A 72,089-nucleotide genomic window follows, 5' to 3' on the forward strand; every position below is an offset into this window, starting at 1 on the left:
TTGTAGGTACTTAGACAACGATATATATAAAATATATATATACATAGAAAACACCCTTGACTCAGGAACAAATATTTATGCTCATCACACAATAATCTCTCATCATAAAATCATTCATAGGCAGGGGCACTACCCACTAAGCCAGACAGGTCGTCAAACATTCTTAGGCTTTAAAACTATTTCCTGACCAGAGTAGAATTCTTTTTTAGTAGGTATTAGTCAAGGTGTGTAAACTGCGTAGATTCAGTAGTAATTAATCTATAGGGAGCGTACATGAACTGTAGGAGGCAGCACAGGAGCCGTCAGATTTTTGGCGCGAGGCGTAAATGTGATGTTTATTGTTCCGATGTAGCCCACAAGATGGCAGCACTTACTATGCACAAGAAAACACGTGACGTGTTTGGTGATGGCAGACCCTCCAACGCGCACGGTCTGTATTGAATCTCTACTCCGAAAGTCCCCAAATCTATTGATCATCAATAATTACAGAACTGCGTTGATATTCCTTTTTGTTTTAGTGATGATAGCTCATGTGTTTGATTTGACCCATTAAAACCCGGACAAGTGTGAGTCGGACTCGCCCACCGAGGGTTTCGTACAAATGTAATTATAGTTTTTCACAAATGTATAGTTTTCAGATTGTTTCCTTGTATTTGAAGTGAAATACGATATTACTTGCCGAATTTCATAGTTCTTGGTCAACGGGAAGTACCCTATAAATTTTGATTCCCTTGAGAGTTTCGAAATGTACGTTTTCTTGCGGCAAAAACTGCCGATCTTTTTTTACATTCACTTAGAAGTTTGATTTTTTCACAGCTTCAAGGGACTGGAGTAGACCTAGTATATGGTTTTAATTACAACTCCACACGTTCCCGAGACAATGGATATTGACAGACAGACGGATAGACTAAAAGTCAGATGGATGGACGGATGGACGGATAATAAAGTGTTCTTATAAGGGTTCAGTTTTTTTCCTTTTAAGGTACGAAACCCTAAAAAAGAGGCAATTTTAAGCTGTCACGCAAAGTTAGCCTTCTATATATATTCATAAAATTCGTAATACCTACCTATTATACAAGCATCCCATAACTATGAATACACAACTTCAAAACTCATTACGCCAGAACTTTGTAAACGCCCCGCCATTTTACCCTTATTTTCTTATTCTGCCGTAGCTCCAACTTTCAACTCATTTGCATAGGAAAGCAGATAGTGCTGATGTGCTGATATGGTCCGCGGCACGTACCTTTGTGGTTCTATAGTCTAGAAAGTTGCGGAAAGTTGTGGAGCCTGGTTCCGCTCGGAGCGGAACTTTTCTCCGCTTGGGTAATGTTGGCAAAAGCACGCTAGGTTTAACAATTACCTAAGCAGCAGTTCGGACTTTGTTTGTGTTTTTGAGGCGTAGTTGCGTTTACTTTGGCGGTATATAAGGCTGATTTGTTATATAAAACGCTTTATAATAGATTACATTGTTTTGTTTTGGGTGAAATATTGTAGGTCATGCTGAACGATTTAGGTACTTTGTTGGGAGTTGCTTCAAAGCAGCAATCATACAATACAATACAAATATACTTTATTGCACACCTCAATACAGAAACAGTACAAATAATACAACACATAAAGAAGAGGTAAACAACAGGCGGTCTTATCGCTAAAAAGCGATCTCTTCCAGACAACCTTTAGGTAGCGGAATTTAAAAAAAAAAAAATTTATGTCAGTAGGTGTTCCAGATGCAATAAAAGAAGTCTAGCACAGAATAAACACAAAACTAAACAATATAATTATCATATACAAATATAAAAAAGATATATAAATATATACATATACATACATATATTAAAATACATATTATATATATACCTATACTTTACCTGCCAAGCGGTCTCGATCTGGGACAAATTTTTTATTTATAAGTTTTTAATTGTTTTTCCACCTATTTGTGTTTATTTTTAATATAATAAAATATTATATATATATAATAAATGCCAGCCATAAGTATGGAAAAGGAAGCAGATAAAAGTATTACGGAGCAGGTAAAAAGTGAAGTTTAATGAGTCTCTTGAAAGAATTAGGACATTGAGCGCGCCTTAAGTCTATAGGCAGAGAATTCCATAGTCGGATAGCTTGAAACGTGAAAGAATTATTATAAAATTTAGAAGAGGATGATGGTACAGAAAGAAGCAAGTTCTAACAGCACCTAACAGAACGGAGGTAGCTGAAACGGTTCTTGAGATAGCGGGGAGTCGCGGGGTTAAAAAGAATGGAATACAGAAGGGACAAAACGTGAGAGTTACGACGCAAGCGAATATCATTAGCGAAAGATATTATATATTAGACTCTGAGCTTGTGTCCATATAAGATTGTACGTTAGAATATTTGTGATACATACTAAAATTACGTCCAGACCACGCACCTATATTTATAGGTATAAATAAATACTTATTATACTTCGCGCCTCGTCCTCGAGATTAGTAACTGAAGATATATATATATACATTATGTTACTAATCTCTTCGGACGAGGCGCTTCGTATAATTATGATAGAACTTCACTTAAGTCTCTTCGTTTAATCTTAATTATGGGATAATCATACACAAATCGAGTCTAGAGTCCCACAGTAAGCTCAATAAGGCTTGTGTTGTGGGCACTAGACAACGATACATATAACAGATAGGTATATATAGATAAATACTTTAATTACATACCTATAGGTTAGTCACCTATAGGGTTTGAAAAACTGCCCTCCTTAATGAGTAGGTTGTCATGAAAAATGTCGTTACCGCCGCTATACCGACCACCTTGAGTTCGAATCATATTCGAGCAATGAATTCTTCCGTACGATGAGTTCGATACCAGTCTTGTAGTTACATACAGTACATCCAATGTTACGATATTATTACTTAGGTTATAATACCTAGTTCAAAAACGCTTAGTCACAATCCTCCAGAAGTTGTTGCTGACATGGCCCCACTTCAGCTCCCACAAATGCACTAGACCCTACTCATAGTCTTGTGTTCCTGGCGGGAGGGGGTTAGGGTCGGCAATGCGCATGTAACTCCTATGGACATAGGCTACGGATACTGCTTACCATCAGGCGGGCCGTATGCTTGTTTGCCACCGACGTAGTATAAAAAAAAATGCTATCACAACAGCTGGTCGATTAAATATACAGCCACGAGAAACATCCCTCGCGTACTGTCAAGTTACTGTCAAGTACCTTAAATCATCTGTCAAGACGTTTAAGGTCTCATGATAAGTACATCTAGTTCAAGATGCAACAAAGGTGCCAGATCACAGGTGCGCTCCAGACGCGTGACAAGAAGATTTAGCTCAGCGCTTGCTGGATTATGTAGTCCAGTGTGTATTGTGTCGTATGCCATATTAATGTATTTTGCGTCCTAGTCTAGCCGTTAACCTCGCAAGGCCCACAATACAAAATTTTCCTATTTTTAATTTGAACCTTGTTGTATAGTAAATTGGGATGAATTTCGTTTGTTTGAGATAGCAATGAAACAAAAGAAATACTTTATTTGGTTAATGAAAGGATTAGATTGAACTGGAGTGTACAATGTACATTGTAATGCACATTGGGCCTTACGAGGTTAAGACGAAAGTGGAGGACCCGCGCGAAATCTCCTTTTCATACATACAAAGCTCTCATTTTCCTCTCTGGATAGAAAGAGTAGCTTTGTGATCCTAGCGAAATAACGGTACTTTTTCTATGAAATTCCATTTCAGGAAAAAACGTTTTCCATACCAAATAAATCTTAACCAATCACTTATTTTGATGTCGAACGCTTCAGCATAATATATTCTAGGTTTATAGGTTTCTCTTTTTTTTTTTCGCAAATTTCGAAAAAAAGAACATCGTATACACCTAGTTTTTAATTGTGTCAATAACATACTAAAGATCATGGAGAATGAAAAACATTTAGAAGAGGAAGAACGTTTTCTCTTTTTGTATGGACGATATCGTGGTATACTTCATATATATCAACGTTTAATTTTTTTTCCGATTTTTAATAAGGTATAGAGTTATAGGTTAGAGTTTGTTACTAAAATTTTGTTTGTTTCTCGGTTAAGGGATTTATAATCTTAGAGAAATAAATATAATTATTTGAACGGAACTGAGTTTGGATCATTTTTAGGGTTCCGTAGCCAAATGGCATAAAACGGAACCCTTATAGTTTCGCCATGTCCGTCTGTCTGTCTGTCTGTCCGAGGCTTTGCTCCGTGTTAGTTAGTGCTAGAAAGCTGAAATTTGGCATGGGTATATAAATCAATAAAGCCGACAAAGTCGTACAATAAAATCTAAAAATTTAATTTTTTTTTAGGGTACCTCCCCTACACGTAAAGTGGGGGTGAATTTTTTTTTTCGCTTCAACCCTAGAGTGTGGGGTATCGTTGGAAAGGTCTTTCAAAACTAATAGGGGTTTTCAAGAAACATTTTTTGATAAAGTGAATATATTCGGAGATAATCGCTCCGAAAGAAAAAAAAAATGTGTCCCCCCCCCCTCTAACTTTTGAACCATAGGTCCAAAAAATATGAAAAAAATCGTGGAAGTACAGCTTAAGAAAGACATAAAATGAAAACTATAGCAGACATGATCAGTTTAGCTGTTTTTGAGTTATCGCAAAAAGTTTTCCCTTCATAGTAAAAAGACTTACTTTAATTAGGTACTGATTATGCAAATTTACCTATTTGTTTAACTCGGGTGAAAGGTACCGTTTCATCCCTTGGTTAACAATTTACTATACTTTAAGCTCCAATTTAGCTTATTGTGACGGAAGAGTAACTACGGAACCCTACACTGAGCGTGGCCCGACATGCTCTTGGCCGGTTATTTTTTTATTAAATCTGTTTTTCGCTCCTGATTTTTACAATAGTTAAACATTGAAAAAAGTCAAACGTAGGGGCCATGTGGAAAGGTGGACCTCTAGGTATTAAACTAATAAATAGGTTTTACAGTACATATGGTGCTACTTTATAGCACTAGTGCGAAAATTAGCATATTACGTTACTGTGTCGAACATTTAAAGGCCCATATGTACTGTAAAACGTTGTACGATACATGTGCGAATAGGTAATTCGCAACTCCTGTCGATTTAAAACACTCCTTTCGGTCGTGTTTTAATTTATCGCCACTCGTTTCGAATTTCCTATTTTTCGCACTTGGATCGTAATGTACTATTACAGTACATATGGTGCTACTTTATTAGTAGGTAGGTATATTTCATTTTTCACTCACATATTTATGTAAGATACTCAATGTAACATAGTTATACTCAAATCATATTACAATGTTCTAATTAGTTACCAATTGGAAGTGCGAGACTTTCTGACATATTTTGGAGCAGAAGCGCTGGTGGCCTAGCGGTAAGACCGTGCGACTTGCAATACGTAGGTCGCGGGTTCAAACCCCGGCTCGTACCAAAGAGTTTTTCGGAACTTATGTACGAAATATCATTTTGATATTTACCAGTCGCTTATCGGTGAAGGAAAACATCGTGAGGAAACCGGACTAATCCCAACAAGGCCTAGTTTACCCTCTGGGTTGGAAGGTCAGATGGCAATCGCTTTCGTAAAAACTAGTGCCTACGCCAAATCTTGGGATTAGTTGTCAAGCGGACCCCAGGCTCCCATGAGCCGTGGCAAAATGCCGGGACAACGCTAGGAAGAAGATTCGAATTTTGGAGCAAAGTAGGCAAATTTTACGGTACGTCTTTGACTGCACCAGATCTAATCTAACCCTAGATTCCAAATACGAAAACGATAAAATCATAGAAATTTGAGAATCCACGACTATTTCACACTATTTGTGCCGAACATAGCTGCGGCCACATATGCAAGTGCACTATTTACTTTGTTAAATTCGTCGCTTGCCGTGCGGTCTCCAATTGTTTGTTTTGCAAATTATGAATTTTGAAACGTTTGATGTGTGCATTTTCTGACGTGTAACGTAAGTATTCATAGTAAATGTTGAGGTATGATTGCATAAGGTACCGTTCGGATTCACGCTGCACCAGAGTTACTGCTGCAGCGACTACTGCTGCTGTCGCCTCAGACATTGCAGCCGCAAATATAAAATACCCGGGCATTAACATCGATTTTGACGCAGTGGGCAGTAGTGTCGCACTGGAATAATGCTACATTATTGCTGGAAACTTCAAATTTAATATAAATGTCTAAATAAAATTACCTTTTTGACATGTCCTGCAGCAATGCAATCGGCAGCTATGTCCCGCCGCAATACTGCACCAGTAACGTAGGTGTAATCTGAATACGAATGGTCCTTTAATATGATTAGGTATGAATTCTTATGGCAGTACTCGCGTAATTATAATTATCTACATTGAGTCGGTATTTCATTATTTATAGTCTAGTAATTTGACTTCTGCGGCATCTGCCTCTCCTTTGGTGAATTGTGTAATGGTGGCCATACAAAAACGTAAAAAAGTATTTATTTACGTCACTTAATAAATAAACTAACTAACTGCTTTGGCTCAGCGATCCAAAAAGAATCTTGGCTTGGAGACTTAATAAATAAAAAAATAAAAAATACATAAATAAATATTTTACGACATTCTTACACAAATTGACTAAGTCCCACGGTAAGCCCAAGAAGGCTTTTGTTGTGGGTACTCAGACAACGATATATATATAATATACAAATACTTAAATACATAGAAAACAACCATCAGGAACAAGTATGAGTGTTCATCACACAAATAAATGCCTTTACTGGGATTCGAACCCAGATTCATCGGCTTCATAGATTTCACTAACCACTAGACCAGATCTGTCGTCAATACTTACATTTGAAGATGAAAAAGGTCCCCAATGTCAGAGAAAAAAATAATAGGTACTAATAATAGTTGGAGGTGTAAAAACTCTTATATTATATATCAAACAATATGAAATGAAAAATGTGTTCAGCCAGACGAATATATATGTTTATTTATATAATTAGTACTTCAAAATGGTAGCTCTCCGATACACTTCGCGTGAGTGACAAAAAAATACATGAGTTAAACCATAAAATTAGCTTATAGTAGGACTTCCGGTTCAAGGGCCCTCTTTATAGGCCATTTAAAGCTCTTAATAACTTGACACTGGCGAAATTGCCCCTCTGGGCTAAAGTCATTTAACATTAAAACAACAACAACAATTGGCTATACTATGACTCACAACAGTTTTATTTTTATTCGATCACAACCCTTTCGTTGCTATGTCATTTAATTAAAATTCAAACCGACCAAGCTCCCATAAATTCGTTAATTCTCTTCGGGTAACGATCGCCTTCTTCCCATCTTAATTCGGGGCAGTGACCCCTGGACCCTTTAGATTAATGTCCAGGGGCAAGACTCGCTAATACACTGAAATTAAGAAGACCCCTCGGCATCTGTGACCCCCTGTCCCCCTAACTTGACAACCCCCTAAGTTCGCAACCCTCTAAGTTGGCAAATGGTCGTCTTTATTGCGTTCTAAGGGTTACAGTCCTATTGTGTAGGGTATTGATTTAATTTTGACAATAGATGGCCACCATTGCAAATTTGTTATGTATTACTGTGGAATGAAGCTACTCTTTTCAATAAACAGTTAAATGTTTGCCAGTTTTTAAACTGTTTGTGTAGGTATATTTTGTTCCTAAGGTCGATATGGAAAAGATCGTCTTTAAGGGAAGACCGTCTCAAGCTCTTTCGTAACTTTTAGCTTTTGCGTTTGTAGGTACACATATCTACTCCACTTACAGGTCGGTAGAGTTATGCCTTTATCTAGAACGTTCTCTATTAACTATGAGAAATATTCTCCAGCGAAAACGTTCCCCACACAAAATAGAGAACTATATCGGGAGAGCAGGAGAGGAGCTTACCGTTCTGTTCGTTCTGTGTCTGAGTTAGAGTAAGTACACAAATACGAGATTTTTTGCCCTAATACGGTCTTATATATACGTATATATATATTCTTATTTAGGTAATTACAAAAGCCATATCTAAACTTATTTAATAAGTATCGTTAAACCAGCAAGGTTTGTCTATATGCCGGTCAATGTGAAATAATGGATTCGAGTTTCTTAGGGGCGCATTTTATTTTACCGTCTAAAAGTGTATTTCAATTCAATTCAATTCAATTCAAATATACTTTATTCATGTAGGCCTAGCAACAAGCACTTATGAATAGTAAGACAGTATTACATATAATTATCTTAATCTAATTATCAGAGCAATTTATTGATGTTGTAAATATTATTCCATATATAATACTAATGAATATAATTCATAGATCAAATTTAATACTAAAAATTTCACAAAATATAGTCATACAAAAAAAAAATGTATAAAAAATACTAGTCTAGATTGTTTCTAGAATAAATTCTAAATGTCAAACAAATATAATGAAAACAACAAAGGAAATACATGCATTGGAATATCCATTTCATCATCATTATTCAAATATAATAAATAATTAATCATTTCGAATCACAATTAATCCCACGTTGTTTTATCATTCACGTAGTCTTGAATAAGAAGACACGTCAAAACCGCTTACTTTCTTTCAAATGATAAATAAACGGACTACAGAGCTTTTCAATCCAAGAACCTTTAATAGCGTCGTAAGTTGTTACACCTACCCATAGCGCCAAGAGCACATACTCGTATTATAAGTACGTCGTCGTACGATATCAAAGTAAGGTTTATATTTATTTACTACCGTAAAATTTCCCTAATTTGCTCCAAAAATGTAATGTAATGTTAGTTATTATTTATTAATATTTAATTTTAATTTTTATTTATTCAAGTCCAATAGTATTTAATTTATATAATTGTATGTTAATGTTATTTAATTTTAGTTCTAATTAATTAACTTTATAAATTATGGATTTTCAATTGTCTGAAATAAATGAATTTTAATTTTTAATTTTTAATTTTTTTTTTTAAATCGAAATGTTATTTAAATATTATTATTATATATGCCCATTAAAGGTACATCAGTACTATCATGCTGCAACACTTTACTGTGGTTGCCATATAGTTTTCATATATAAAAACAGTTGGAGCGCAATTACCCAGTAGGGAGCAAAAAAGGCACATTTTACGGTAGCTTATTAGTGTGTGCATAAGATTATTAATGACCAATCACGATTAAAAGGTAAACATATGGCACAAATATCAACAGACTACAGTTGAACAAAAATCCACATGCAAAACGCAATCGGGTACAATTTTTCAGCTCAAGCAATCCAAATATACCTACTCCGTCTATGTAGACACTAGGTTAACCCTAAAACGCTACAGTTTAGTCAGTCAACAGCAACACAAGCAATCCTTGCGAATAAATCGATACGCCGAAAGCCGAAAGGCGGGAAAGTGTTATGAATGGCGCCATGGTGCCGTGGCGCGAGAATGGCGCGCGGGGCGCGTGGGTTAGGGCTACCTCCGCTTATTTTAATTTTATTTTCTTTCTTCTTCTTCTTCCTCGCGTTATCTCAGGCTCATGGGAGCCTGGGGTCCGCTTGACAACTAATCCCAAGATTTGGCGTAGGCACTAGTTTTTACGAAAGCGACTGCCATCTGACCTTCCAACCCAGAGGGTAAACTAGGCCTTGTTGGGATTAGTCCGGTTTCCTCACGATGTTTTCCTTCACCGAAAAGCGACTGGTAAATATCAAAATGATATTTCGTACATAAGTTCCAAAAAACTCATTGGTACGAGCCGGGGTTTGAACGTGCGACCTCCGTATTGCAAGTCGCACGCTCTTAACGCTAGGCCACCAGCGCTTTAATTTTATTTTCTTTATTGGGGATAAACAGGCAGATAGTACAAAGAAAAAAGATATTGGTTTATACATAAATAGGTGCAACTTACATCCTGAGACAATTCCCACTAAGATGTAAAGCCTGACCAGTGATATATGATCACGCGCCATATTGCGGAATTTCATTGGAACTATTTTTTTCACACTAAACTGAACTGTCACCTACATGTCACATAAGAATAACAGCGCCCTCTTGACAATGATCATCGGGCTTTATATATTTTGAATGTTTAAGTGGCATTGTCATTGTACAGAGGTATAAAATGCAACAATAATAAAGCTTTTAGTAACGTAAACGAAGTTCGTGGAATGAAGTTCATATTTCCAGTCCCTTATATGGAAATATTAACTTCATTCTACGTCGTCACAAGTAAGTTCAGACCTTACTTACTTCACAGGCTCACTGACCTAGCTAAAAATGATCTTTGCCTCTGACACAAGAGAACGCGGCTCTGCCCTATTCCGCATCACTTCACGCCCGTTGGGTATACTTCAAGGGCACACAGGTCTTTTAGGGCCTCATAGTGGCTTCACTCCAGTGGCATGATCGCAGGTTCAGATCTAGGTAAAGAGCAACACTCTTAACTGTCCACCGGTGGACCTTATGCCTATTGTAATAAGGCCCACCGATGGACAGTTAACAGATTGGGCGATGGTACTACACCTTGACCTATTTAAGTACCTATTGTCAGGAATGTCACCAAAATTCACTGGATCGGTCTTGGAGTGACAACCCCTATTTAAAGTAAACTTATCACAATGTGTTTTGTCCGGACTTACTAATTTACAAACATCAAAGCCTGAAAGATCATTTTATTTTGAACTTATCTTACATTTATTTTGGCTCAAAAGAATATGTGCCTATTTTCATCTATCTAGATTATTTGACGACCGGTTTCGCCTAGTGGGTAGTGACCCTGCCTACGAAGCTGATGGTCCCGGGTTCAAATCCTGGTAAGGGCATTTATTCGTGTGATGAGCATGGATATTTGTTCCTGAGTCATGGGTGTTTTCTATGTATTTAAGTATTTATATATTTTTTTTTAATACTACGTCGGTGGCAAACAAGCATACGGTCTGCCTGATGGTAAGCAGTCTCCGTAGCCTATGTACACCAGCAACTCCAGAGGAGTTACATGCGCGTTGCCGACCCTAACTCCACCCCCCTCGTTGAGCTCTGGTAACCTTACTCACCGGCAGGAACACAACACTATGAGTAGGGTCAAGTGTTATTTGGCTGCGGTTTTCTGTAACGCCGTTTTTATATATTATATATATCGTTGTCTAAGTACCCTCAACACATGTGGGACTTAGTCAATTTGTGTAATAACGTCCTATAATATTTATTTATTTATTTCCTAAATTAATATTTTAGTTAAATTGGTCCGAGTAAATAAGTGCGGCCGGCACTCGGGCGCGCCAGCCCTACCCGACGCGAATATCTCGCGCGCCTCTTCTAATTGAAAACTTGCTATAGTTTAGGTATTTGGACAGTTTTAATGGCCCTTGTGTAACTTGCTATAAGTTTAGGTATCCCGACAGCTTAATGTCCTTGTGTGCTGTGGGGGATTTACTGCCACGATTATATGTCACACAATATTGTGGTTTAACGATAAAATGAATATGCTTCTACAGCTTCTATAGTATTTTATTGATTTGTATATGCTGTGGCCAGATATTAGAATTGATAATGTCATGATTTGGCTATCGTTTCATGAAATGATCGATCAAATTATGAAAAAGTCAAACCTTACCTAAAAAAATCCAAATCGATTCAGAAATGACGAAGTTCTGAGGGTTACCTACCTCAGAACCTCTTTTTTGAGGTTGGTTAGAAAATATTTACTTATTATTTTCTTCTATGTTTATCATAAATTGACCAAAATAATATATTAGTCTAACATTGTTATGTAATCTAATATTAATACCTGTCTTCAGAAGATGCAAAATTAATCAATATTTTTATTTATACCTGCAGTGGCATCATGGTTCCATTTTGATCGCTTGTCACTATGCCCGACACTTTCACACTTACATACTTGTTAGAACGTGACAGTCATGGTGACAAATGATAAAAAGCCGACCATCTTAGCCCTACTGCGTAAGTTTTCTTACAACATTCAGAAGGTAGCTTTTGAGCAGTATTTCCATATTAAACATCAATAACGAAGTAATACAATATTAAAACAATTTTGAGTATACTTTCAGTAAAAAAAACTTAATTAAAACGATTACGTAAAACCCCGAACGAAACACATCTGAAAGGACACAGCATAGGTCCGAATAGCGTAATTATGTAGGTATACCCTCTTGAGTCCCCCGACTATTCAAGAAATTGCCATTCACGCTCGGCCGTGTACCCCCCTCCCCCCTTTGACGACCCTCCTCTCCCCGTCCTTACATATTTGGCAGAAAGAAGGCTATTACTGTACAGAGTAGGAAAATTTGGCTTAGATTCAGAAATTAGCAAGTTTTAGAAAGGTTGTGCATAGGTTATATTTACTAGCGTAGGTAATTACTTAGTATTTGGTTTAGATAATTAGTATTTGGTTTAGATATTTTAGTTAATTTATCAAACTTTACCAAAATCGCCAAAGTAGCAGACAGAATTTTAAAGAAGACCTATGATAACTTGCTAACCTACTTTGAGATACTCCGGGAATTATTACTTATATAATTATGTATAAACTAGCGCACACATGTCAGAATATCTCTACACACCCTACAGGAATCGCACCTTTCTTTGAAATTGTATTTTCCAGCTTAGAGAACATCGACATGTTACACTTATGTATGATAGCGAAAGTTGGGTATGGCAGAAGAGGCATCAGAGCCAAGTGAATGCAGTGGAAATGAGAGCGTTGAGAAGTGTGTGTGGTGTGAGATTACAAGATGGAATTAAGAACAGTGTGATAAAGGAAAAGTATAGACTGAACTAAAATGTAGTGACAAAAATTAGTAAGGTATGTTGAGACGGTTTGGACATGAAGAAAGAATGAGTGAAAGAAGGCTAACAAAGAGTGTGTATAAGGGATAAATAGAAGAGGGAGCTAGAAGGGGTAGACCTCGGTGGACTTTCTCTGATCAAATCGAGGAAAACCTGATGAAAGGCCAGGTCAAGAGCACCCTAAATGGGCGAGCGTGTATGAGGAATGTTATGAAAGTGAAGTCAGCGAAGGAGATAAGTAGGATACAGTAAAATATACGCCATCATCTTCTTCAACCTAGCGTTTTTCCGGCCTAGCGCCAGGTTCCGCTTTCCTATTTAATCTTCTCCACTTTGCCCGGTCTTCGGCATCCTCAGGTGTAAGATTGTTCTCTCCCATGTCCGCTGTCACGACGTCCAGACAACGCTTCTTCAGCAATAAAAATACGCCATATAAAATAAAATTATGATCAGAAAATGCCAAGATCGTAGTACTCTACGAGTTGCTACCCGCACCCTCCCCAGATCGCCAAGATCATCCGTACACACTTCCCCTGTTTAATTGTGAGCCCCGGATTCATTATTGTCGCATCCTTTACGGCTTATCTTACGTGCGAGGGGGACGGCATGTGCTTTCTATTGATTTTTGCTGATTAAAGATGTTAGTTTTAGGGTGACGGCTATATAATAACTGGTACGTTATATGCTACATATAATACCTTTACATATTTATATGCAGGTTTACGAAAAGTAAATATATTTTCATTCTCATGCTCTGAAAGTGGGTCGTTGTTGTTCTAAAAAGTGTGCAGAAAATGGTACGTTTCTGACCTAGAGCATTTTACGTTCGCATTACGTTTTTTCTTTTATATTACAATAAGCAATTAAAATTTCATATTAAATGGATTTGTATTGTAGTAAAATTTCCATTCGGATATTTAACTCCCCATTCCACAAATCACGATACTTTTACCTAAATGGTTAGTTGAAAGTTGAAACTACCCTCAATAAATACTATAAAAGTTTATACTTAGTCATATTTTTTTAAATAAACATGTATTTTACTTTCCTCGTATTTGAAATAAAATGCAGAGTGTTTAAATCGAACGAAAGTGTCTTTCATTTCAGTCTCAAACTATTGACGCTCACTGCGTTCGAGCGCCAAACTACCTCGACAGAAATGAGTGCCTTTAATTCCTTGGTTAACAATCTAGTATAGTGCTTGAACTTTGCTTTGAAGTACCTATGTAATATTATGGGCATATGTACTAGACAAGATTTTATTTGGCCTTAGCCATGTTACGGATTTTCAGTGGTACTAATATTAATTTTACTAGCAAGGAGACTCTTTTCACCCTTTAGGCGGGCCAGGACAGATTCGTATTGAGACAGTTTCGTTTTTGAGCCCGAATCTGAGTAAGCCCGACTCTGTAGAGGCCAGATTCGCCATAGGTATCTTTCTGAACAAAACAATATCGACATATGACTTATGATATAGAAGTCACTTTCTTTTTAAAACAATTTCTGAGTAGGTCAGATTCGTATATGGTCCCGTGACATGACAGTAATACGTCTGATTGGTAATAAGTTGGGATCGGATTTATGCAGTTTCTTATCTCATCCGATTAGCAACGATTCGATTAAAATATTAAGCAGATTCTTTTAATGATGAATTCTGGAAATAACGCTTTCTTATTAGGACAGATTTTATGTATATTTAATTTCGAAAAGGCCAGGTACAATCAGCAGATATCTGAGATACTGGCCACTTTAAGATTAAATATGATAAAGTAATTAATAGATAGTTCTTAATGACAATGTCACAATGGTTATGTGATTTTCTGACCTACTCAGAATCCGGCATTATGAGAATCTGAAGAGCTAGGAATTTGAGATCTTAATAACCTGACATCTTAGGAACTTGGATAACTAATAAAATGCTCTATACATTATCGAACTTACTCAGAATCAGAATTAAATAGAAACTGGCAACATTAGAGTCATACTTACTCAGATTTTGGCCTAAAACTCAACTGGTTTAATACGAACCCGTCTTGCCCCGCCTAAAGGCTTTTCACCCTACTTGTGCCAATACCTACACAATTTCCCGCTATTAAAAATTTTGATTGGTCACTAATGATTTTGATTGGCTATAATAGAATTCTAAGTATATGTCAAACATCTTGCGCAACATTGCAATGTCTGACATTCTCAAGTTACACGCAGTACAGAGGGCCTACCGGGAAAACCGAAATTCACAAATTGCGGGGATCTTTCTCTTTTACTCCAACGAAGGCGTAATTAGAGTGACCAAGATGCCCACAATTTGCGAACTTCGACTTTCGCGGTTATAGCCCAGTTGAGTCGCTCGCGGCAAAATACACGGTCAATTGGAGCTCTAGTCAGACTTTTTTTAGTTTTTTTTTTTTTTAGTTTATTGTTTTTACCTAAGCGGGATAGAAAATTTACTCGTACCAAATTTACAATAAAAGTACAAAAATAACTCCAAGCACATACAAAAAAGTGTAATTTAAATATTGCAACGAAATTAACAAACTATTCCTCCGCAGCATTTAGAAAATAATGAGCATCTAATCTTCCCTTCAAAGGAAGAATTTCCATATGAAACTAAAATGATACTGTAACCCCATCTTACAAAGAGCGCGTGCCCAGAAACTCAACTATTCGCCGCCATTTTGGAAATTAACGAATTCCCTCTTAAATTCTAAACAGAAGTGCACTGGCGGACAAAATGTTTAAAGTAATCGTCGGATTCTCGTAAGTGAAGGAGTTGATTTGATTTAATTTACGTAAGTAGTTTTTACTCATATAATTATACTGATGATTGAGAATGAGAAAAACGAAACCGTAAATGTAATTCAGTTTATATGTTTATACCGGATGTAAGTAAGTAAATATTCTTTATTGCACCACAAAGATGACAAATTTAAAAAACAGATTTACAATGTAAACAAAGGTAGCAACAGGCGGTCTTATCACTGTAAGCGATCTCTTCCAGACAACCGCCTGTGGCCGCGGATGTGGCCTGTAACAAAGCAAAAAATTAAACTGTAGGCTGTCCTCCTCAAACTGACCAACATTTAAACAGCAACTTTTAAAAACAACTTTTATTTTGATTTTTAGAACACTTTAAAGTTTGTTCTAAGTCGCAATGTACATATTGCGAATTTTGTTATGTTTAAAGCGTGACAATCAACGTCAATTACACTGATGACAGCGTACATTGAAGGTAACATTTAATTTGTTTGAAAAATAGGAAATCTAAAAACAGTACAGTACAGCCTACAGTTAAATTTATTGCTCGTGTTACCTGTCACACCGGGTATATTATTGTAAGATATTATCTGCAACGCAAGCTTCTTCAGGTGGCTACAAATGCAAATCAACAACAGGCGTCGTTTAACAGGGTTTAAGAACAAACCAATGATGATATCCATTTCATTCAGTTTAGTTTTAGTTCATTCTAGACTAAGTAGTTCTACGAAATATATACCTAATACAATTTATAGGTAAGTAGAACTGTTTCCACATATGTCAAGATAAAATTAAGGCACTTTTTGAAATTTTAAATTTGACTTTCTATTATTTGAAGCCGAATAATAAAGTGGACGTGAATGTCGTGGGATTATATTCGAGAAATTTTGTTAGTTTTGGTTTACGTTTTAGATTTGTCAGTAGACATCTCAGATTAAAACATGACCTTCTATTTAGTTTTTGCTACTTATATAATAAAATAACAACGTATGAAAATAAATACCTGAAATTAAATTACTAAATGAATACCTGCTACAATTTCTGGCTGTAGAGTTTGTAATTAAGTATATTTGTCTTACGTTCTTCGTTATTACAGACGCTTCAATAATTCTGCTCGGCACTGTACCCAAACCACGAGACAATGTGGCGAAATACTTAGTCCCAAATTGTCAAACCGACTTATTATCCCACGTCATTCAACAATCAACCCTAACCCCACGTGACACAGCTCCATTTGCGTCGCAAAGCCGCTCCTTTGTTAGAAGATTAGCACAAAGTAACGTGTATTAGGGACTCACTAATGAATACCGCAAGTCAGAGGAATAGATGAATTAATGAAGGAAAGGGTCGGTGCCCTAGCTTTGTGGAATGCCACGACATGGCTAATCCTAGTTTAACGGCTTAGTTGGTTTTGTTATCAGAGTAGTCTGCTATCTAAACTCACAATTTTTGAAGAACCTAAAGGTAAATGAGCTGAGTCATTGGCTAAGCTTTTCGAGCGAGCTGGTATTTCAAGAGGTTTAAGTTAAAAGCGACTTTGGCCTGACTGCCTCAAAAGGAAAAAAATCTAATCGCTGTAGGATCAGAGGATCACTCGTGCGTCTGTCTGTCGTCTGACGGTCTGTCCGTGTGTCACAGCCTATTTGCTCCGAAATCTGGACCAATTAAGTTGAAATTTGGTACACTACTGCCTAGACCAGGCGGGGCCGGGCCGGAGCTTCCAGCGCTTCGTTTTCTATGAAAAGCACCATGTGATTACCGATCAGCTGTCATAAAAAATGACGTGTCGGACGTCTCGCCACTCGGACCGATCTAGCGTGAGTCATCCAGTAAGAAACAATAAAACAATTTTACAAATTGTGAGAAGTACAGAACCCTTGGGGTGCGAGTCCGACTCGCACTTGGCCGGTTTTTAACACGCTTTTATTAGGTCGACCTGTATGTAACTATGTAATGGAATCTAAGGTAACTAATTTAACCATCTTCCAAGGATCGTAGCGTCACGTCATGGAAATTGGCAGCTGTATGTAGTTCTGATGACAATACAATAATATGGTACTGTCGAACTGATCTGATGATGGAGCCGGAAGATATGAACTAGAACTTCATGATGGAACATCGTTTCATAGGTGTGTTTGGATTTGTTAGAAAAGTCTTGTAATGAACTTTGACCACGATTAGGTTTCAAGGTCTGATGATGGAGCCGGAAGATAGGCACTGGCATTTCATGATAGAATATTGTATCATAGTCGTGTTTGCACTTGTTTTCTAGTGTTTTTTTTAACTATTAATTATTTTACTTCTCCTACATCAAATTCTTCTAAGTCTCGTGCAACTTATCATAAATAAAATATTGCAAAAAACCGTCAGCTTTATATGTTAGTTTGCACAGTAAATAAGTTTCGACAGCATTTTTTAATACAATATTTCCAACTATCTAAAATAATTTAGAATGTACGATGGAAAATTATTCGCCTGGCAGCCTGTCATAGCCGCTGAAACTGTTATCAGTTTTACCGTTAAGGTACTGTTCGGATTCAAACTTCACAAGCATTACTGCTGCAGTATTGCAGCGCGACTTTACTGCCGGCTGCATCGCTGCCTCAAATGTTGAAATTCCAGTCATCAACATAGATTTTGACGTATGAGGCAGTAATACAGTCGGCGGCATTGCTGCGGCAATATTGTAGCGCGATATTACTGCCGACTATATTGTTGCCGTAAATGTCAAAAATCCGGGCATCAATATTAATAAATAAATAAATATTAAGGGACATTATTACACAAATTGGCTAAGTTCCACAGTAAGCTCAATATGGTTTGTGTTGCCCTTACCAGGATTTGAACCAGGGACCATCGGCTTCATAGGCAGAGTCACTACCGTCTAGGCCAGACCGGTCGTCGCGGGGCATGAACCTCGATTTTGATATTTGTGATAGCAGTGCAGTCGACAGATATGTCGCACTGCACTACAGCTGCAGTCAACTATATCACTACAAGGAATCATAAATTGTTTTTTCATCACACTTGCTCGAAAAAGTTCTTATTTCATGCAGGTGTACTGAAGGACAAAGGCCTATTTTATTCCCGCGGGAGTTATGTATTGTGAAAAAGCTATAAAGTTATGGTTTTTTTTTTTAATTATGTCACTTTTTCATACAAACCAAGTAGCATGAGTTTTACTATTAAAATACTGACGTTTATAATTTAATATTTATGTTGTATAATCACCCTCGTATCCATAATTTCACTTACCCCCCTCGTTGCACAATGTACTATTCTTACATTTTAAATGTATATATTTATATAAATATATACATAATTAAAACTACCTAACCTAAAACCCGTTCTGTGTCATGCCCTGTCCAAAGATCTCCATCACACATGCAGCGTTACCACGCTGTATGTTGATGGAGACTTGTTGGATCAACCAAGACCAAAAACGCGGGTCGTTATTTCAAATTCAATATAAATTTCTCATAAAATGATCTTTTTGAAGTTTCCTGTCGGCAGCCTTAAGGGGCTCCTTCCAGCTAACCTTTAAGCAACTGGTAGATATAAATACAAAATAGTAGTTTAAGTAAATTTTGTACACTCAATGTATTTATTTAAAAAAAATATCGACACGGACAAAGTGCCAAAAATATGTACACACTACTTTAATGTACGGGCAATAAGGTCTTGTAGATACGTGCCGATATTTAATACATTGACTGAACATTAAGAGCCCTTAATCCTTGGAGCGTTCTCCGATTTCACGAAATAACGCTCGATAGATGGCGTTGGCGCTCGGTACGCGAGCGCCGGCAACGCGACGCGCGTTTCAATGCAGACTAGAATAATCTTGATAGTTTTCAATATAATTTCAAGCAACATTAATTTTAGTGTCATATGATATCATATGGGCACTCTTTATTTTATTGTATATGCACAGTAGTTTTTTTTTTTATGTACACTACTACTAAGTGTACAGACTACAGAGTGTACTATAACCCTTGCTCTTTATTCTGTCTCTTTCACACCAATGGAAAATGAAGAAGTTACTAAATGACTGCAGGTATAAATAAAGTATATTAGTGCGATAGAGAGACAGATAGTGTTTCGTTGTCGTATCGTAAACGATTGGCATGTTGGCCACACACTTGCTTAGTGCCTAGCCAAAATACCAATCGTTTGCGTATATTAGTGCGATAGAGAGAGAGAGTTGTGTTTCGTTGTCGTATCGTAAACGATTGGCATGTTGGCTACGCACCCATGATACCTAGCCAAGAAGCCAATCGATTGCGCATATTAGTGCGATAGAGAGACAGATAGTGTTTCCTTGTCGTATCGTAAACGTTTGGCATGTTGGCTACGCACCCATGCTGCCCAGCCAAGATGCCAATCGTTTGTGCATATTAGTACGAGAGAGAGACAGATAGTGTTTCGTTGTCGTATCGATTGGCATGGTGGCTACGCACCCATGCTGCGTAGTCAAGATGCCAATCGTTTGCGCACATTAGTGCTATAGAGTTTCAGTGTTATTTGAAATCACGTTAGGGTTTGTATTATTATTTTTGACCCGAATGAAGTCCATCCAGGTTCTTATGATGGAGTCAGGAGTTGGTCACCAGAACTCCTAATCTACTCATTATAATTCCATCGTGCTTGGGCTCAAAAGATTTGCCCTGACGAACACCATCGATCTAGATGAGGTCCAGGGTCTCATGACGGAGTCAGGAGTTGGTCACCAGAACTCCCCAGAACTCCTAATCTACTCATCATAACTCCATCGAGTTTGGGCTCAATAGATTTACCCTGATGAGCACCATCAATCTAGATGAAGTCCAGGGTCTCATGATGGAGTCAGGAGTAGGTCACTAGAACTCCTAATCTACTCATTATAATTCCATCGTATTCGAGCTCAATAGATTTGCCCTGACGGGTACCATCGATCTAAATGAAGTCCAGGGTCTCATGATGGAGTCAGGAGTTGGTCACCAGAACTCCTAATCTACTCATTATAATTCCATCGTGTTTGGGCTCAAAAGATTTGCCCTGACGAGTACCATCGATCTAGATGAAGTCCAGGGTCTCATGATGGAGTCAGGAGTTGGTCACCATAATTCCTAATCTACTCATCATAACTCCATCGTATTTGGGCTCAATAGATTTGCCCTCACGAGCACTATCAATCTAGATGATGTTCAGGGTCTCATGATGGAGTCAGGAGTTGGTCACTAGAACTCCTAATCTACTCATTATAATTCCATCGTGTTTGGGCTCAAAAGATTTGCCCTGACGAGTACCATCGATCTAGATGAAGTCCAGGGTCTCATGATGGAGTCAGGAGTTGGTCACCATAATTCCTAATCTACTCATCATAACTCCATCGTGTTTGGGCTCAATAGATTTGCCCTCACGAGCACCATCAATCTAGATGATGTTCAGGGTCTCATGATGGAGTCAGGAGTTGGTCACTAGAACTCCTAATCTACTCATTATAATTCTATCGTGTTTGGGCTCAAAAGATTTGCCCTGACGAGTACCATCGATCTAGATGAAGTCCAGGGTCTCATGATGGAGTCAGGAGTTGGTTACCATAATTCCTAATCTACTCATCATAACTCCATCGTGTTTGGGCTCAATAGATTTGCCCTCACGAGCACCATCAATCTAGATGATGTTCAGGGTCTCATGATGGAGTCAGGAGTTGGTCACTAGAACTCCTAATCTACTCATTATAATTCCATCGTGTTTGGGCTCAAAAGATTTGCCCTGACGAGTACCATCGATCTAGATGAAGTCCAGGGTCACATGATGGAGTCAGGAGTTGGTCACCAGAACTCGTAATCTATTTATCATAACTCCATCGTGTTTGGGCTCAATAGATTTACTCCGACAAGCACCATCAAATTACCATTATGATGAATAGATTAGGAGTTCTGGTGACCAACTACTGAGTCCATCATGAGACCCTCGACTTAATCTAGATCGATGGTACTCGTCAGGGCAAATCTTTTGAGCCCAAACACGATGGAGTTATGATGAATAGACTAGGAGTTCTGGTGATCAACTCCTGAGTCCATCATGAGACCCTGGACCTGATCTAGATTGATGGTGCTCGTCAGGGCAACTCTATTGAGCCCATACACGATGGAGTTATGATGAGTAGATTAGGAGTTCTGGTGACCAACTCCTGACTCCATCATGAGACCCTGGACCTCATCTAGATCGATGGTGCTCGTCAGGGCAAATCTATTAAGCCCAAACACGATGAGGTTATGATGAGTAGTTTAGGAGTTCTGGTGACCAACTCCTGACTCCATCATGAGACCCTGGACCTCATCTAGATCGATGGTGTTCATCAGGGCAAATCTATTGAGCCCAAACACGATGGAGTTATGATGAGTAGATTAGGAGTTCTGGTGACCAACTCCTGACTCCATCATGAGACCCTGGACCTCATCTAGATCGATGGTGCTCATCAGGGCAAATCTTTTGAGCCCAAACACGTTGGAATTATAATGAGAAGATTAGGAGTTCTAGTGACCAACTCCTGACTCCATCATGAGACCCTGGACTTTATCTAGATTGATGATGCTCGTCAGGGCAAATCTATTGAGCCCGAACACGATGAGGTTATGATGAGTAGATTAGGAGTTCTGGTGACCAACTCCTGACTCCATCATGAGACCCTGGGCCTCATCTAGATCGATGGTGTTCATCAGGGCAAATCTATTAAGCCCAAACACGATGGAGTTATGATGAGTAGATTAGGAGTTCTGGTAACCAGCTCCTGACTCCATCATGAGACCCTGGACCTCATCTAGATTGATGGTGCTCGTCAGGGCAACTCTATTGAACCCAAACACGATAGAGTTATGATGAGTAGATTAGGAGTTCTGGTGACCAGCTCCTGACTCCATCATGAGACACTGGACCTCATCTAGATCGAAGGTGCTCGTCAGGGCAACTCTATTGAGCCCAAACACGATGGAGTTATGATGAGTAGAGTAGGAGTTCTGGTGACCAACTCCTGACTCCATCATGAGACCCTGGACCTCATCTAGATCGATGGTGTTCGTCAGGGCAAATCTTTTGAGCCCAAACACGATGGGATTATAATTAGTAGATTAGGAGTTCTGGTGACCAACTCCTGACTCCATCATGAGAACTTGGACTTCATCCGGGTCAAAAATAATAATGCAAACCCTAACGTAATTTCAAGTGAAAATGCGTTTTTCAGAAAATCGCAGCCAAATAACACTAGACCTTACTCATAGTGTTGTGTTCCTGCCGGTGAGTAAGGTTGCCAGAGCTCAACGAGGGGAGGGAGGGGTTTAGGGTCGGCAACGCGCATGTAACTCCTCTGGAGTTGCAGGCGTACATATGCGGGCCGTATGCTTGTTTGCCACCGACTTAGTATTAAAAAAAAGTAACACTGAAAATCCATCAATAAGCGAGTCTGTTAGGCATACTGTAAAAAATGAACTTTTATTAAGATTTTCTAATCGCAGTATATAGCACTTCTCGGAAATCCGTAGCTGATTACGATCGCAACGAATGCCTGACAATCGAGCACAGGTCCGTCCTCTAAGCGCGCTCCGCGCGGACTGAGAGCGGGGCGTCGCTGCTGCGTGATTTATACGTGTTTTAAAAAAATATAAATTTACGGCAATGTAGGTCTCATAGTTACGATTTTTTTTTTATAGGTTAACATAAAGTTACAGTTTGCTATAATATTATTTTTAAAGCAAAATATGCGTACAATTTGCGGAAATAAAATATAATAAAACCCTGTTTTCGCCAAAAAAATGAAGAAAACTCGGAAGGTATTTTATCAGTTTTTTCAAATGAATCTTCGATTGTTAATCATTCCAGCCCCTCGTACGAGATATGTTGAATCAAATTGTAGTCATTCATGTACCAAATGATTCTTGTTTATAGCAAAATTGAGAACCGAAACGCCACATCTCACTGCAAAATTTGGAAAAGACTCCCAAAAAACCTCATTAAAAAGAGGTTTAAAAGAGAAAATGAAAATTTGAACTGTTGGAGCCCCTAGTTTAGGAAACGATTATTTAAGTACGTTATCAGTTTTTGAATAAATACTAATAGTTACGTCGTAATCTTGAATGAAAAAGGAAGCATTTTACAAAATACGCTCGTCTGTAGGAATAAGGACTCTTAAGACGTAGCTAACGATGCATTAGGATACATGTTGTTTTAAAAACTAAAAATCATCGATACACCAACGAATAGTAGAAATTCCTATGATTGCCGAGGCCGCTTCATTGGTCTCCACTGAACCGTGGTGCGATCAAAGATGGCGATAGGACAGGTGAGAATGTTTTGTTTCAGTCTCTGATTGAACACGGATCGTATAACACGAGTCTAAGCCGACAGATTCTATCAGCTGGTAAAACGGTATGAATGAATTGAGCAGGCGTATTAACTACGGATGGCTAATCCGCGAAAAGATAACGCGCTGGTCAATCAGTGCCAACCTGTTATACTTACTTGCGTATTTTTTACTTGCAATTAATGTTCCCACCCTCCCACTGCAAAAATAAATACGCAATATGAAAAACAACCACCAAAAGTACAAAACTCGACACGTGTTTCTACGAGGCATCCTCAGGAGGTGTTGACAGGCGGACGTCAGACGAGATTGTAATTGTAACTACAGTAATGCCACTGTATAATATCCATTATGTATACTGTTATTGTAAATAAAATATGATTTGGAAATAAAAGTAAAGGTTAATAAAAAACTTGTGTCAATCAGAATAAGTTGGCAGTCGTCGCTGCCAGCGTCAGCGTTGAGCGAATCGCTCAGAGCGTTTTTATTGTAGCCCTCTTGTTACATAACATAATTTATTTGAAAATACATCTTCCATGGTTACATTTATATAAAACAATGACTTAGAACATAGTTAGTGAGAACAATATATTAAAACATGGGCCAGTCATATTACTTGTAATCATTTTACAACTATTATTATAATTCTCTGATCTCTGATTCTCTGTGTTTTCGTACGTCATATTTTGAATGGCATTTCGCAGCGTTTCCATACACTTTGTGTAGCTAAGTATATATAAATCTAAATACGTTTAGTATAGGGTTTCCGTAGGGGACCCTAAAAATAATCAACACTGAAGCATAATTGATTCCGTCTTTTTGCGTTTCCTCTCCGCTGATATCCAATCAAATACATCTGCAACAAAACTGGAGTTTACGTTAGGGTTCCTTCCGCGAAGAGGGTAGATTGCCTTCGAAAGGGGTTTTAATTGCCTTAAATAATAATAATAAAAAATCAGCCTATATACGTCCCACTGCTGGGCTCAGACCTCCTCCCATGCCAGAGGGCTAAGGCCCCCACGCTAGCCCAATGCAGACTGGGGACTTCAAATACACCTTTAAATTTCACAAAAAAGCTACTTCACAAAGAAAAATGTATAAATGGCGAACTTAATGCCAAAAGGAATTCTCTACCAGTCAACCATTGGGTCAAACAGCTACATATATTGGTGAAATTTAACCGTGAAGTCAAAATTACCTGTCTTTTCTTATAAACATAATGAAATAAACCTATATAAAAATGATTAAATACTTATATGTTAAGTAAATTTCCTGTTTTTCTTTCGTGTTTAGATAAGTATTTATTAGTTTACTTATAATCATATGTTTTACACTACAAAAAGTAGACAATATCTAACTGTAAAAACAAACTATTCTTACTAGGTACGTACTTACTACTTACTTGGCTCATGGCTGGCGCGATGACTCAAAATGAGTCTTGGCCTCCAACACAACAGTCCGCCATTTTGCTCGATTCTAACATATCTATTTCACGTCAGATTTAAATAATCACTTCACTTATCACTATAAGTACGTTTTTACCCTTCGCTGAAGTATAGTGTAATAATTTGTTCTTATTTAACGACATCAAACCGCTGTTTCATTTTGTTGCAAAGCATACATACAGTAATAAAACATTTCATTGAATAATTACGTGAAAAAAAAACCATTTGGAAAATGTTTTAATAGGTAGTTTCGACGAAATGTTTATTGTACTTGATTTTTAAACCTAGTTTTTAGAATAAGTCGTAGCCAGCATAAGTTTTAAAACAGAAAAAAGATTATAAATACTTAATGCAAAATATTAACACTAAACTCGCTCTGTAGCCAGTTGGATCAATACATGACGTGAAACTTAAATCCCCCCCTAAGAAGAAGGTTCGGACGTCCAAATTCGTATGTTAATATAACCCACCCCCTGCCACCCTCGGGGGAGCGGCCGAACTATTATAAAGGGTAGCACGAAAGTTAGATTAATGATGTTAGGAGCTGACCAGAGTACGTGTGCAGGGGGTGTGGGTTCAAGAGAATTTTTGGTTCGTGTCAGCGACGTGACCTGTGACGGTTTCAATTCAATTCAAAATCTTTAATGTCAAAAGAAACATGTCAAACATTATAATAAAATTAAAATTAACACAAATTCAAATTGCTAATATTACAATACAAAACACATGTAAAATCACAAATTTTAATTTTTAATAGCAAAACTTCCGTGAGACACACATTTAATATATTAAAACGGGTCACTAACGTATCTGCGTCTGCGTCGGTCCGCCAACACTTGCTCCCGATAATGCTAAGGTAAGGTAATTTCGGTAAGGAGAAAAACATGACGAATATTCTTCTAAAGTATTTATTATGCAATAATTATACCACACCAGCCATAATCCGTAATCAAATAAATAACTAGTTATCAAAAGTTCTGGTACTGTGTAATTTATTTCAGATACGGCTATGTATGAGTATTATGAGAGCGCTGGTGGCCTAACGGTAAGAGCGTGCGACTTGCAATCCGGAGGTCGCGCGTTCAAACCCCGGCTCGTACCAATGAGTTTTTTGGAACTTGTGTACAATATATCATGAAGGAAAAAATCGTGAGGAAACCGGACTAATCCCAATGAGGCCTAGTTTACCCTCTGGGTTGGAAGGTCAGTGGCAGTCGCTAGTAAAACTAGTACCACGCCAATTCCTGGGAAGCGGACCCCAGGCTCCCATGAGCCGTGGCAAAATGCCGGGACAACGCGAGGAAGATGATGATATGAGTATTATTATGTGAACGGTTCTGTTAATTTGCAGTGCACTTACCTGAAACCGGTTAGCGTACACTTGCCACCAATATTACTTCAAATGCTTATAGTTCCAAGCTACGGTAAGTCAAAATAAATGTCCCCTTTTCACAAGTAAACGTGGCAATTGAGCCGATTTTGCTCGACCTTTGGCTCTAGCTACCCTTACTATTCTTCACGGTTCGAGGTCAAACGTCCCTTTAGATATGATAATAATGTCTGTCTGGTCGCCACTTTGCCTTTATTCGTATCTTTAAACCGGATTTGGGACCCCTTTGCAAGTGTTGCTTTATAGTCAAGTTAACTAATTTTATCAATTTCTATAAAGTAAACGATTTTGTACCTATGAAGATTATTGTCATTATATCTTTACGACTAATTGCAATATGATTTTTATTTACTTATTTAGGTTTAAAAATAATAAACAAAACATCCTGTAAAAATTAAATTAATTTTACTCTTTAACACAAGCCTTCTTGGCTTACCGTGAGACTTAGTTAATTTGTGTAGTATTAAGAATATCCCTATAATATTGAGCACAAGTACCTATGTACTTATTTTTAGGCTATATGCGTTTGGTTTCATGTAAACCTTTTCCTGTTTTCAAATTAGATGGAATAAAACCTTACTTTTTGTATTTAGTTCAACGTGCAATATTTTAGTCTATGAGTATTTGAAAAACTGTTAAGGCCTTACGAAACAGACAGACGTCGTTGCGCAATAAGGATACCTTTTGTCAACATTTTAGTTAAGTAAGGAACCTTAATACAGTATATATTCGGACAATTTTTTTTTACATGTAACTACTAAGAAGTACATAGTTTATTTTGCTCGGAAGAGGAATGTCATTTTACGTGAGTATGTTTAAGTTAGTTTTTAATAATTTTAACTATCTCTGTTTCTTTCCCTACAATTGTTTCGCTTGCCCCGTAGATTCTTTTACCCCAATTAACCTTATATAATTTTCTAAAACTCCCACTTTACCCACTACCCCGTCACGCTGTACACCTCCTATTGAGGCCCGCGGTAAAGTGTGGACGATCTAACTTCGCCTTGCACACACACACACACACAGCACACAGACACACGGTAATGTCGGGTTCACATGGGATTAGATTCGCACAAAGACAAGTTAAGTGGAGGACAGAATAGATGGAGTAAGTATATAATATATATAGTATATAGGGGTCTAATGAGTCGCTGGAAGTTTTGGTTCTAATTCTAATGCTCGGAGGATTACGTTGATATGTAAAATGTAGATTTATCTGTATATTAAAACTAGTCTTTTGGCTACTTATTTGCTAGTTTATGTGTGGATGTGTTTAACGCTTTAAAAACAAGGATACCTTAGAGAGAGGTCAAGTAAACAAATGAAACATTAGGACATGTAATTTTTTAATACAAAAGTGGACGACGAAATTCGCCTTTCTATAAAACGTCTTTATTTTTCTATCTGAATATTAAATGATTGAAATTATTTTGACACAATTTGATGTGTATCAAACACAGTTATGCCCTTCGTTTGTTTTTTTCTTAATTTTGAATTGTTGTAAGTTTGCAGAAATCTCGAAGCGTCTGGTTGACGTAACTGGTGACCGAAGAGCTGGCGGCGTCCTCGCACAACGTATCAGTATTGCGATACAACGAGGAAATGCCACCAGCATCCTTGGTACAATGCCTCAAGGACCTAGTTATAGTATATAGAATTTGTTTGTGGCTCCTAATTCTTGTAATACCTAATCAAAAACTCTTAACAAGCCAAATGAAGGGGCATAGCTAATGAGTAATGAATGTACATAAAACTATGTAAAAATATTTACCATAATATCAATATCTTAAGAGTAAAATGGGAATTACATTTGTATAGAGAAGCTGTCGTCACCTTTCCTCTTAAATTATTTTTGCCGGTGCGAACGAAATGGATTGAAAGTAATGTTAAATCAATATCAAAACTAAAATCACATATTTAAAGTCCAATGCGACTCCAAATAACAAATGTACACAATTCAAGTTAAACTAGTTGTAACAAATAATTTTCTCCGCTTTTATATGTATTTTAAGTTCCTTCGCTTCGCAACAAGATGCGGTATTTAAAAAGCTATTAGGACGTCTCTCAATGAAAACGTACATTAAAGTCCTTGCCACCTCGCGCGAAAAGCACCAGATGCGCCCGTATATGGGAAATTAAGATGAAAAGAGCCGCCAGGACTCTGGAAAAAAATTTAATATCTTTGTCATACAATAATGTTATATACGGTTCTCCTTAGATATAATTCAACATAAGTAAAAAAAAATGGAAAAAAAAACAATAAATAAATAATTTTTGATATCAATTTAATATATCATTTTGTAATTCGACATTTAGAGACTGTATACATTTTTTAATGAATTACCTAATATTGAATAACTTATTTCCTATACATTAAAATATACATAACTAAAGCTTAAAAGTATAATTATTTAACTAAATAAAAACATATAATTATTATAGATATAAAGCTATACAAACACAAACATCTTATGTCCACATGGAAAACGTGTGTATGTGGATAAGGGTTAAATAAGATAAAACCGGGCAAGTGCGAGTCGGACTCGCGCACGAAGGGTTCCGTACCATTATTTATTAAAACGGCAAAAAAATTATGTTTGTTGTATGGGAGCCCCCCTTAAATATTTATTTTATCCTGTTTTTAGTATTTGTTGTTATAGCGGCAACAGAAATACATCATCTGTGACGGTCACGGTTCATGAGATACAGCCTGGTGACAGACGGACGGACGGACGGACAGCGAAGTCTCAGTAATAGGGTCCCGTTTGACCCTCGGTACGGAACCCTAAAAATGAAACTTCATAGTGCTTAACTTTTGGGTAGGTGTACAGGAAAGACGTGAACACAGTTTTATGTTTGATCCACCTGCTTTCTTTTCATATCATCTGTCAAACAGTCCATCCACCGTTTTCTTGGTTTTCCTTTCCTCATACCTCCCTCGGATCCCTCAGCATTCATTCCCAAATCTTGAACCAAACTAACTAAGTAATTTAAGCAAAATTATTAACCAAACTTTGCGTCCCTTAGACATTTTGAAGATTCCTTATCATCTACGAATCACTATTAAAATATTTATAAAATTAACATAATTATAAATTCTAATAACATCTCGAGACCCCTTACACCGGTCAAGATAAGTTCAAAGTGTATTAGATCAAACCAGTTCCCATTGTCAACGACAATGTGAGATCAACGGTCATCGCAAGGTCGCGGCGCGCGCGCAGCGCTCAGAAGAGCGTACGCGCCAAGTGAAGCCTTACAACATACGCCGTTTTGTATGAAACTCGTGCGCTGCGATCTCTGATCCCACGGTCACCGGTCATCTCCCTATATCTCTATTTTTATTATAATTTGGTAATGATTATGTTGATTTAACGGTTTTGGGAATCGATAGTTAACCGTTTCACACGGTTTGTGAATTTGAAATTTTGTGTTTGAAAGGTTTGAAATAAATTAAAGCTTTTTAAGAATCGGGATTTTTGTTACAGCTTCCAGGAGTATTAATTGTGAGAAAGTTTGTTGGATTTATTTTTTAATTTCAATAATGTTTGTTGCTTACTGTTTTTTTTTTTCATTTTTAACACGTTCAGGGCTAGCGTGAGCTACGCGCTACGAGCGTAGCCGATAACACGGGAAAACCCGTATGTAGCGAAAAGCGCCTATATTTCGTACCAATGAGTTTTTAGGAACTTATGTACGAAATATCATTTGATATTTACCAGGAAGGAAAACATTGTGAGGAAACTGGACTAATCCCAATAAGGCCTAGTCCTAGGCAGTCGCTTTCGTAAATACTAGTGCCTACGCCAAACCTTGGGATTAACTGTCAAGCGGACTCAAGGCTCCCATGAGCCGTGGCAAAATGCCGGGACAACGCGAAGAAGAAGAGTGTGTGTGGGTGTATGTGTGTTTATGTGACGCGTATAGAAGGCTATTTTATATTGATGATTCCTTTTTTTTGTTACAACTAACTAAAAATAACAATTCAATAACTGATATCCGCAGCGTCTTAATTTTATTTGATACACATTAGATTCATCTGAAAATTCCGCATATCCACATCCCATGTTTCGCCTACAAGCTTCTAAAACTACCCTCACACCACGCTCATTACATACAACACACACGCGATGCAAATTTTGAATGATCGTGTGGGTGCGCCCTAATTGCATTTACGTCTTAAACAGCCATTAGGAAACATAGATTTTAAATTTGATTTACGTCGGTATGTTTAATGGAATAAGGAATATTTTTGAATGGTTTCATTTTAAGGATTTTTGATCGCGTCAAGGGCCCTTTTTAATTGACGTGTGATATTAAATGACTTGATTTGCTGTGATCGGATTTTGAGGGTTTTCGGAAATTATGAATAAATATGAATACATATAGATTACATGACGTTTTAATTTTTTGTCTGGGTCTCTCGTCTCGTTGGAAATCTTTTTTTTTTAAATGGGATGTCGTCGAAAACTGGGGGAATCCATAGTTATACATTTTATATACGATCGGAGATGTTACAAATATAACCCAGAGGTCCTACCGTGCGGGCGGGCATCTTTCTCTGTCACTCTAATACGCCTTAATTGGAGAAAAAGAGAAAGATGCCCGCAATTTCCGGCGTTTGCGGTAGGAAGGCCATCAGTATCTAACGAGCTATAGTGTCATTCACAATGACGTGCAGATTTGTCAAATCTTACCTTTAATAACATGACATTACGATTCAAGGCACGTGTCTTCGTGACGTAGCGTTTCACTTTTGACCACATGCAAAATATCAACACATGCTTATATAGCCTAACTGGCATCTACGTCGTAAGATGATGATGGATAAAATCTATCCTATGTCCTTCTTCGGGCCTCATAATTATGTAATTCAAATATTGCTTTATTCAGTGTCTCTTCTATTGGCATTTGGGTATACTATAATAATAAAAGCTATCGGCCGCTTACGCTGTTAGGATCAGGCAATTGACCAATGTTGAGACAGCTTGCCTTGTCTATTATAGTTATTTTCATAGTGTAATGTCATATGGTATTCTGGTTTGGGGCAAAGCAGCTGACATACAGACTATATTTGTTTTACGAAAGAGAGCCATTCGTTCTATATATAACTTGATTGCACGTGAATCATAAAGAGAATTTTTCAAAGAAATTAATATTTTAACTGTATCTTCCCAATACATCTATGATAGTATTATTTATGTTATTAAGAATCTAGACTCCTTCACTAATAATTCAGATCTTCATAACTATACCACTAGAAATAAAAATAAGCTGTAAAAGTTTCGTGTCCGCAAAATACAAAAGTCATTCGTTGGACAATGCATTCATTTTTATAACAAGTTACCTGACGATGCTTTAAGATTACCCTTGCCAGCTCTCAAGAATTACTTAGAAAAGTCATTGATATTGAAGGCTTATTACAGAGTGGAGGACTACTTGACAGACAAACATGCATGGTCCAAACCAGAAACTGTAAAAACAAGTAGCAATTAAAATCATTGTATTATGTGTATATGTAAAATCATTGTATAGGTAAGAAACACACACACACACAGCTCAGGTAAGAAAGCACATCAAATATTTTTTGTAGGTAAGCAATCTGTCAGATTTATATAATGTATATTCTCATTTCTTTATTAATTTTATTTTTCTTTTCCTTTTGTAAGAAGTCGATATGTTTTCTGAGCGTATTTGTATGATTTGATATGATATATATATATATATATATATATATTTTATTATTATTATCAAATTTCTATAAAGAAAAGTAGCTACTGTATGTAATTGCATGATTTCTATAGTAATCTAAATTGTTTTTTATTTTCTTATTTAATGCATGTTAATTATAACATGTAATGTTTTGAAAAGATGTGTCCCGCCGAGTTTCTTGCCGGTCCATATTGGGATACCCTCCTCCAACTGAGGGGGGATTTAAATCTTCTCGGGTCAGAGGTGTAGGGTTAGAGCCGGTATAGCTTTATTTGACGTTCATAAGCGCATTGTATGTATGCCTACTTGAATAATAAACTATCTTTATCTTATCTTTATCTTTATCTTAAAACGCGAAGCTAGAATGAATACCAAATATAAATTGACACTAAATGTGTATATACGAAACTGCTTAAGAGGCTGTCAACACCCATATATATATATATATATATATATATACTTAAACAGTTTTTTAAGAAAGACTATTTGTTTTAGTCAAGTAAGAAAAATATATGTACATATTAATTATATTTCAAAGACCGTGGTTGTACTCGATACATGATTGAACGAAATCGGCTCGATAGAAAATAATCGCAAAGATTGGTATTAAAATCACATTTAAACGATTCTATGTCTTTATTGTTTTGACTTATGGGTCTGCAATTAAAATCACAATTTCAAAACATTCATATCTAAACCGTGGTGGTTGAGTAAAATATTACGCTAATAATCCACTTTTTTTATTTAAATTTTTTTCTTATTATTCCCTTGCCCAGGCCCAGTAACATGCGACGGTGCTATTTCATTTACTCCGATACAAATAGACAGTGTGCGCGCTTTAGGTATTGACAGCCTTTTAAGTAGATATTGTACGAGAATAGTCAACATGACATTGAAGTCTCATACCTACCATATATTATGTTCCATGTTAAGTTATTAAAGAAAGATCAGATACTTTGACGCATAGCCTGATCAGGTACTTTTGATGCTGACTTTACGAGAATAATCCAGTGACAATTAAGTGTCATACATGTGACCGCGGCCGCAAAAACATCCTACTTTGTCGCTTGCCATAAGGACGCCTTGACAGGTTATTCATATAAAGATACAAGCAAATCTCGCCCTTATGGCAAGCGACAAAGTGGGACGTTGCCGGTCGCGGTCACATATATTTTCATTACTTATTTATTAATTTTATTTATTTATGTAATTACAAAAACTATAATATATCTTCCTGCATATTCCCTCCCCCAACACAAGCCTTATTGAGCTTACTATGGGACTTAGTCAATTTGTGTAATAATGTCCTATAATACATATATATATATATACATTCAGATTCTCAAATATATCCGTAGCTATAACCTACGCCATTAGTTTATCAACTTTAATACACCCGCTAGATTCCCCTGGGGCAGTAAATCCGAGCTAAATAACTATTCGTACATTTACTAACTATTTACTGATAGTTGAAGTTCCCTCGGCAGCTGTTATTCGCGCATGTGTAATAAAAGTCATTAAAACTTGCTACTCCGGGTTTTGATCAGATGTAGGTACAGACGTGGTATATAGACTACCTAGTCGGTGTCTGAATAAATATTTATACATTAATAAACTATATTTTTTTGGGGGCACAGTACCCATAGTGTAAATTTGATCGACATCATAACGTGACAAACGCGTTTGCGTTAAGTCTCATTTTGTATAGGATTTTGAGTTTCCAAAACGTCCCGCTTGGCGCGCTCTTTCTAAATCCAATACAAAATGAGACTAAACGCAAACGCGTACGTCACGTTTCGAAATCGAATTTATTTACACTAGGGGTACCGATCGACCTAGCCCTAAACTAAGCAAAGCTTGTACTATGGGTACTAGGCGACGATATACATACAGTATATAGATAAATACATACTTTAAGTATATAGAAAACACCCATGGCTCAAGAACAAATATCTGTGTTCGTCACACAAATAAATGCCTTTACCGGGATTCGAACCCGGAGCCATCGGCTTCATAGGCAGGATAACTATACCAGCTAGACCGGTCAATAAAAATCGAACGCAGTTTGTTCTTTTTTTTCAGTTTGAGGCATTTTTTCGTCAACCTGTTAGTAACCTATAGGGACCGTGCGCATTGGAGAGTCTGCCATCTTGTGGCCTGAATCGGAACCATAAACATGTACATTTACACGTCACGTATTTTCTTGTGCATAGTAGGTTCTGCCATCTTTTGGGCTACATCGGAACAATAAACATCACATTTACGCCTCGCGCTAAAAATCTGACGGCTCCTGTGCTGCCTCCTACAGTTCATGCACGCTCCCTATATCTCTCGTGTCGAATGATGGTCGGTTCGCTTTTGCGTGGAGTAGCCGTCACATTTCTTCAATTATTTTTTTTAAATTAAGCCTAAACAAATGAGGCTCGAACCCCTTTGACACTAGAGGTATACAAGTCGGGTTTTACCAGCCCACTGTGTATACATGCCACCATAACTTTTAATATACATAGTTATGTACTTGATAGTATACTCATAGTGGTATTGAACAATAATAAATCGGGGTGCACAGTAGTGCCCCCGCCAAAACGAAGAAAGCGAAGCGCAAGGGCACTTCCTACTTTTTCTCGAAGCGCTTTTTCGTCATTTGAACCCTCATAACTTGGGCTTGGATTATAGCAGATAAAAAAAATTCTCAGGACATATCCCGACATCCCGAATTTTTTTATGCTTAATAAATCTACTACTAACATCATAATGTTAATAGTAGACTTAATAAGCATAAAAAAAAACAATTGCATAGCTCTTATAATTCACTGACTCACTCACTCACTCACTCTCTGATGATTATCAAAACTTTTCCTAGTCCTGGGAGCTGAAATTTGGTATGTAAGATTGTATTAGTAGGTACATAAACAGCAATAAAAATAATCAAACACTTAAGAATTTTAAGCCCCAAGGGAGTGAAATGGGAGGTGGAATGTTGAATGGGAAACCAATAACTGCTGAACCAATTTAGCTGAAATTTGGTATGTAGACAGTTCTTATTATGGGGAAGGATATAGAATTTTCAACCCCAAAAACACCCAATCAATTAACCTAATTATTTAATGTGTAGTTATCATGTGAAATATAGAGCAGAAGTTTGATTAAAACGGCTAACTTCATCATGTTGAAAACCAAATACATATGTATGTTCACCTTTACAGAAAACGTCCTTGCATCGGGCACGTGCCTCGCGAACACGGGATTGCGGACACGCCTTATCTCGCAGTCACGTGAAGCCTCGTCGTCTCAAAAAACATCACCTAAATACTCGATATTGGTAAGCCTTATACTTATTTAGGTAGGTACCTACTGTACTGTACTGTACTACAATGTCTTAGTCAACGCACGAATATTATTCTCACTCATTCATATTAATTGTAATTATTATGTTCTGTCATTGAATTGACATTTTAAATTACACCAGAGATAATAAAAAAATATTGACGTTTTATTATTTTTTTGCTCATCCCGCGTTATGTCAGTGTTTGTGATCTCTTTATGTATGTACTAACAATATTCTTGTAAGTTATGTTGTGTAATACTAACACGGGCTTTGCCTGAAATAAACGATTTAATAATATTACCTATCATCACTTTTCTTTCCGTTTATTTGACAAAATAAATTAGCATAAGTACAAAGCTAAATAAAATATTGTGGAAATTAATATAATCTTTATTCATACATTTCAGTACGCCTCAACGTTCCAAAAAGTCCTTCTGGCTGCAAATGCCCGTCTACTGTGAATGGAGCACGAAATCAAGGTAATTAAAGTAAGACGGGGTAAGAGAAACACTTGTAAATCCTCATACTGGCTTTCTTGCCCCGAAAATAAACCGTTTCTCTGACTCGACATGACCTTATTATCCACTCACTTGCTTCATATTTTTCAGTGACTTCTATTATTATAATAAAATAAGGGTGACAGCTGGTAACCACAGTTACCAAAAGAAAGTGAGTGGTTATTTAATTATTACTATCAGCCCGCGACTTCGTCTGCGTATACTATTGCGACATTATTGCCGCGACCTTGACGGGTGCTGTATCTGTAAATCTCCTTGATAAAATGGATGACGTTCGCCGCCGCGTTACTGCCGCGTCGCTAAAGCAGTCAAACACCGATTAATATGCTGTAACATGACATCACTATTTTTGTTCTCACATAGACAATTTACGTAGACATATAATAATTTGACGACCAGTTTGGCCTAGTGGGTAGTGACCCCGCCTACGAAGCCGATGATCCCGGGTTCAAATCCTGGTAAGGGCATTTATTCGTGTGATGAGCATGGATATTTGTTCCTGAGTTATGATGTTTTCTATGTATTTAAGTATTTATAAATATTTATATATTATGTATATCGTTGTCTAAGTACCCTCAACACAAGCCTTATTGAGCTTACTGTGGGACTTAGTCAATTTGTGTAATAATGTCCTATAATATTAAAAAAAAAAAAAGCAAATAATAATAAAAACAATAAATTTTATAACGGTAACTGTATTTTTTTTCAGGCGGCGCCTGCGCTGATCCACGCAACGCAGTAAGCTACTCCCACTACTTCGCTGAGACTGCTTCGCTGCGCAAGACCTTTGCTTCGCTTCGCAGCCCAGCCTCTGCTTCGCTTCGCTCATGCTCTTGATTCCATAAACGGGGTGTTATTCAACATTTAGCCATACTAGGTGAATTTATAAATTTTTGTTAGGCCAACTCTGAAACCGTCAAATATTAAGTGGCGGTTTCTTAAAAAATACACTGAATTATGATCAGCCGAAATAAAAGGACATTTTCACATCACCTATTCGGAAAATGACCTTTTCTTCCCAGCAAGGAGGGATCAAAGTGGCACATTTCTGTTCTATTATATTTTATTGCCACTTTAAAATATGAACACAATGAAATATAAAATAGTATGCACATAATCGATTACAATTTCCTACATACTATATTTTTAGCTTATAAGTACCCCAGTATAATATTTTGAGACATAATAATTTCCTCATACTCCTCATAGGTGATGTGTAAAGCAGGATGTGTCACATGGTAGCAAAACTGTTTCCACCTTTTGCATTAACACTTGGATGTCTCAGTACGCTCAAGATTAAATGTACGCCCACGCTGTAAATGTCATTTTGCACCCTTGTGACACAATCTCCATTTTTTTTTAATTTTGTTGGGTCTGATGCATTGGTATAAGTTATATCTAAATGTTGAAAAAAACATCCTGATGGTTTCACTTGTAATTTTTTGTAGTGGTCGACTTATGTTTTTTGTATTGGCATAAAATTTATATTTGCAAATAAATGCTACATACACACGCACTACAGTAATGAGACGAAAAGAAATAATAACGAAAAACTAATAGGTTTAGGAATAAATGTAACACCTTATTTTCGTTACTGAAATTTGACTTTACCAAAACCCGCAGAAGTGAAATAATTTCCTGGAAACTGTTAACATTAATATCATTAACTAATGGCGTTTCATTTAATAGATAATAGTCAGATACCTAAACCAATTAGCCTGTTAAACTAACAATTATTAATCGTGTTAATGTGGGAGTTTACTACATGCCAGTTAACGTCGGTCGCAATTTAGTTGTTTATTTTATGATATCTAGCAATTAGAGGACATCCCACACTGGTGTCTTGAGCGGCGGCGTCTAGTTAGCGCTAAGGAAAATGGCGTCGCTGCGCAGGGCAGTGACGGCCAATTGTGCGTCGTAGTGATGTGCCGTTCCCGGGAAAATCCCCTAGGCGGGTTTATTTAAAGTAATGTTCCCGGGAATATTCCTCAATGAAGGGAAAATAGGGGAATATTGTATTTGTACGTAAATATACTGTTTTATTATCAGAAATTCAGTCAAGACTTGGCCTAAGTATTTAAGTTTTTTAAAATACATTTAAAAGCGTATCTCATCCACCAAAGTAAATTCATTATCCCGAAAAAAAATCTATTCTTCCTTGGAATTTTCCCTTAGTTACTGGGAATAATCCCCTGGACAAAATAAAATCTTTTTTACAATAATACGTCTTTGATCAACAAAAATGATACAAATCATCGCAGTTTAATCAGAGTCAAAGTAAGTTAGATATCTAATTTTATCAAGAAACTCTGTACACGTAAGTTTAATTATTTAAATCCAATAATAAAAGACGGTAGCCATTATTATATGCCGATCTCATTGTTTTTTTTTTGTATTTGTATGGAGAACTTTTCTAAATACATAATCTGATGTTGATATTTCGCATCCAGGCACTTCGTGGGCTCAAAGTAATAACGTTGTCGACACTTTGGATTTGGAGGACTTTGGACAACCCGCTTTTCAAGGAATTTTGGGTGGGAAGCCACTTGCAGATTACGGTTTACGGATATTTTATTTTACTAAACGTAGTTACGTGTGAGAAGAGCTAGCTTTAATCAATGTTATAATTCACTTAATTTACGTTTTAATATTCCCCTGATTGGGGAACATTACCGGGAACAAGGGGAATTTCCCAGAAATTTTCCATTCCTTGTTCCGGGGAAATGCCCACGGCACATCACCGAGCAGTAACCATAGAGTTGACTAGAAGCAGACGCTCGGGAAAGGGCTAGTGTGGGGTGGCCCTTAAGGTGCAATGATTCAGCAATTTTTGAAAAATCGTAGCTATCATAATATGGGGGCTAAAAATATGAATACCAATCTTGAGGCTTTTCTCTTGTAACTTCATGGATTCTAAAGTAGATTAAACAATAAAAGTCAAGTATATAACTCTCAAACGCACCATTTTTTTGTACAATTTTGGACAAAAGCTATTATTAACATGAATATTAGTGATCGAACTCATCGATTAGTTTTTTTTTTATATAGGCAGGTAACAGATATTTTTGTGATAACCGAGCAGATTTTATCTTTTAATACGTGGGCAAAGTTAGCCAAGCTTATACGTATATGCTTTCAATAAAAACTACCCCAGGAGCACGGTAGTAGTAGTAGTAGCACGGTCGCATTTTATCACTTGTTAGAACGTGACAGGCATAGTGACAAGTGATTAAAAGGCGACCGTGCTACAACCGCTGGGCAGAGTGGTGAATGGTGATTGGAATATAATCAGTGATATTTGCTTTAATACATGTTTAAAATATTCATACGGTTGTTTCATTTTATTCCTGTTGCTTTGCAGAATGGCGTATATAATGCTTAAAACTTATAGGTAATAAGTACATTACGATACAAGTGCGAATAGGAAATCAGCAACGAGTAGGGGTAAATTAAAACACGGCCGAAGGGAGTGTTTTAAATCGACATGAATTTCGGATTGTCTATTCGCACATATATCGTAAAACATTTTACAGTATATGGCCTTTAAATTTTCGACATAGTTACGTAATGTGCTAATCATCGCACTAGTGCGGTAAAGTAGCACCATATATACTGTAAAACAATGAAAAAAAACTTCTTGTGTATTCCAAATATAAAATCGAGTAGCTACTGAAACATCCCACTTCACTAACTCCGGCGCAAATGCCGTACTATCTCGCATTCCCCATCTTTACAATCAGGACTTTGACTCAACGGATCCTTTTAATGGCCCTAAAAATAAGTTAAAAAAACCGGGCAAGTGCGAGTCGGACTCGCGCACGAAGGGCTCCGTACCATTATTTATAAAAACGGCAAAAAAAAAATATGTTTGTTGTATGGGAGCCCCCCTTAAATATTTATTTTATTCTGTTTTTAGTATTTGTTGTTATAGCGGCAACAGAAATACATCATCTGTGAAAATTTCAACTGTCTAGCTATCACGGTTCATGAGATACAGCCTGGTGACAGACGGACGGACGGACAGCGAAGTCTCGGTAATAGGGTCCCGTATTTGACCCTTTGGGTACGGAACCCTAAAAATGACGTATTAGATATATTACTTTACAAAGAAAGATGAATATAATAGTTATTTAGTATTCTAAGTAAGTAAGTTCTATAGATTTACCAAATACTCTTGTAAATATGAATCCTATATTATAACTATAGGAGTATTCATAATTGGCATCTTGGCTTAAAACATATTTTGGTATCTTATGCAAGGGACCATAACCAAGCACATTATATAAAATGTAGCTTACTACATTTGAACACGATTGAAGTTAGAGATAGGTAGTACCTAAATCAATTGCATAAAGTTAATAAGTATGCCTTAACATGAATAGTTGTTTTAATTTATTTATATTGCACTTGTAAACAAATTAATAACGAAAAAAAAATGAAAATGAAAATATTTCATTCAGACACCAAGTATCCATATTTTTGTCTACAAGACTGTGTTAGTAAAATAACAAGAAAAATCTTAAAAATAAAGTTACCATTAATGTTAGTTTAATTTAAGTAATCACCCTTTTAACCAAAGATCACTATTTAACGTTCTGTAAAGTAACTGTTTTACTAATAATATAATAATTATATCTGTATATTATTTTGCAACCAACGGATAACTGTTATTGACCTAATACTATGTAAAAATACCTATATAAGTTGTATATCTACGGCTGTTGTTGTCCTGAATACCAATAAAATAAAAAAATAAAAATAAGCATCAATTGCTACATACATATATGCTCAGCCGTCATAGTGTTCAACTGCTCACTCCATACATACTTAGATAAACACTCATTAATATTTATACATTTTACGCAAGTTGTGCGCAAACTTATTAGTTATTCGTAATAAAATTTAATCTTAACAAGTATAAGCTTAAGGCCAGTTTAAAACTTATTGATAATAGGTTTTACCATAACCTCCATACAACTTATTACATATTTATTAAGTAAGTAAACTGATGTATGGCGTGAGCACTCTCCGCTTAGGTAGGACATTATATTAATAGGAGCGGTTTTTGTATTTCTAAAATGATTGTTAATGATATGATATTTGTGAATTTAACCGCCTTTAGTTATATGTTCAAGCGTGATACATAAAAGTGCTTCATATTATATCAATCTAAAATAAGAACTCTGTCAACAAAGTTTTGTAAGGAGCTCAAAAAAAGCTTCGTCTAAAACATATACGGTATCCATGCTATGTATTAATAGATATTGAAAGATTTTTAACTTAGCAAATATCTACTTAACTTCGGCATCGGCCATCGTTAATGTCTGTGCCGGTTAAGTATCCAAATACTCGTATTAGGTATGTTATGTTCTTATGCTATAGTAACAAATATTTGTACCTATTAAATGAATAATACGTATTAATATTACATTCTTGTCCAAATATCAAAAACCGGATAGCATTATTATGCAATCTAGGCTGAAATGTATTGTCCATTCTAGATACCAACTCGCCGCCCTCAAAAATCCGCGAAGGCGTCAAGCGGCGCCGAAGCGCCACCGCGTATTTTTCCCCATAACTAAAAACTCTGAAAAAATCGCGATCGCAACGGCCTCTCTTAGCGGACGCCAGCATTTCCCCCCCGGTCATAACAACCGACCACGTGCATTTGTTTTGGTTGGGTTTTTTTCTCAAAAAAAGAAGCATACATAACCTCGGCCCGCCGTAGGTGCGCCAAGCAAAATGGTCGTCATTTTTTTCTTCTCTTTTCAACCATCTGTCCGTCCTTTTCGGTCAAAAATGCGATCGTTATTTCTGTTCCGGTGCGGATGTGTGCGTCTCGCGACCGACGCGTTGCGAAATGTCCACGCTAAAATGGTCGGGTTTTGTAGACGTTTTAAGGGTGAGTTTCGGTTGGAGTTGTTTTATTCTTACGTCTAAACGGGGACGGAGAAAAAATGGAAATATAGGAGGCACGGCGAGTAGGATAAAGAGAGCGGGAATCGTTAACGATTCTGCGCCGGGAAGTTGCGCAGCGAGCGTTTTTGGTGCTTTTTTTGGGGCATCGCCTCACACCAAGCGGGTGTTTTTTATATCTATCTTTTTCTAGCATGCGGGTTCTTGTCCTAAGTGGCGTAGGGTGGCTGTACGCTAGTGTGCCTAGCCTGCACCTAGCACTAGAATTTGTGCGTCCTAGATAGTTGATCGCGATATAGGAACGTTATATAATGAGGTAAATAGACGAACAAAGGTTCTAAATTGGACGCGATTTGCGAACTGTGCGTTTTTATATACCCGTTCGCTTTAATTATAAATATGTGAAATATATTTAGGAAATGTTCGGAAATGTATTCTGTTACAATATCTATTTGTAATTTACAATTTTTGCTTTTTGGTAGAGTTAGATAGAAAGATTATTTTACTTTAGTAATGTTGTCCTACTTAAAGTTCAGACTCAGTAATTTTCTATGAGTTAATATTTAGGGAAAGTTTCATAGTTTAGACTTACTACGCTAATGAAATAGCTATTCAGCGGTAATTAGAGGTAACGTTATTAAGGAATATTTGTAACGATGGCTGACAGCATTACAATATGTATTGCATTAAAATAGCCCTGGTGTGTAGAACGCCTTAGAATTAGATAAGTCAAAAATATTTTAACTTTCATTTCTAAAAATTAAAATACCTACCTATTACAAGATTTTGTATATGGTATCTATGTATCTAAAGCTATGTTTGTTTTTTTATGATTAGGTACGCTCACGTCTGAAAATATCGATACGGACCAAGTGCCAAAAATATGTATACGCTACCCTAATATATGGGCCATAAGGTCGTGTATACATATGTTTGTCGCATGTTACTGGGCCTGGGCAAGGGAATAGTAAGAAAATTATTTAAATAAAAAAAAAGTTGATTATTAGTGTAATATTTTCCTCGTTAGCGGTTTAGATATAAATGTTTGAAATTGTGATTTTAATTGCAGACCCATAAGTCAAAACAATAAAGACATAAAACCGTTTAATTGTGATTTTAAGACCAATATTTGCAATTATTTTCTATCGAGCCGATTTCGTTCAATCGTGTATCGAGTACAACCACGGTCTTTGAACTATAATTAATATGAACATATATTTTTCTTACTTGACCAAAACAAATAGTCTTTCTTAAAAAACTGTTTAAGTAACATCAATTTCAAGGACATTGGGTGTTGACAGCCCCTTAACAAATCACTTTGATTTTAATGTCGATCGCTTGAGCATAATATATTCTAGGTTTATAGGTTTCGCTTTAAAAAAAAAATGTTGTGCAAATTTTGAAAATAATGAAATTTATAATGTGTCCATTAAAATCATGGAGAATGGAAAATATTTAGAAATTGTAAAAAGTATAATTTGGGTCGATTTTAATTTTATCGATGTCGATTTATTTTTGTCTGATTTCGATACCATTTGGTGGATAGATGGATTTCATTATTCTGTACAATATAAGTGCGATATCACCTCATGTCCTTAAAAAAGATCCACTGAGTTACGATAAAATATGTTATTTTCGTTACATGACAGAACATTGAACACATTTTTTTCACTTAATTGTGATTTCGTATTTGGGTCAAAATTCTTTTGTCTTGTTTCTGACCACTCTGTCACGCTTGTGTTTCCGTCCTCTATCAAATAAATAAAAAAAGTCGAATGCTATCGCAAGTCTTTCTATCTGTAGATCATATTTCACATGAGAAAAATTAGACTCAATAGATCCATTTTGGATCTGTACACTGGATTGAGAACTATGTATAATTAGAAACTAGATTTCAACTCATACAAAAAAAAAACTCCACTCCATCACATTTTTAGGGACAAAAAACAAGACAAGGAAAAGAATTTTGACCCATTTATCCTACTCATATCCAAGTCTAAAAAATAAAAATCGTCAACAAAACATAAATGGGCACATTTAATGTACAGTCGCCATCAAATAAATCGGAGCATCCAAGGTGCTCACAAATATCTGAACACGCCTCTATTGCCGATTCGCTAGTGTGTTCCGATATTTTTGAGCACTTCGGCCGCTTCGATATATCTGATGGCGGCTGTACGTGAACAGCGCCATCTTTAGCTGGGAAATAAATGTAAAGGAAAACATTACCTTAGTACCTAACATTAAGAAGGTCCCCAACAAGGTGGAGTATCTGGTCAAGATGCAGGGAAGCATTGCAAGCAGCGGTACTTACATTGGTCGTTGTCGAGATCAAATACAATAAAAAAAATAAAAAAATAAAATAAAAAATAAAATAAAAATACAAATACAAATAAAAATTTCTTTATTTGACCAACATATCATATCATATCATATCATTTATTCCATTGAATCATGTTCATTTGTACATTTTGGTCTTAAATATAATCAAGTAGGTACATGATACCCTACATACATATGTACACCTATGTTGGTACATAGGATGTTACAGATCAGTCAGTTTCACCTTACGCGACATAAACATTTTGAGAGCATGCATGTTAAAACATAATGTATGTACATATTTACAAGTCGTTATCATCTAAAAAATATTTTATAGAAGTAACTCTTTTGAACTAACAATATTGTTAAGCATAGTAGAGTATTTTATTAAACATTCTTGGGGCCATTCCGACCACATTTTTTTGGAATAACATTGTCTTGGTATATGTAATTTGTTGCCTTGTCTTGTCTAGATAAATACCAGATCCTTGGCGGACATATACGTATGATGATATTTATGATGATGAAGTTGAGTCAAAAAACTCAAGACGTAGGTATCTCTCCATAAGTATATATATGAAACTTCCATGGAACCTGTACTTGTAACAACGCATTTCTTTAGATACGTAGTATTTGTTACGGTCACGTCTGAAAATATCGATACGGACAAAGTGCCAAAAATATGTATTCACTACCTACCCTAATATAATGGGCCATCAAATCGTGTATATATATTTTTGGCACTTCGATCGTACGTACACTGCCTACCGCGAAAACCGAAATTCGCGAATTGGGGGGATCTTTCTCTTTTACTCTCACTAAGATGTAATTAGAGTGACAGAGAACAATACCCGCAATTGACGAACTTCGAATTTCGCGGTTATAGCCCAGACGCCAACACTATAACGCACGCCTCCATTGTCAAGGCGTTTGAGTGCGTGTTCAGATAGATATTTTTGAGCATCTCGGCCGCTCCGATGTATTTGATGGCGACTGTAGACTTAGATGCTTACGTACGAATACCATGATCCTTACACCAATTTAATCACAGGTACTTCTTGGTCACGTATAAAGCACTATTTTATTTTCGTTTATCAAGTACCTATAGTTTCAATAATTGAAACCTGGGACTTGAATGTAAGTGAGGGATTGACATAAGAAACGTCATGTTTTCATAGATATTTGACATTAATGATGAAATTGACACACTTTGTCATTGAAAAGGCATGCAGAGTTAGCTTGGTCCGACACTACGCGCCTTCGTCGGGTCGAGTCTACAAAATATATTAACTTTGTGACAGCGCCATCTGTTACGATATGCGGGAACTATTTTAAATTGTTATGATTATGAGTCAACTTTGATATTTCATGTCTTACCAATGTTCCATACTTAAAATAAACTGTTTTTATTTTTATGTGTCGGTGTAAGCAGATAACATAAGATTTATAAAAAGTAAATTTTGATATAAGCGCCCTCTATCGTTGAGTAGCGAAGTTAAGATGCAAAGTTGTAGAAAACCGGTTCGTTTGTGGTGTAATATTTGGGGTGCTTTAGGGGTCGATTCTCAAGGCGATATTTAATATAAAGCTCTCTTGTGCCGTGTTTTTTAAATAGTTTTAAATACAAGCGCTTAAAGGATTGTAGTTAGATAATATATAATTAAGGAAAAGATGTGTTTATATTTTAAGATTATTATAATGTAATGTTTACCTAGGTATTGGCTGTTGTATTTCTAATTGTTGTTATGTATTTTTTATGTCACTATAATGTTGTATTGACTTGTAAAAGAGCCCTTGATACCTACTTGCAGAATAAATTTTTGAATTTGAATTTTAAAACTAGGCGACGTTATACATATACTTATATAAATAAATACATACTTACAAACATTGAAAATACCCATGACTCAGGATCAAATATCTGTAACCATGAGCTTCATAGGCAGGGTCATTACCCAAAGCCAGACCGGTCGTCAAACTCTTTTTTGTTTGACTCTCTATTTCTCTTTTCTGTTTGTCTCTCTATTTCTCTTTCTAGTTTGTCTCTCTATTTCTCTTTTTTGTTTGTCTCTCTATTTCTCTTTTTTGTTTGTCTCTCTATTTCTCTTTTCTGTCTCTCTATTTCTCTTTTCTGTCTCTCTATTTCTCTTTTCTGTCTCTCTATTTCTGTTTTTTGAATATCTCTCTATTTCTCATTCTTGTATGTCTCTCTATTTATATTTTTTTGTACGTCTCAGTTACCAATGTCTACCTGACAAGATGTGGAACTGTCTTAATAAACTTCATTACATACCTAACTTAAAGTTATGATATGAACAGTTCTGCCAATTCATACATACGCTCTGTTAAATAAATAAATATTATAGGACCATTTAACACCGATCGACCCACAGTAAGCTCAGTTAGGCTTTTACCCATACCAGACGACGATATGTATAATATACAGTTATATATAGATACTTATTTACACAGAAAACATCCATAACTCGGGCCCAGTGATAATCACACAAAAATTTACCTCACCAGGATTCGAACCTGCTTCTTGGCAGTCACTACTGACTAGGCTAGGAGGACATAAAAATCAAAGCAGGCTCAATAAATAAAAAAAATGTCTACTGTTTAACGTGGTGTTACAAAATACTTACGTTTCGAACGCTTAAGTAATAAACCCCCTACGAAGCGTCGCGCTGATAATGCTCCCATTCCAATATCAAACTTATCGCGTCGGATTATGTTCTATTTTTCGTTGCTGACTAATTAACAAAAGTGTCGGCATTTGTATAACTCTTTGCTATAATATGGGCAAGGTTTTTAGACTGCATTGTGTTTTAAGGGATCGTAGGTTCAGAGCGGATTTTTTTTTAATCCTACCGCTTTTTTAGATAACAATATTAACAATACGGTTGCCAAAATTGTAATTAGCTATCTTGTGGATTTTATCTAATGGTAGTAATAACTTCATCGATTGGAAACCTGATTTCTTGACTTTCGCTAGATAGAAAAAATCAAGAACACAGGTCTGAAACGCACATTTTAAATTTGCAGAAATAATATGAAAATTACTTCTAAAAATGCGCTTTATTTTTGATAGTTAGCGATTACTTTTTTTTATTATACCTAAAAACATAAACATGATTATTTCGATTCCGGGCGCGCACAGCCATCTCGCTCACACTTCGCTCGGTGAGAGCGAGAGATGAGATCCCACAGGGCCTTAACAGCAATAACAGCGTTTTGAAAACAAGTTTAAATTCGGCATTTATTGCATAAGAATTTGTTAAACAGTTTTTCTTAGGTATAAACATATAATAAATAAATGTTATAGCGACATTCTTACACAAATTGACTAACAAGGAAGGGTACCCAACTGTCCGACTCCGATTTGATTCATTTTGATATATGTTATAAAGTAGTCTAAAATAACGGACACGTATTTTTTTTTTAGCTGCCCAAACTCAACCTATTGGGAGAAATTGTCCTCCAAAGTACTAAAAAGTTGCTAAATCTTCTAACTCCTATAGAAAGTTATATTTCATTTCGTGTTTTTGAGTCCCTTGCTACGCTCAAGATTCTAACTTAGAATCTTCAAAATCAACACTCGCAAGAAAAACCAACTTTCCTCTCTTGTTGCACAAATGACTATTTCTACTTGTCATCCAAAAATAATCATCATTATTAGTGGTAATAAATAATTAACAACATCATTAGGCTCATCTTTGAATTCTGTATGATGTCTTTTTCTCTTGCTCCCCGACCCCGATATTACCCTGTATAAACATTGTCCCAGTATTCAGACGAAAAAGTAAAATCAACTTATCTTATTTAAAATCCTATTTCCATATATATTGAAGCCACTTTGTTAATTAACAACTCTTTGTAGATTAATTTAAATTCTAGATGATGCAACAGCTTGAGAATTTATTTATTTATCAATTATTTCAAATAACAACGATTTATAATATATGGTTAGTAACATACTACGCCCAGCGGACGTTTTCCACCCGTGTGCCCCACATACGCTCTTCTCACAGCACGATCCTCTCCCATCCTCTCTAGGTGACCGAGCCAGAGGAGTCGTGTGCCGTTTAATTGTGATTTTAAGACCAATCTTTGCAATTATTTACTATCAAGCCGATTTCGTTCAATCGTGTATCGAGTACAACCACGGTCTTTGAAATATAATTAATATGAACATATATTTTTCTTACTTGACTAAATAAAACAAATAGTCTTTCTTAAAAAACTGTTTAAGTAACATCAATTTCAAGGACATTGGGTGTTGACAGCCTCATAAGACCTTACCCTTCTCGAAAACCTCGACCGATGGTCATATGTATTGTATGGACTGACGTTTACCTGACAAGGCTATTTGTACGTTACGTACGTCATAAATGGTACGGAATCCTTCATGGGCGATTCCGACTCGCACTTGGCCGCTTTATTTGAATTTGTAATGTTCATCCACATCGCGCTATCGAAATTATTTTAGTCGCGTAGGTATATACCCCGAGTCACTTATATGGACTGAACTGGGATATAACCGCGAAAGTCGAAGTTCGTCAATTGCGGGCATTTTTCTCTGTCACTCTAATTACGTCTTAGTGAGAGTAAAAGAGAAAAATCCCCGCAATTTGCGAATTTCGGTTTTAAGTTAATAGTTATAATACACATGAGATTTTTTCGCTATTAGTTACTTACCTATTCATTTGCTTCACCCTCACAAACATTATATAACTCTATGCAATAAGAAAGCGCACATGGCCTAGCCCTATCACCGAACACTATGGTGAATACATAAATAATAAAGCATTTTATGTATTCCTTATAATAGGACAGGGCCCTATTTCGCTAGGATAGACGAGGGTGTGACGGTACAAAGGGAATTGAACGCTATTGTGTATAAATTTAAGTGGAATTTTGATTGATTCGTGTATAATAGATAATAATTTTAAGTTGTTTATATAAACTGAGTCCCTTATAGACCACTTATTAAACGTTTTATGTGTAGGTGCTATTTAATGGTTATATACAGGGCATCCCAAGACTACGGGACATCAAGGGAAAGTACCTTAAATATCGTAGATCGGATGTTTTGCTGAAAGAAGACTTTATTTTATTTTCAAAAGTCAGTAATTCTGCATTTAAAGATTTTCTAAGAATTACTTGCTTCGTCTGGGAATCGAACCGACTTAAAAGAATGAATGGACAAAATATAATAGTTCTTCGCGCTCAATAAGTTAACAGTTAGGCGATAATTTACTATGTCATCTAAGGTGGACCAAGTAGGTAGGTGCCTAAAGGTAGCATTCGAATAGCGACTGCATTTCAACGTAACATTGATGCATGAGGCTGTTGCTGCATTACTATCGGAATTACGACATTCAATTTTTTTTTTATAATACGTCGGTGCCAAATAATAATACGGCCCGCCTAATGGTAAGCAGTCTCCGTAGCCCGTGTCCGCCTGCAACTCCAGAGGAGTTACATGCGCGTTGCCGACCCTAACAATCCACAGCCTCGTTGAGCTATGGCAACCTTACTCACCGGCAGGAACACAACACTATGAGTAGGGTCTAGTGTCATTTGGCTATGGTTTTATGTGAGGTGGAGGTACTTCCCCAGTTGGGCTCTGCTCTAGATCTGGAATGACATCCGCTGTGCTGTGCCCTACCACACAAAGCGAGATGATATTCACAATGCCCTCACTTCTCTTTTGGACGTAGTTTAAGGACGTACCCGGATCCGGATCATTTATGATTAATTTTATCAAGTATACCCTGCAACCAGCAACGCTGCAGAAGTGACGCTAAAATAATAACGTGGCTGTGCTGTTGCAATCCGATTGCAAACTTAACTTTAATCATACAGTCGCCATCAGATATATCGGAGCGGACAAGGTGCTCAGAAATATCTGAGCACGCTATCTAACGCCCTGACAATAGAGGCGTGTTCAGATATTTGTGAGCACTTTGGCCACTCCGATATATCTGACGGCGGCCGTACAACCAGAATGTTTTCGTTTCAATCTCAAAAAGTAGGTATATAATATAGTAAATGTGCGAGCAATTGCAAATACGAAATACTTTCTCATATTTTCATACGTATTGTACTGACTACTGACTTGAGGATAATTACCCACTTCTCGAATAGTAAATTGTCCTTTCCAAGCGAATATTTTTCACTTTTATGTTTATTTAATATGCCTTTTATAGTTGATAAAAACCTGCTAAGCATTATATCCTAAAAACCAATATCCCGCCTCATAACCTAAAAACTTCCTCTGCAATATTTTCACAAACCCCGTTTTAAGCGTTAAGTTTCACAAAAAGCGGCCGCCATCTTGAATTCGCGTTAGGCGTCACAAACGACCTTTTTGTGAAAAAAACCTAAGTACGACACCATTATACATACATAATATACGAAGATAGCGGTGATTATGACTACTACAATCTAAAATAAACCTTAACAGTGTTGCTTTAGGTTGGGTTTTGCATGGTAGGATTGGGGTGTTTTTTTGTGCTTATATTTTAGCGCGTAGGGGTCGCCGAGGCACTTTTAGCCGCCCCCTACCGGGAGATGTCTTCCATCGGTTATATTATTAATATCACAGTACAGCGAAAAAATGACTCTTTTCACAAGAAAACTGTTGTTTACGCTGTAAATAATGGTCGATTATATATAAAGGGATGGGTAAGGGTATAAATTAAAGGCTTTGTATGAAAATGTAGCATTAATTCATGCGGTTTTTTGCTCTTTTCGTGAAAGGACTTTATTTTGCAAAGCTACTTTGCGCTATAAAAATGGCGATTGAGGTTCGCCTTTGTTTTATGGTAATGTTTTGATACCCTCACCTGCCGCTTTGTTTTTCGCTTTTGGGAATAAATGTATCGTTTATTTTGTTATATAACGGGCGTACGGTAGAATTATGTATTGAATGGTTTAGTCTCCGTTGAGAGGGGTGAGCGGGGAAGAGTAAGGTATGATATGTATTCCAGTAACTTCATATTAAATATTTGAAGCCCACTTAATAACAATAGGGCCTTATTATGGGATAAAACCCATTTAAAAACTATTGTTACTATACATTGTCACCAAAAACTACAACCAAGTCTTAGTCATGATAAAACATTCATGTGCACAAACACACAAACACATAGCCTGTCAGTTCTAATGCACACACCTACCGTCTATGCTCCGTCGAATATATATTTAGTTATTTGTTTTACAAGGGGCAAGATGTTGTTTAACCGCTAGTTCACGCCCGAGCAAGCGGAAGATTCCAAAAAACTCGCTACGCTCGTCGTTCAAAAAGGGTATTTTGGCGTTGCGAGGGTTTCTAGCCACGAGGGTTAAACAAAGTTTGCCACTGAGTGAAACACAAAAAATTTCACCATATCAACGCGAGGATGGATAGGAACTGTAAAATATCAAACAAAATCAAACCAAATTAAATCCAAATGAAAATATGATGATTTTGAATGATAAATATTTATCATCCAAAATCGATATCATATCATAAAAGTCGATTTTACTCGATTCTATTCGACTCCAAATTTGCATCAGATTAGGTACTTTACCACACATGTAGATAAAATGCGTGTTTCTCATTAGTTTTTGAACAATCAAGAGAACCTTTACCAGCTAGTGTGATAAAAATACTATTTAAATCCAGTAGAACAGAACAACCATATCAAATTTCCAAACACAAACCTCTACTCCGGCAGCTGGTTTTCAAAACCTCAAAGTTTGTACAACTGCGTTGTTCAAACAATCGATTATCGGTTCATAGAAATCGATAGTTATGATGTAATCGATATAGTTTTGTTTGGACGGCCGTTAATGATCAAACAAAGAAGGTAAACGAAGATACAAAGAGTCACAGCGGCAATAGTACCTATACGTAGGTAGTAGATAGGTAGTAGGTACTATCGCGTTCAGCGTCGGTTGAGCATGCCTAAGACTGTTTTCAAATGCACCCAAGAAACGGTCAGTTATTTACAATATCCACCAATGGAAGTAGTGTGTGATTTTTGACCAGTAACATTCACTCCTCCTTCTTCCTCGCGTTGTCCCGGCATTTTTCCACGGCTCATGGGAGCCTGGGGTCCGCTTGACAACCAATCCCAAGATTTGGCGTAGGCACTAGTTTTTACGAAAGCGACTGCCATCTGCCCTTCCAACCCAGAGGGTAAACTAGGCCTTGTTGGGATTAGTCCGGTTTCCTCACGATGTTTTCCTTCACCGAAAAGCGACTGGTAAATATCAAATGATATTTCGTACATAAGTTCCGAAAAACTCATTGGTACGAGCCGGGGTTTGATTGAACCCGCGACCTCCGGATTGCAAGTCGCACGCTCTTACCGCTAGGCCACCAGCGCGCCAGTAACATTCACTAAGTAATATAAACCTAAAATGCCTTTACAATACGGCACAAATTATAATAGGAAATCACAGTGAGTGATTTTTTAGACTAATACCAGTTAGCGTAAAATAACTTCAATCCCCATTTGTAAAAAAGAACGGATTTCTTAGAAAGTTTAATTGTTGATTGTAAGTTCGTGCCGACAGTTGAGTTTATTACGGGCTAGGCTAGTAAAGCGACAAAGGAACATACTACACGGCTGCGCAGTTTTTATTAATTAACACGAGGCCGTTTAAATTTTAATTTAATTTATTTATGTTAGTTATAGAATTAAGTTAAATTATTTCAAATCGATGTTATATAATGTGATTGTGTGTGTGTGTGTGTGTGTGTGTGTGTGTGTGTGTGTGTGTGTGTGTGAGTGTGTGTGTGTGTATCGTCTAAAATGTATGACGCTATATACTTATTGCACAACCCTAATTGATTGTCATAAAGAGACGTGATGTCTCAAAAATTTGTCTGCAAACGATTCTAGTCAAGTCCTACAGTAAGCTCAATAAGGCTTGTGTTGTAGGTACTCGTACTAGACGATGATATATACCGGGTGGGGCCTAAAACACGAACAAATAACTTAAACATAGATTGTTGAAACGATTTCAATTCCAATTTCAATTCTTTATTCGTAAGATACAATATACATGAATATGGAGACGGAAAAGATCATATAAAAAAAACTGCTGCCTTCAGTAGTAATATGAAGAGGTAGTAGAAGAGAAGGATCTTTATTCGTTCATCACATGAACATATTAGGTGGTACCTAACTAAGTTTTCTAAGGAACAGCTATGATGTGCTTCTTCGCGTACGAAATAACTTCTTAGTATCTAACTGTATACATATACAATATTTTACATACATTATTTACATGGGCAATGAACTAATGAGATTGGCATATGCAAACATAATTTTATAAGTCAATTCATATTTAAAAAAACCGGACAAGTGCGAGTCGGACTCGCCCACCGAGGGTTCCGAACTTTTTAGTATTTGTTGTTATAGCGGCAACAGAAATACATCATCTGTGAAAATTTCAACTGTCTAGCTATCATGGTTCATCAGATACAGCCTGGTGACAGACGGACGGGCGGACGGACGGACAGCGAGGTCTTAGTAATAGGGTCCCGTTTTACCCTTTGGGTACGGAACCCTAAAAAAGACACTTGTTCAATAACTTTTAAAAATTATGAACTCTTTAGACTTCCTATTTATCATACTAATTAAATATTACCTTCAATGTACTCTGTCATCAGTGTAATAATTGGTGTTGCTTGACATGCTTTAATTTCCCAACATCGGACCTCCCAACATCTTAGTTTAGGTACTAATATAGTAATTTAAGTATATTTGTAACTAACAAAATATGGATTGTGTCGTCCGAAATAAATGTTTTTTTTTAATTGTATCAAAATTCGCAATACGTCGCGTCTTAGAATAAACTTTAAAGTGTGCTAAAAATTAAAACACAAGTTATTTTTAAAAGTTGCTGAACAATTGCTGGACAGTTTGAGGAGCAGTTTAATTTTTGTTCCTCTTACGGAAAATAAATGTTAGGTGTCGTCAAGTTTGTGAAATAGGCGCCAGGGGGCCTAACCAACTGTGATGGGAGGAAGAAAACGAGATGGTCACTTTAGTCGGTTTACTATTGATATAAGTGGAATAATGAATGAATGAATGAAAATCTTTATTTTCAGGCAACTATTGGTCCATTGATAAACAACCTTAAATCCTAGCATACATATTATTATAAAATTTTATCTCAAAATTAAAAACACAAAACTATAGCCGGACGCGGAACCGCTGGAACTTGACACCCTTCGGCCAAAACTCCTTGGTGAAGGTCGCTAGATGTTCACTCGGAACGCTCACCACAAAATAATTAAAATTCACAATATTAATAATTCATAATAGTATGACTAGTTTAAGTAGATGTTTCACTCGGAACGCTCACCACAAAATAATTAAAATTCACAATAATAATAATTCATAATAGTGTGTTTAGTTTAAGTAGATGTTTCACTCGGAACGCTCACCACAAAATAATTAAAATTCACAATCATAATAATTCATAATAGTATGACTAGTTTAAGTAGATGTTTCACTCGGAACGCTCACCACAAAATAATTAAAATTCACAATAATTATAATTCATAATAGTATGACTAGTTTAAGTAGATGTTTTTCAACATTTAAAAAAATACTTCAACAATGTCATGTTATTAATGAAATGAGCAGTAAATTACAGGTAACCGCACTCAGTATATAGGTATTAATGTCTTTAATTGTAAATAGTTATCAAAATTACTTATACTTGTAATTTTTTTTTAATTTATTTAGAAAACAAACAGCCTTTTACAAATATGTCTAAAGTAAATGAACTAAAAATAGGCCTAAAGTTTCCTACATTACTAAGAAAACTATTACATAGAAATGTAAATTACGCAATTATAAATTACCGGTTTAGTTGTGTACTACATGCAAGTAAGGTAAGAAAACATACAAAAGTATGAAAAATATGACTGGAACCAAATTGATCAATTTCTAGAAAACAAAATTTCGAACTTTGTTCTTGAACACGGACAAACTATGAACAAAAATATCTATATCGTTAAGAGATTCATTATACAAATAACAAGTGCGCCTAAAGAAAGAGTTTTTAGGATACTGTGTGTCACAGGAGGAAATAGAAAATTTGGGGTTTAGAACGTGAGTGGAACCGAGAGATTTTGAAGGAAACGCTATCTAATAAAAGGTTAGAATCTATGTGATTTCTGAATCTGTGGTTTTCTAAATTATTATTATTACTGCACCCTCGAGAATTTCTGTTTTGCCCTATGGTTGACTGGTAGAGAATGCCGTAAGGCATTAAATCCGCCATATGTACTTATTTTGATTGTGCACTAAAGTTTAAAATAAATAGTTATATATAAATACTTAAATACATAGAAAGCATCCATAAATCAGGAACAAATATTTGTGATAAACATACAAACATATGCCCTTAATTCAACCTCAAAAGTATAGGTAGGTAATTAACCTTTTCTTCCGAAATGCTAAGGTTCGTATGAAAACTAATATTGCTGTACAATAATATGTAAACGACACAATATTTCACTGCATTTTGGAGGAGAAAAGTTACTATCACTACTTTTGAGGTTATAAAATATATAACCTGAGAAAAAAACGGATAATTACATTTCGACTATTGGGAGCGTGCACGACTGTCACGCAACCTAGTGTCCGCAATTATAGGGGAAAACGTCAATTCACTACATCTTATAAAACTACTCCAAAACTAAAAACTACTGAACGGATTTTCATACGACTTTCATTTATCAATAGAGTGATTCTTGAGGAAGGCTTAAGTATATAACTTGTTAAGGTTTTGTGTAAATTGTTTGAAATATAACGATGTTGTCGGAAAAAATCACGCTGACTAGGAGCTTTAATCGAAAACGCTGCCTTATCCGTTTGAGCTATAACAACACAATGTATGGTGGGGTTGTTTCTCATTCATAGGTCTACAAAAAAGTCCGCGATGTGAAATGTCAATCTTTTAAGGATAACTTACTATATCCATTCTTAACTTCTAGAAAAAGATCACGTAATATGTGGCATTTGCAAAGCTATTTACATGGATACATTATTAACAATTATCAAAATAAATACGTCAGTTATATTAAGCATTTCATACAGATTACAATGGTCCCTTACACCATACAATTTAAATGAATATTTCAGGAGTAATCGTAAATCAAAGTTTCATTTCGAGCCATATAATTGTACGTAATGTTAAAGACGCTATCCGCAGTTAGTTCAAATTTTTACCACCTTATGCGCTGGGATCGCTTTACTTACCCCCACCACGCACTTCGCACGGTCACAATAAGCTAAAGCTCAAACTCAACGAGGGTGCGGAGTGTTAGGGTCGGTCGGCAACGCGCATGTAACTTCTCTGGGGTTGCAAGTGTATATAGGCTACGGAGACTGCTTACCATCAGGCGGGCCGTATGCTTGATTGCTTGACGTAGTATAAAAAAATCTATCATCGATAATTTCTAATTTTAAATGTGCACCTCCAAACATAGTTTTAACCAAATTCTGTGAAAGTTTTCAGGTTACCGTAATAAATGGTATTTTAACTCCTCAAGAGTCCTTTTTGTTGATGTCCACCTCGACGAGTAAGTACCTATGTAAAACAATACCTATTAAACGTTCAGTTTGTTTGTAGTTCAAAAATCCGACGACTTTTATTTAGCAATGCGAGGCAAATACACCGTCATAATCAGTGAGAGTTCCACGCAACTTTTCCCGCGCGCGGCCACAGATAAACAAAACTCATAAGACACATTCCATAAGCAAAAAGCCCAAAATCGATAGAATCGATACGTGTCAATCGAGCCCGGCCATCGACTCCGCCCGAGTGTCGGCGATCGTCAACATTCGGTTTTTTTCTTTTTTCTTTCCCGCGCCCGTGGCCGAGTTAGAGGTTATTGTTCCGTTTTTAAAATGCGCGCCAATTTCAACGGTAACAGAATGGAATTTTTCTGCTTCAACTTTTCGTTTCTTCGTTTTGTGCGATGAATCGATGCTTGCCTGAGATATTATGGCGAATAAAAAGATGGATAGATGACAGTTTGTGAAGGTATTTTTCAACATTATTATTAGTCTCAATTGCATAATTTAGGTACATATGGGTGAATTGTAAGAAAAAAAATACCTAGTTAAGTGTAGTCAAGGCCACAGGTCACCGACCTGATCAATTACCCACAGGTATACTTGCATGTCAATATATAATTCAACTGAGTGTGTGTGTTGGTGTTGAAACTCTAGGTCCATGGGGTCCCAGCGCGCACAAGTTTTTTGGAGAAATCGCGAAACGTCTGGTTGACGTAACTGGCGACCGAAGAGCTGGCGGCTTCCTCGCACAACGTATCAGTATTGCGATACAACGAGGAAATGCCGCCAGCATCTTTGGTACAATGCCTCAAGAGCCTATTTTAGATATAAGCTAGTTATAGTAATCAATGGTATATATCCATTCTATATTGTTATTGTAAATAAAGAGGTTATTCAACTGAGTAAGTAAATGAAGTTTGATAACTGAATTTACGTACATAAGGGCTTAGACACTGACAATCATCTGTCCAGCGTTCAAGTTTTCTAAAACGAACTGGACTCTTGTGTCCATTTTATACACACATATTCATGTATGTTTTTGTATACAAGGAGCCTCAGAAAGTAGCTATAAAAACCGGCCAAGAGCATGTCGGGCCACGCTCAGTGTAGGGTTCCGTAGTTACTCACAATAAGCTAAACTGGAGCTAAAAGTATAGTAAATGGTTAACCAAGGGAAGAAACGGTACCTTTCACCCGAGTTAAACAAATAGGCAAATTTGCATAATCAGTACCTAATTAAAGTAAGTAAGTCTTTTTACTATGAAGGGGAAACTTTCTGCGATAACTCAAAAACAGCTAAACTGATCATGTCCGCTATAGTTTTCATTTAATGTATTTCTTAAGCTCTACTTCCTCGATTTTTTTCATGTTTTTTGAACCTCTGGTTCAAAAGTTAGAAGGGGAGACACAATTTTTTTTCTTTCGGAGCGATTATCTCCGAATATATTCACTTTAAAAAAAAATGTTTGTTGAAGACCCCTATTAGTTTTGAAAGACCTTTCCAACGATAACCCACACTGTAGGGTTGAAGCAAAAAAAAATTTCACACCAAATTTACGTGTAGGGGAGGTACCCGAAAAAAAAAAATTTAAATTTTATTGTACGAATTTGTCGGCTTTATTGATTTATATATCCATGCCAAATTTATCTGAAGTAACATAAATACCTAGTCCCTACTTTTTTTAAATGTCAGTGTTGTATGTATTTTAATTATATAATAAACAAGAACCTAATCTTATTACGAACTAAGAAGGAAGGAGAATAGCAACGTTTTTCACAAAAGAAATGCTTAAAAGCAAACAAACATGGCTACCATGCAACGTGTAGCTCAGCAAACCTACCAAGCGGACCGCGACAAAATAAAGTATACACATTTTTGTGCTCGTTTTGGGTTTGCAATCTCTGCCTTCCGTAGATAATTGTACAAAAATCAGAGTGCATCAGTAGTATGCCAGGGGTAACAAACTGGGGAATGAGCAGACATCAGCTCATACGTGTTAAAGGTGTTGGAAAATTGTGTTGAACAAGATTCAGTATGTATTATGATATTTATGATTGATTCAATAATAGATGTTCGTTTTACGATGATTCACGTTTACATACACTGTTTCTATGATATGTGGGTAACAGTGGCCGGACGTTAATAGAACTCGGTTCCTAACAGCTTGCCTTCATTGAAACGTTTTTTTGACGACCGGTCTGACCTACCTATGAAGTCGATGGTCCTGTGTTCGAATCCCGGTAAGGGAATTTATTTGTGTGATGAGCACAGATTGAGTCATGGATGTTTTCTATGTATTTAAGTATTTGTATATTATATATATCGTTGTCTGAGTACCCACAACACATGACTTCTTGAGCTTACCGTGGGACTCAGTCAATTTGTGAAAGAATGTCCCTGTAATATTTATTTATATAAACGTATTAATCGCAAGGCTCAAGGAAAAGGTAACTAATATTGGCTTCGAACGAAAATTAGAAACGCTCTAGGGCCTTAAGTTCGTTCGACACATCGCCACTGCTAGGTAGAGATGGCTAGACATTTTGAGCACTATTCGGCTGCTTAAAAGTTTTTATTATATTTAAGGTCTGTACACATCGGATGCGTGTGCATAGACGTGCACAAGCGCGTTGTGCATAGACGTGCGCAAGCGCGTTGTAATATACGAATCCTTACAAGAGACGTCACACCGCTTGCGTGGCGTGTGCGTGCACACGGCTCCAACACTGCACAAGTACACACTGCACAGCGCAAGCGCACGTGCACGCAGCGGCTTTTATTCCTAATTGAAGCAGTAAGATTATTTGAAATTTTAAATGATTCATTAGCTTTATTTCGATATTTAAAAATATTTCGAGAATATATGTATACTTATTATGAAATTTATTATAGAGTTATCAGACTTTGTGACTAAAGTTCCTATTTAAATAAATAATAAATAAATATTATAGAACATTATCACACAAATTGACTAAGTCCCACAGTACCTAAGCCCAATAAGGCTTCTGTTCTGGAGACAATGATTAGGTAATATATAAATATTTATAGATACTTAAAAAGATAGGAAACACCCATGACTCAGGAACAAATATCTGTGCTCATGACACCAATAAATGCCCTTAGCAGGATTTGAACCCGGGACTATTGGCTTCATAGGCACTGACCACTAGGCCAGACAGATCATCAAAATTGATTTAAGATATTATTTTGTAAGTAGCTGTAATGTCATTAAAAAATAAGTACAGTGTAGGTAGTACCTACATACGATAAATGTATATGTACAAAACACTGATTCCAATAAATCATTTAAACTTCCGCCGCGCAAAGCGATGTAAGTACAAAAATCAAAAAAGCAAGTCTGTGTACACAACAATTGTTCGCGTATTGTTTTGCGTATTGCCCGCCAGGTGGCGTGCGTCGTCTGCGCAAATAAATAAACAAATTGTCGCTGTGGTCTGTGTTTCGCAGTTTAATTTTTGATTTGTACGAATTGTGTTGTTACAATAGGCGTCTGTGTGACCCTGGATTGCGGTGGCGGGACGATTGCACTCGATTACCATTAGTTTGTCTATTCAAAAACTAATTTACGAAAGGGTAACTATCTTGCCATAGGATTAGAATCCATTATATATCCATTACAATATTATAATATAATGTTATATTTTCGGTTCTGAATGACAATTAAAAGCCAAGTACTGCTCTGTAGTGTAGTGTACCGATGTTTAGGTATACTGGGTGTAATCGTTAAAGTGATGACAGGCGATTATTCTGTAAATATAAAATATATCAAAACAACGCTTAATTAATATCGCGAGTACAATTAACTTTTTTGAAATAAAATTATAAATATCAATAAATTAGTTTAGACAATGAAGAGGGTCCGGCACAATAAATGCGTGATTTTTTTGAATTACAGTTAGTCTCGATTAAACGAAACCAGTTTTTCAAAATGTGGGTTTTTTTTTGAGACGAGATCAAAAAAACAATACCTTGTTACATTAACACAGTACAGTACATACAACATATTTAGTATAAAACACAAGAATAAAGTGAATAATAGAGGTTCTACTGTACGTTCCTCTAAATGTTAGGTTTACTTTTTTTATTTTTCACTATAATTTTATTACTTTAGTACCAATTAATCAAGTAAAAATTTAATCATATTTCTATATCTCTCTATAGTTAAATAAACTACTTTACCAACGTCGTACTAAATGTGTGGGCGTTATATTTTGGATACTTCTAGTACTATAATTGTTGTAGTATGTATAGATTGTTGGTGCAATAAAGAATATTTACTTACTTACTTACTTACTATTTAAAAAGTTATTGATGTCATTTTATTTATTTATTTAATCTTTATTGCACATAAGAAAACACACTGTACAATAGGCGAACTTAATGCCGTAAGGCATTCTCTACCAGTCAACCTATTAATACTAGTTATCGAGGCAGGCGGTGACTCGCCGCCCATGGGCCCCTGAAAATGCCGTCGTGAAGACGACCAGGAGCAACACCGGTGTGAGCGGCTCAGGGGTGTCGAGAGGTGTACGCCGCTTTCTACCCAGTGGCTGATAACAGCCACTGTGCCAACTCGCGTCATATGCAAGTTTTCACTTCCACCCCTGGAGCATTTAGCTCTAACGACTCCTCTCTGGACGGCCAATGAAGGCAAGCCAGAGCTAAGAGTCCTATAATACTTATTATTATTAACCTAGTAATTTTACACATAAGGTAACATACTTTCGATGTCAGTAATTTTTTTTGACATCTGTTATATTTACGGAATAATCGATTGGATCTTAATGATTACACCCTGTATACTTTTATAAAGGAAAACCGCGTGAAACCCGCGATCTTGATCTACAGGATCCTGGACACAAATTAAACTAAACTAGCAAAACTAATACGATTACAAAAACCATTTAATATTACGTTTTAATAGTTCTTATATACTTATTTTCCACACAAAAAAATAAATTCTAAGTAGGCGCATATTTACACTTTTAATTGAACCATGACAAAAATCACTTGTACATTTTTCACTTAATCGATTAAAAAACTTGTACCAATACCTTATTAAATTTAATTGCACTGCACTAAACACACTGTGGCACCGTCATTATAAATTATCGACTAAATCGAAAGCGTATCAAAATCGACCACTAAATCAGCCATCCCCACTTTATAAAAATAACAATTGAAAGAGGTAAACATGCTCGCTGCCAAACAAAAAAGAATCTTATTACAAAGTGTTAAAATTCAATTTGCCTTAACGACTAACAACGGGCGAATCACGTTGCCACAACATCTTTGTGCGAGTTTTTTGTAACTAAAGTTTGCAGGGATGCAAATTTAAATTTGCAGTTGTTGCGGCGCTATTGTTGTTAAATATGTATGGAGGTTTGTTAGTTTCCAGTTTTGCCGAGTGAACGCTTAAGTTGGTCGTGGGTATATAGTGAGGTAGGAGTGTGCAGCGAGCTCTGACGCTGCAGCGCGCTTAGGGTGCAACCCTTATGGAAACGTGCTTTAGGTATATGGGTATATAGAAGTGTGGAATTAAAGCATAGACTTGTAAGTATTTATTTATTGTGATAAAACTGAAAGAGCTACGTACCTAATACTTGTTGTAGAAATTAAATATTGGTTTCAACAATAGGTAAGGAGATTTTGATCAAATTGATTTTTAAGTCAAACTTAAGTACTGGTTTATGTACGGACCTGCAAGAAAGTAGCCTAGTTAGGACCTTTCTAACATATATTATATTAATATGTTATAATTTGTGTGGGCTTTCTCTGATCAAATCGGGGAAATCCTGAATAAAAGCCAAGAGCACCCTAAAATAGCGACCGTGTATGAGGAATGTTATGAAAGTGATAGAAGCGAAAGAGGTATGTCAGGAACCGTGATCTCTGCCTACACTTCCGGGAAATAGGCGTAATTAATTGATTATATGTATGTAAGTACTACCTAAAGGTTGTCTGGAAGAGATCGCTCTGTAGCGATAAGGCCGCCTGTTGTTTACCTCTATCTTCATGTTTTTTATGTGTTTCCATGTACATTATTTTCAGAGGTTGTGCAATAAAGAGGATTTGTATTGTATTGTATTGTAAGTACTACAAAAAGGATTTACACGGGTAAAACTTGACTTGAAAGTTTTTACGACTTCTTTGCGGATGTTAGTTTGAATGCAACTACGAGTATTAAGGTTCTACATAAATAGTTTTGATATCATTTGTTATTGTCTATGTTACTTTAAGTTATTTTTCTATTCCGTTTTTAAATCATTGGAAGTATATTTGTTTTTTTTTTTAATATTATGTCAGTTCGCGGATAAATATGGTGTAAATCAGTTATCTGCTTGTGTTATTATTTGATTTCACTAAAAGCTATCGAAACCCATCTTTTTCAACAAAGGAAATTTTAAAAGTTTTACTTTCCAATTTATGATGTCATGTTAAAATTAGTTTTAGTTATTAAATATAATTATATGTAATATGGTTTTGTTTGTTAAACATGGAAACCTTTAATTTAGTAAGCCGTTTTGCATTATATATAAATGTTTAAAATTGTAATATAAAATGGATTTACTCGACTACGTTTGTTTTGTATTGGCATATCCAATTGGAGTCTAGTATTAGAAATATAACTACCTATATTTGTTATATACCTATATTTGTAATATTCTAATGTTTTTAAGGACATTTGGCGACCGGTTTGGCCTAGTGGATAGTGACCCTGCCTACGAAGCTGATGGTCCCGGGTTCAAATCCTGGTAAGGGCTGGATATTTGTTCCTGAGTCATGGGTGTTTTCTATGTATTTAAGTATTCATAAATATTTACATATTATATATATTGTTGTCTAAGTACCCTCAACATAAGCCTTATTGAGCTTACTGTGGGACTTTAGTCGATTTGTGTAATAATGTCCTATAATATTTATTATTTATTATTATTTATTTTAAGGACATACCTTATAATATACAATTTAAGTCATATTGGTGACATAATAATAGTATTTTATGCAACAGTTGTATAAGAAGGGTCAAAAAAGGCGAGTGGCGTGAGTTACAATGTGAGCCGGAGCCGAAGGCGTAGGCGAACATTGTAAAGGAATACGCCACGAGAATTTTTTGACCTACTTATACAACGTTGCATACAATATTTTTCCTACGAGTCAACAAAAATAAATCTTAATTTAGGTAAACAAATTACAGCAAAAGTATATAGCCAAGCCGCGCGAGCATACCTTGTTACGCGCCCGGCCCGCCCTGGGCCGCGGCCGGCCGGTCGGCGACACCTCCTCGTAACTCATGAGGCCCTGGTACTTGCTACTTGCTAAATTAATTTTTTGGACAGTTTTTCTCAATTTTGGCCACCGTAGCCTACGGAGACTAACAAGCAACGCTAAGCGGTCTTCGTAGTCTATGGGTGTTGCTATATTACGGGTGTCACATGCGTGTTTCTGACTTATGAAGTAATTATTTTTACTATGCAACCAAATGAATATTTTGTAAGTTGGCATCAATGCACTTAGTTTAAAACCGTATTCGTTTTGGTTTTGTTAGGTTGGTAGCCATTAATCGCAGTAACGTTATAGCGTATAAAAGCACAAGAGCTTTTATGAGGAATAGACAATATAGACTTTTCTTGAAATCTTTTATGGATGTTCTTATATTCGTGTTAATGAATGCATAAATGACAGATAACAGTAGAGGAGTAGGAAAAATTAATAATAGAAGAAGAAGAAGAAGAATTCGTTTATTGTTTACCGTGTCAAACAAGATGTTAAAATGATACAGAGTCACAACGGCTACCCTTATCGGGTATACAATATTACACAATTATATATATACAGGTCCCTTAAATAAACTTTAATATGACTAACTAAACCTCTTAAAATGGGTATTTGTCCTTGAACTGGTGAAGAGATCGTTATTTAGCGATAAGACCGCCTGTTTTCTGTCTCTACATTTAATCAGATGTTTTTTTTTCTTTTCTTTAATTTTTTTCACAGAAGTGTGCCAATAAAGAGTATTCTATTTATCTGTTCCTGCTCATCATCGACTTTTGATAAAATTTCATAGACTAAACTATTTTGTATATAATGGATAGGTACTCTTAATCTCTTAGTTACACTTGCACGCAGACAGATAGTCGGACATGACGGAACTAAGGGTTCAGTTTTTGCCGTTTTAGTTATGGAACTTTAAAAACAGTAGGGCATTGTCGAACTATTTATTTTATTTATTTATTTAAACTTTATTGCACACATAAAGAAAAATGTACAAATGGCGAACTTAATGCCAAAAGGCATTCTCTACCAGTCAACCATTGGGTCAAACAGAGACATTTGTGTATGTTGGTGCAGGAAAAAAATAATAACAAACTATGTCCAAAACAGAGGAGGCTGTGGAATTTACCGTTTTATTTCATCATATTTCGTGTTTTTTTGTAGGTCACTAGAAAAGTATTGATGATTGGATCGAAACAATGGTAATCTTTTTTAAGTGGAAGTTGTAGATTATCATAACGTTTATGCGTAAATTAAACCTTTTTATTGTAACGTCCAACAACATTGTACAAAATTATTTGCATGTACATAAATACAAGCACACAGTTCACACAGACCAAATTTCCTTATTTTCATTTGAATTTCCACGCTCTTAAAGAGTAGAAAAGGCAACAAAGGATGAAATGAAGCTTTCGTACGAAAAAAGCGTAACTTAGTATGATTATCGCAGTAAAATATGACTTTGTATCACTAGAAAGTATGAATTGGTTTCGCGAGAAAAGGGCGTAACTGAGTGCTATTATTGTAGTAAAATGGGGCTTTGTGACGTTAAAAGAGTAATATTTACGTTAACAAAGGCTTTGTAGGTGCAGGCGAATGTGGGCGAAGAAATGACAGCCGTATTAAAAGTATGCCGCTTGCAGGCTGGTTATGTAATGGGTTTCTTCTTTTTAATTAACATGGTTTCTTGATCTCCGTGGGAATGTAAATAGAAATAGTTTCAGTTGATGATTTCAGAGTCTTTTTGATGAAAATTACATATCTTAGGACTTATATTGTGAAAACAAAAAAAATATGAAAAATTCGCGGTTTTTGAGACTTATATTGAGAAAACTAAAAAATCTTTGAAAATTTTGCGGTTTTCGAATGGTACAAAGTTAGCACAGGTCTTTCGAAACTGCAAACTTGGATATACAGTACTGGTAGTGGTCCAAATAACACATTAAAAAGTCAGAACTAACCACTAGTTTGCGGTATATATATCCCACTGTTGGGCACAGGCTTCTTCTCATGCGCGAGAGGGCTTAGGCTTAGTCCCTCAGTCACTGAAGATAAATATCAAATGATTTACGTACCTAACAAAAATATAAAAAAATCCTAAGATTGAGTTTCTCGCAATTACAATATAAGCAATTAAAATTCACATTAGCCGGGACATAACCGCAGTCATTCAGACGAAGTGGCCACGCAGCACTAATCTATATGCTAATGGGAGCTTCATCGGCCAAAATCGGCCTTACTTATTTTGTGTCGTGGTAAAATGACGCCGCGCGAAATTTCAGATTTTTGAGTTACGGCGCTTTAGCATCGACTATAGTGAGACGGACCTGACTGATATAATACGACAAAACGATTTGGTAATTATCGTTACTAAGAGAAACATACGCTCAGGGCCAAGAAGATAATCGTTGAGATAAAATGCCAATGGAACTTTAATAAATAATAAATAAAAAAATATTATAGGACATTATTACACAAATTGACTAAGTCCCACAGTAGGCTCAATAAGGCTTGTGTTGAGGGTACTTAGACAACGATATATATAATATATAAATACATAGAAAACACCCATGACTCAGGAACAAATATTCATGCTCATCACACGAATAAATGCCATTACCAGGATTTGAACCCGGGACCATCAGCTTCGTAGGCAGGGTTACTACCCACTAGGCCAAACCGGTCGTCAAAATTAATATATGGAAACAATCACGTCACTTTTCATACATTCTTATTCTTACTGCCAAGTAGCAAAGTTAGCGTGGGCAAAGTTACCTACTGTTTCTCTTGCCCCGGGCAAAATTAACTATTTCTCTCTTCCCTACCTGGCCTTATTATTATATGTAGGTATTTCTGAGCTTCCTGAATTTGATCATACATGTATTACAAGTAGATATATAATAATAAAAGCTTGTAAAAGTATAATAATCGGTAACAAAAGCGAAAAAACCGCCAAATTATGTCTATTAGCAGTAAAAAGCCGTACGTAAGTATGTGTGCTAGATAATTGCCCCATTACCATTCTCTCTAATGCAGGCTTAAGCTGGGCCTTAATTGGAGGACTCATAATGGGGGCCGAGGACCAAAGGGGGCCGGAAAAGGGGGAAAAATGCTATGGAAATGACGCACCGCCATTTCCCCCGTTTTTGTATTTGATTATCCTTTCAAGACAATATTTCGCAGGCCCGGAAATTAATGGGAGCAATTTATGCGACAGCGGGTGTGTTTTTATTTAAATATATTTTTGTATTTTTGTGCCTTACGGGGCCTTTTGTAATGGGGTTGGGGTTTAGGGAAGAGTTATGTTTTGAGGTTAGGGGTGGCGAGCTTAGGACCGAGGTCTCTATAGCTACCTACTTATACCTATAATTTATACCTACATTTCTCGGTTATATGGTGAAAAAATGTACTTACGTATGGTTTTACATATATGTTATAGTAGGAGATACGTTATAAGACATTATATACCCTTATCTGTCATTGTACACATTGCAAATAGGTTGCCTCGTTAAATTTAGATTTTAGATCAATATAAAATTAATAATCCAATAATCGATATTAATATAGGCAATCACGGACTGGACGAACGTTAAGGCAACCTATTACAGTTAGATTATATATAAAATAAGCTTTATTTGATTTAATATACGATTAACTAACAACAAAATAGAAAAAAAAATGGTCTGGTGAATTACGAAGGATATTTATTCTAGAATCGATCCCGTTGGCAACCTTTTGGATACGGAACCCTAAAAATAATCTAATAGTTGCTAAGAAATTTTGCCAAATCCTGTAAAATACTGTAGGAAGTTTAGTAACATTACTTAATTACAGCCATATGGCTTTGCGCATGTCAAATACGGTAGCTAGCGACGCCCGGCGAAATCCGTCTACTTAAAATTTTGCACCAGCCCTTTTTATACACAAGGCACATCTGTATTGGCTATTCAACTAACAAAAAACCTTAAACCAAGCGCGCTAAAGCTCATACTTCAATGATTCAAAAGGAAACGATTCCCTGAAACACAAAAATGGAAAAATGAGTCATGTGTGGGTGGAATAAAGTCGGTTTTTAATTTAAAATAGTAGAATGAGACTCTGAGAAATTCGCATTATGTAATAAAACATTAATTTTGTACGTTTGCGAGTAAATACTCCTCTTCCCCTTATATACTGTGATTTAGAGCGCTGGAGATTGCTATGATAATTTCTTTCATACACGCTACGATTTTTATTTTACTTTTACCGGACTTTTTTAGTTTTTAACTTCATTTCTTACCTTTGAAAGGTAAACGTTTGTTTATTTAAAAAATGTATTCTAAATTCAAATTCTGTAAATGGTATCGTTTTAATTCGTAAATGTGTTTTAGTTTGCAGCTGGTATTTTTTGCGCATCTTTGTGCATACTATTGTAATTATTATAAAAGTCCAGTTCCATTAACAATGTATTTTGCAATGAATGGTAGATAAAAACCTGTTTTACCGACTGCGTTCCGTGTAGCTAGTTAAAATGTCTTTAAACCTGTTTGAGCTCACTTTTGCAGCGCGTTGCTGCAATTTCAATGATACGTTATTTAAGAAGGGTCTGGTTTCAATGACTTGCAAAAAACGGGTTAATTGTATCATTGCATGTCACTTTTTTGGGTTAAAAAACGTATTATTGTACTGGTTTGAAAGATTCCAGTTTATATTATTGAACGTTATTAAATACGAGTGAGCTAAAATGCGTAAGGAAAGGTATATAAATAAATGTACCCATTGGACATTCATTGTCAAATACATCAGTTGTAACAAAAAGGAAAAAAAAAGACAAGTGCGGGTCGGACTCGCCCACCGAGGGTTCCGTACTTGTTACTATTTGTTGTTATATAGCGGCAACAGAAATACATCATCTGTGAAAATTTCAAGTGACATACACCTATAACTATCACGGTTTGAGATACAGCCTGGTGACAGACGGACAGACAGCGAAATCTTAGTAACAGGGTCCCGTTTTACCCTTCAGGTACGGAACGCTGCGCTAGCTGCGTTCATCATTTGCGGCGGAAAACCATAGTTTTCTTAAGGTGCAGTAGGTAGCCAGTAGCGTTTTTAGATACGGTTGCCAGAAAATAACAATTTCTCAATGAATAACACTAACACTAACGCAAATAACACTAGACTCTACTCATAGTGTTGTGTTCCTGCCGGTGACTAAGGTTGTCAGAGTTCAACCTACTACGCGAAAAAGGTACCTCTGAACTTAATGTTTAATTTTTATTTACCTTTGGTATCTATATGTAGACATATGTTTACGGACAGGCCCCTGTTTCACCAACCTGACAGAGTGTGACATATGACATATGTCACAACTTTTCTTTGAACTTGTCACCTGTCACTTGACATATGTTGAATTGTCGGCCGACATATGTCGCCGACACTTTTGTCGGTTTGGTGAAATAGGGGCCAGGAGGCCGATTTTTGAATTTCGAGTGTTGTCACTCAAAAATTTTAATGTATGCCTACTCCTTGCGAATTCCCTATTTTTCACACTTGTAATGTACTATTTAGATATTGATCAAAATGTATTTTTTTTAATTACTCAATGACATTTCTTCAGTGGATATTTATACAGAGTATACAGACTCGATTTGTACGATAACATACGAGTATTTATTTTTAATGTGGGTGTTAAGGTCTAATCCCTATAGGTTTAAATCCATATAAGATGATTCTCGATATTTAACTAAATTAATAAATAAATATTAGGGGACATCTTACACGGATCGACCTAGCCCTAATCTAAGCAAATACATAGTTAACACCGCATGTTCATCACACAAATAAATGCCCTTACCGGGATTCGAACCCGAGACCATCGGCTTCATAGACAGGGTCACTACCCACTTGGCCAGACCAGTCGTCATTTATATATCTATTATTTGTTCCCAATCTCAATTAGGACCTCCAGTTTACCTCCCCTTTATATACCCTTACTTATATACGTACCCAATCTCAAATTTCCCTCCCTTGTCCCAAAGGGTGGTTTTGATTAACATGATTAATTTTTAACGAAAATTAATAGGGGTTGCTCTGTTTGCTTTATCTGCAAGAGGGTGTGATAAGATATATGGGTTTTTTTGGAAATGATGATCAATTTTCTTTTAATATAGGTTTAATGGAATTATGATTTTGGTATAAAAAAAAAAATAGAATAGAACAGAGGTATAGAAAATACCATTAATTGAGCGACTTAAAGCGGAGGATAGCATCGATTCTGTTTTTGAAAATTTTCCAAAATGGCGTTCAACTAACAGAGCCACTATTGTCCGCGAGATCCAATGTATGTACATACATGAATGTTCTCATTCTCATATTTGACAGTCGTCTATTGAAGTTTATAGTGATAAGGTTAAGACGAATCGTTTGTCAAATCTAGCGATTATAAACGAATTAATCGAATCGATTTTACAGATTTTGCAGCTATTTTTCGAGTCGATTTTTGCATGTTTGTATTATTTGTTTTTATTGTTTCGTTTATATCATTAATTAACGTTGTTTACACATCGTAATTCATTTTATTGTCATTTTTTTTAAATGTATCGTTTTTATCAATTTACGGAAATATGTTAATCGAAATGACAGACTCGACCACAACACTGTTTAAAAAAAAATGACAAAATAGGTAACTTGTTTGCGTAATAGAAGGTAGAGGTAAGGAACAGAATCTCCATATACCAAAAAGTGTCCGAAAAAATACCATAAATAGGTCGCGCTACAATACCTAGAATACTTGAGAAAAAAAAACTAATCATAGACAGCGCACTTCACTCCTTCAATAACGCCTAGGTTCTTAGCTACTCTAGCGCTACTCTGGAGAGATTTGGAACTATTATTTATAGCTGACAGCTGGACACTTCTGTTCCTTGCCTCTACTGTCCATAGTTTGCGTGATAATGCGACCGTAATGCGTAACGAGATTATTGTAAAATATTAAGTAGTTGACAAACCCTAATATCATTACGGAATTTTATTTATAATTTCAATGGGTCATGCGCATTTACGTTCTATGGGCATTGTCATGTGTCCAATGTGTGAACTTAGATCTCTCGGACAATAGTTAATATAACTACCTACTAATAGTACCTATAATAAAATAGCTAGTGACTTCAGCTGAGGGATGAGTAGAATTTCCTTACTTCGTAAAAATGACAGATAGGCGCTGGTGGCCTAGCGGTAAGAGCGTGCGACTTTCAATCCGGAGGTCGCGGGTTCAAACCCCGGCTTGTACCAATGAGTTTTTCGGAACTTATGTACGAAATGTCATTTGATATTTACCAGTCGCTTTTCGGTGAAGGAAAACATCGTAAGGAAACCGGACTAATCCCAATAAGGCCTAGTTTATACCCTCTGGGTTGGAAGGTCAGATGGCAGTCGCTTTCGTAAAAACTAGTGCCCACTTTGCCGTGGCAAAATGCCGGGACAACGCGAGGAAGAAGAAGTAAAAATGACAGTAATGGAAGAATCGATGTTTACGAACTACAATAGCGAAGCCTACAAATTCAGACTGAAAGGGAAACAAAAGCATTACCTACGTACGCATTATTAAGTACACGTTTCATGCCTATCCATTATCCAAAGGGCGCAAATTACTGTGTCCGGAAAATGTGACGCTTCCAGAGAACCGTGTCATTATAGCTGTAAGTAAGGTGCGTTGGGGTTA

The sequence above is a fragment of the Cydia pomonella genome, chromosome 19 (assembly GCF_033807575.1).
Source record: "Cydia pomonella isolate Wapato2018A chromosome 19, ilCydPomo1, whole genome shotgun sequence".
NCBI lineage: Eukaryota > Metazoa > Arthropoda > Insecta > Lepidoptera > Tortricidae > Cydia > Cydia pomonella.